Here is a 52,788-nt window from a genome sequence, read left to right as displayed (position 1 = left end):
ATTTCTCATTCTAAAACCCTAGATTAACCCCTAATCTGACATGAAATCCAAACCCCAAAATCTCATTAGGGTTTCAGCCTCGACCTCACAGGACACACACGTCATTTGATGAATTGTTCGCCTCCCTTCCTCAAACCCTAGCCTCAATTTTCTTTCCTCTTTCTCCTTTCGATTGTGCGTATTTGACTTACCCGGAGAGAGATAGAGTGAAAGAGGGACCGATCGATAGACTATGGAGGGCTCTGTGGCAGAGGATCTCAGAGCCCCGGAGTCATGGGAGGTCGCCAGTTTGGACGATGCCATGAACCGCCTTATGCTTTCCTCCAACAAGGATTCCAAGCCCCTGTAAAACCAGCAAAACGCACATTGATCCCGCACGCATCACCATTGCCTAGCCTCTTGCATCGTTTGATTTTATTGTTAGAAAATTAGGGTTTGTTGGCTTTGCTATGGAAGGAGACGCGAAGACAAAGAGGATGATCGCTGATGGATAGAGCCGACGATGAAGATGAGGGACGGGAGGGTGGGTGCGGGTTGCAAAGGAGAGAAGGAAGGGTCGGTGCAGTTGCAGAGGAGAGAAGGGAGAAAGGGGTTGGGGACGGGGTGTGAGGTAGGAGACGGGAGTGTTTGGGTCAAATTCTTTTTAATTTTTTTTAAAAATTTAATTAATTAATTTATTTTATAAATAATTTATTTTTAATTTCCACGTGGATGACACGTGCCCGCCCAGTCATTGTCCACATAGGCGCCGCATTACAGTTAACGGGAAACTGAACAGTTTGACTAACAGATGTATGAGACTATCTCAAAATTTACACTTTAGGTATGACTCTGGGATGAAAAAAACTTGATGTACTAAATGTTGAAAATCACGAAACATGAGAGTAGTAAACAGTCTTTTGCCCAATAATTAAACTGTTCTTCTCTTTTCCTTTCTGCTTAAACAAATGCCTTATTTTAGATTTTCTAAATTAAACGTTTGTTACTTTTCAACTTTTGATTAAAGTGCTTTTACTTTTAATTAAACTTTATATTCTAGGTATATTCTTAATTTAAGTATTATAAATTCTTTTAAATCCATTTCTATGTAAAAAAAAAAGGCACTCAATAATATTCATTAATTTATTGCTAGTTTTATGGAATCTCATCACTTCCTCAATTTAAGGATTCAATTATATCTACTGGGGTTCAAGATTAATTGGATGAAATATAGTTTTTCCAATTTCCAACTCAACATTTTATATAGATTATAAAAAAACAAGAGTCGTTTATAATTAAAATTGAGATGTAGTTTTTTGGGTTACACAATTTACACATAACGTACCATAAGTTTTGTATGTACCAAAATAAGGATGATACATCGTACTATTAACTCGGTACGTACTAAATAAAGAATTGCATAAAGTGTCACATCCCGGCCCGGGACGGATCACTTCCCGAGCCCGCTCCACCACCGTAGCACGATATTATCAGCTTTGGGCTTACCATTCCCTCACGGTTTTGTTTTTGGGAACTCACGAGCAACTTCCCAGTGGGTCACCCATCATGGGATTGCTCTAGCCTCATTCTCGCTTAACTTCGGAGTTCCGATGGAACCCGAAGCCAGTGAGCTCCCAAAAGGCCTCGTGCTAGGTAGGGATGAGAATATACATTTAAGGATCACTCCCCTGGGCGATGTGGGATGTCACAATCCACCCCTCTTAGGGGCCCGACGTCCTCGTCGGCACACCACGACCAGGGTTAGGCTCTGATACCAAATTGTCACATCCCCGCCTGGGGCGGATCACTTCCCGAGCCCGCTCCACCACCGTAGCACGATATTGTCCGCTTTGGGCTTACCATTCCCTCACAGTTTTGTTTTTGGGAACTCACGAGCAACTTCCCAGTGGGTCACCCATCATGGGATTGCTCTAGCCTCTTTCTCGCTTAACTTCGGAGTTTCGATGGAACCCGAAGCCAGTGAGCTCCCAAAAGGCCTCGTGCTAGGTAGGGATGAGAATATACATTTAAGGATCACTCTCCTAGGCGATGTGAGATGTCACATAAAGTACCAAAAATAATATTTTATAACATACCAAAATACTAATACGTACTCAGATTAAATTTATATAACGTACCAAATGATTGGTACGTTATATTTAATATATTTGTTTGGTACGTTATATTTAATATATTTGTTTGGTACGTTATGTTTAATATATGTGCATGTTATATTTCATAATTGTATGTTAATAGGATGTTTATTTGAATAAGAAAAATTCATTTTGAACGAATTATGATAAGATAAGATATGATGTTTGTGGTGATTTTAGAATATTTGTGATATTATTTTCTGAACTAGTTGGTTAATTAAATACAATAAAAATCATAAATTTTAATTAAAAATTAGTAAAAAAATGTTTGATAAAAAGTTTAAAAGTTATAGATGTTCGATTAAAAAATTCAAATTTGAAGCATCTATATCAAAATGCCCCATAAAGGAAACATGCTACACAATGTTTATTTTTTATTTTTTATATAAACACCTACTTTAATTTTCTTCTCTTACACACACACACACACACACACAGATATATATATATAATTTTTTTTTTTTCTGGGTTGTCATGTTTAAAGTATAATTAGGGTTTTAACCCATGAACTGCAGACAGAATAATAGTTTATTTGATAAGAAGGTACGTGGAGCGGTGGAGGTGGAGCAGCACATATTAATGATTCACGTAGAAGGAAGCACAGACAAGTCACGTGACCCTCCCAAACACAGAATATTATATGATACGTTGAATGAAGTAAAGTGACTCACACGTCTGCAAAATCATCGTCGTCCACTGCTATTTGCATAAATATTAATATGTAAATGTAAACAAACTCTTTGCTGACATGACCACTTAACTAACATTATCACCTTCTGTATTTTTTTTCTTTTTGATCGGTGCTTTTTCTGGATTTTAAAAGAAGAGAAAATAAAAAGGCATCTTTGGTTGGCCATATGGTTTGGGTTTTTGGGGTCTTGGTGGTACTGGTAAGTGGCTGCTAGGGTTCTAAGTTGCATTCAGAGCATAAAATTATATTCTCTGGGTTTTTGTGGGTCGCAGTATTAGTGAAAGTTTAAAATAACATCATTCCATTTTATATTTTGTTGATGCAAAAATTTAGTTGTGTTTTTATATTCGATTGGTCGAGTCGAATTGAGATTCTTTCATTCTAACTAGGAAAAAAAAATTAAGGGTAATGTTAAGGAGATGGATCAATTTAAATCATATTTTGTAAATCATATGACGTGGTCGTTGATGATAAGATTCTTACTTAAGTGTTGATTAGTGTACCTGCTTCTTATTAATGACACATGTCATCGCACGATTTGCAAATATTGTATGAAATTTGATCTACCTTATATTAATCAGGAAAAAAAACTAGAAAAATCTTGGAAGACATTGATAATGTGATTATAAAAGTGACACCATTGTTGTATCAAATACCTAGTTGTCCATTTAGCGGTACTTATCTTTTTGATGTTGAAAAAAAAACTAAATTTTTAATCTTTCATCCCACTTGATTATAGAAAGACAATCACTCATAAGTAGTTGGTATAGCGACACTGAGTCTAATTGATTAGAGAAAGTACGAGGTTAACACAGACAAATGTGACAATTGTAATGAGAAAAAAAGGGTTACTAGCGTGTGTATTAAAGAATTCTTGCAGCCCTATATTGATCACCTTATTAATTGTTGCCTAATTAATCTCTCCCACTATTATGAATGTGCCAAACCTGTCCTTCAATGAGTAATTGACCAGTCCTCCTAATGAATGAGATTTTAGCTGCTCTTACTGCAAATAGACATCACACTTTCAACCAAGCAGTTACGTTTAGTTGGGTTCTCAAAGTCAGTCTAGGATGATTCCTGAGATGTGTTGGGTTCAAACATTTTAAGCTCGGAAACTCAAACGCAATTATAATGTTAGGAACATCACATTTTTGTATCACAAAATATTAAACCGAGATTAGTTTAGCAGACGTATATTTGCACACAAAAGTTATGCAACTAGTTAAAAGTTAGTACAGAACTGTTGAGATGGTTTGGTAAGGTAAAGCCGTAAGCTTAAAGACACCATTCAAATTGACTCGTCATGGCAAGAATTTATTTGCAGGAGCAGATGAATGGAAGTTACTTCTTATAGTTCATCCCTACCTGTAAGCTTGAATTGCAGTACTGTTTTGGGTCCTTCTCTAACCCTCGTAACAATTGTACCATGTAATTTGCTAATTATTTTTAATTTGCTATTTATAGAGACGAATTCGTGACATCACATTTTTACACAATTTTTGAGACACATTTTTGTGGGCATACTTTATAATGTGTTTCAACGATCCGAACTGTTTGTCTTTTAGGTATTTCCTCAAAGATCATGTGCACCAAATTACCTAAATTTGGAACCATATGACCGTTGGATTACTAATTTAGGGTTTCTTTGTAGAACTATACTCATTCATTTCTTCATTACAAATGAATGCCTTAATGGTTTGGATTTGTTTGATTTTTTGTAAGGATGATTTATGAATGATGTTCTATAAAAAAAGATAGTTTAAAATACATTACAGAATGTGTTCCACAAAAAAGTGTGTAAAAATTCTGTAAAAAAAATGATGTCACGAATTTGCCTTCACTATCTATGAGTGCGCACATATAATTCTACTAATTGAGAAAGAAAAAAAAAAATTATGACACACCCCGACCGAGATCAGGGCGTGCTGGCCGTCACACGAATGTGACGTAACCATGTGCACGTGCGGAAGCTAATAAAATAGTAATATAAAAAGTGCGAATAATTTAAAACTAGCATGCAAAGTACTAAAACAAGTGCTAGCGTAAGTGAGATACAAATTCAGAGCAAGACTACAGCAGCCCAAAAGAAAAGTTGCGACATAATTACACCCGAAGGTGACCCTACGCTGGTGAGTGTCTGTCAGAAAAGCCGGAAGAACCCTCAGGGAAACCACCGAAACTGCTAAGCAACTAAAACCTGGAGGGGCGCAAAACAAAAGCGTGAGTGGGCAAAAACAAAGCTTTTCTAAAACCATTTAGTAAAATACTTTCTAACCCTTCGCCGTAAAACCTGTATACTTCCCAGAAAATAACATATATACGTATGTATATAGATGTGCCCAAACATGCTCAAGGGTATGCCAATCATGCTCAATATGCCATGTCGAAACCTCATAATGAAATGCAAGTGCTCATGTATAAATCAAATCAATAACATGTAATCTGGCAGCCGGAGTCACCTAACGTGACCTGTACCGCTGCATATAGAGCTCAAATCTCAAAATCAATAACTGAACCTGCCCACGAGTCGGAACCACCTAAAGTGGTCTGTACGACAGGCCTGGGTGTAATATATATATATACGCTCTAGTGCTACGATCACGTGAAGGCTGTGCGAATAATCGCGGGTCATCTACGAGTCGGAACCACCTAATGTGGTCTGTACGACAGGACTGTGCACCTAACTTGGATCCAAGCTGAGCGTGTGGTGCGGGAGGTGAACATCACGTGAAGGATTGTGCCCTACTCTGGGCGGGAGCACTAACACCGGGGGTGCAGGTTATGAGCTCTCTAAGCATCTCAAACTACTACTGAATGTAAATATGAACATCACTTACCTGGCATTTACCTGTGCATCCACAGCACCCAATATGCATATGTATATATATATACAACTACTAACATAACCAACGATGCATGAATAATGATAATGTAACGCATGGCATAACTAATAAACATTAATTCAATTTCTGGGAAAAATATAGTATATAGGTATATACGGAAAACCAAAAGCCCACTCACTGGTAAGTGGAAGGGTCGTAGCCCCCTGCCTCGAGTGCGCACGCTCGTCCTCGGGGTACGTGTCATCTATATGCGAAATAACTATAAAAACGTTAACTTTAAAGCACATAACCAACTTCTCGTAATAACTTCTCATACATTGCTCAAAATGGACAAATGAATATACCAACGTGCTCTACACAACCTCAGGATCACAACCATATTTTTAGAAAAATTTTCCTCCGCCGCACGCTCCCCCACGCGCCGGCCACGCGCAGGCACGTGCCTGGCACGCTGACGGCGTCAACTGACGCCGTGAGGAATATTCCGTTAGTTCTAACGGATTCCGTCAACGGCGTCAGGAATATTCCGTCACCTTCTCCGGCGAGCCTCCGGCGACGTCGCCGGCGCCGGAAAACTGGAAAAACTTCAAATCGTGTTTTCTCACTCGTTCCTCAACCATTTTTCACGATTCTTGAACCAAAATAAAGCCTAGAACTAGTAGAACAACGATAGGCCACTTTTAAAGCCTAAAAATCACGGGATCATACCTATCTCCAAACTCGAAAACCGGCTAACTTCGAACCAGGCTATCCCGACGTCCAAATTCGTCCAACGAAGTACTCCTAGGCTCCTCGTGACACCACCAAGCTACCTACAAGCTTAGAAATCCCAAAAACTTGGTGAATAATTTTTGCATGAACAGTACACAAATCTGCCATTGTCGAATCGACGTGAAAACAACGGGTTTCTTACCTGAAAATGGTACGGTTGTGCTCCCACGAGCTTCACGATCTCAGCTGTGCCTTTAGTTTCCTCGATCTGTGATGATTTAGTGTAGTTATGTGTGTGTCCGTACGAGTTCAAAGGAAGAAGAAGAAAGAAGGGAGCTCGGGAGAGAGAGAGACAGGGAAAGAGACAGAGAAAGGGGATAGAGACAGTGGGAGTGTGTGTATGGCCCAGCACCTGCCAACACCACACCAAGCAACCAAAAACATAACGAAACGAATTAGGGGCAAAGTTGTAATTTCACACGTACGTTAACATGAATTTTTGGGACGGGCTGTCACAATTAGCAAATGAAATTTCCTATGCAAATGTGTGGCTTAATCGAATTTCTCCGTCCACTTAGTGTAAAATATATTGTCGTACTTAAAAAAAAATTTCCTATTTAGATCATCACTCCAAAAAAGAATGAAATTATATACCAAATGTAAAAACTAAGAATCAAATTTACATTTTTTTTAACAAATGATATCTACACTACTTAATAAAAATTGACTAAACCTCATAATAAATTAATAATAATATAATTCAAGTTTCCTTCGAAAAACTGAGAATTAATTTACTCATATACATATGTAGAAGCATAACGCAATCTTTTCAAAAGATTTGACATTTCCTTGAATTAAATAACATGCCTATTAAGACCTTGAATTAAATGAATGAATTAATCCCAAACAAAACAGGCAGGAGGAGCTGCAGTTAGTCGATGAAACAGAACCCTAAAGACCTCTTTGCGGGAACCAAATCCTGGCCGTCATTCCTCGTATCCAACGGCTCAGATTCCTACACTGCTCTTGCTTATCATTGCCCTCTTTCTTACTTCACTGTCTCCCCCTCCCTTCTCCATTCTCACCTTTGTTAAAAAAAAAATGTCTGTCTCCATATTTTTGATCATCTAAGCTTCCGATCCTCGTCTCACTCAGTACAAAAATCCACTCTTTAACGTTACGGAAAGAACAATCTTTTCACTTTCAGTGCAATTTTAAGAATGGGTTCGTAGTTTTTGATCGAGAAAATCGCTTTATCCAAAGTTTTGTAGCAATCCCATCTGTTTTTAGCAGTTTTAAGCTAAACCCGACCTGAAAGTCTCAGTCTTTGTTCAGTTTTCAGTGGTTTTTCTTTGATTTGGTTGTTGATTGTATGATATGGTCACCGATACTTATTCAAAGATGATGTCTGAAATGTCAATGCGATCGATGTTAAAGAGTGGTGATTACAGCGAAGATTTGAGTATGTTGAGTCGTGAACAGAGGCGGCAGCATGAAGCAAGTGAGCGGGAGAAGGAGCTGAACATATACAGGAGTGGGTCGGCGCCGCCCACCGTGGAAGGCTCGTTGAACGCTGTCGGAGGCTTGTTTGAGGCGTCTGCGCTGTCGGGTTTCACGAAAAACGGCACCAAGGGGTTTGCAACTGAAGAGGAGCTTCTCGCTGATCCAGCTTATGTGAATTACTACTATTCCAATGGTAATCTCAATCCACGGCTTCCGCCGCCGCTGCTTTCGAAGGAGGACTGGCGTTTTTCCCAGCGGTTGCAAGGCGGAGGTGGAGGTGGAGGTGGAGGTTCGGCAGTTGGAGATAGGAGGATAGGGGGTAGGAGTGGCGGTGAAGGGTCACTTTTTTCTGTGCAGCCGGGGATTGGAGGGAAGGAGGAGAATGGTGTGCCGGCGAGGAAGGGTGCGGCAGAGTGGGGCGGTGATGGGTTGATTGGGTTGCCGGGGTTGGGACTTGGGAGTAGGCAGAAGAGTATTGCAGAGATTATTCAGGTGAAGTGTTTGTAAAATTTGTTTTTTGAATTGGTTTATATGATAGCTTGTTATCTTGAATATACAATGTTTGTTTGCGTTTGGAAGTATTTTATGTATTCATGATAATTTTCGTGTGATAAGCTTAAGCTTACTGGAGTATTATGTGATTAGATTTCTTCTCTAATTTTGTGTTTTACAAAGGTTTGATCTTTACGTTTCTTCGTTGATTTCTCGCTTATATTTTGTGTTTATCATTATATGATTTACTCGATATCTAGCTCAGCTCCTCTAAGTAGGGTGCGCCTTTCGATTATCCTAATGAAGTGGAACAAGTCAATCTTTAGTGCCTTTGACAGTGGTTTCTCTGAATTGTTAGCGGATGAGACTAATTCCATGATATGGAGGTGTTCGCTGGCATGAGAAATTGAACTAGTTCTCCTGACACTGGTTCAGTTTTTTTTTTTTATAATTATCAATTTATCTGCTGTAGACACTAGACACTGATATTGAAAAGTGGAATTTGTTTTTCAGTAATTCTTTTATCTTGCCTATTAACTATAATTTTAACTCTTTGCATAAATGTTGCACCAGTAAAATGTGAAGTTAATTGGAATGGAAACTGTTTCTGCTTAAGGTATTTCGATGTATTTTCTTGGTTTGTTGGCAGATTTGCTCCTGTGGTCTTTTTGTTGTACGCTTGTTTTTCCTGGTTAAATTTCATTGCCCGCGACAACTTTTGCAAAATAAAATTTGAATTTGTTTATCAGATCTGCTGTCTAAAACTCTTGATATTTCAATGCAGGATGATATACATAATACAAATGGCTCAAGGCACCCTTCTCGTCCAGCTAGCCGGAATGCTTTTGATGATGGTGTTGAAGCTTCAGATACCCAGTTTGCTCATTTACAGGGAATGTCAGCTGTTCAGAACGGCGGTTCATCTAGTTCTCATACATATGCTTCTGCTCTGGGTGCTTCATTATCGAGAAGCAACACACCAGACCCTCAGCTTGTAGCTAGGGCTCCTAGTCCTCGAATTCCACCAGTTGGAAGGGTTTCCTCCATGGATAAAAAAATTGGCAATGGTCAAAACTCATTCAATGGTGCCTCGCTTGATGTGAATGAGTCTGCAGATCTGGCAGCTGCATTATCTGGTATGAACCTGTCAACAAATGGTAGGATTGATGAGAAGAATCGTGCACGCTCACAAATGCAACATGAAATTGATAATCACCATAACCTTTATGACATGCAAGGTGATTGGAACCATATTAAACAAAATTCGTACTTGAATAAGTCTGATTCTGGGAATTTTCATCTGCATTCTGCTTCCCAATCTTCTAACAATTCTTATCAGAATATGGGAAGAGGTAGTGGATTTGGTAGGGATCTGAACAGCCCTTCTTATATGTCTGACGATCTAGTTGATATTAATAATCCTGCTGTATCTTCTGGTAACTCATACTTAAGAGGACCTGTGCCAGCTCTTAATGGCCGAGGAAGCTCACACTCCCACTATCAGAATGTAGACAATACCTCATTTCCTAACTATGGCTATTCTGGTGGTCCTTCATCTCCATCAATGATGGGTAGTCCACTTGGTAATGGTAGTTTACCACCCTTATTTGAAAATGCTGCTGCTGCATCTGCAATGGGTGGCTTGGACTCTGGAGCTTTTGGAGGGATGTCTCTAGGACCAAATCTGTTGTCTGCAGCTGCTGATTTGCAGAATATTAGGGTTGGAAATCACGGTGGTGGGAGTGCTCTTCAGGTTCCCATGATGGACCCATTGTATGTTCAGTACTTGAGATCAAATGAATATGCAGCTGCACAGCTTGCAGCCCTTAATGATCCCACAAAAGATAGGGAAGGCATGGGTAATACGTACATGGATTTACTTGGTTTGCAAAAAGCTTATTTGGGGCAATTGCTTTCGCCCCAAAAATCACAATTTGGTGCTCCCTACATTGGCAGGTCTGGTAGCTTGAATCACGGTTATTATGGAAATCCATCATATGTGCATGGGATGTCTTATTCTGGAACACCATTGGGTGGTCCCCTTCTTCCAAACTCTCCTGTTGGACCTGGGAGTCCTGCCAGGCATGGTGAGCGGAACTTGCGTTTTTCTTCTGGGTTGAGGAACATGGGTGGAGGTCTGATGGGAGCTTGGCACTCCGAAAATGGTGGAAATTTGGATGAAAGTTTTGCCTCCTCTTTACTAGATGAGTTCAAAAGCAACAAGACTAAATGTTTTGAACTTTCAGAGATTGCAGGGCATGTTGTTGAGTTCAGGTAAATATTTGTGACTGTTTCTTTAAATCTTTGTGCCCTTATTTGTTCCAGATATCCACAACTTAATTCACTCATATAATACCTTGAACAGTGCCGACCAGTATGGAAGTCGGTTTATTCAACAGAAACTTGAAACTGCCACAATTGAAGAGAAGAACATGGTTTTTGATGAAATTATGCCCCAAGCACTATCTCTTATGACCGATGTGTTTGGTAATTATGTGATTCAGAAGGTACCTTTTCCCCTTTAGATTGATTTGCCTTTATGTGCAATTTTATGTATCCTTGTGCCTTAGCATGATCATGATATGCAGTGGTTAAGTGGCGGAAAATAAGTGTTGCAGTTTTTCTTCTATGTCTGACTTTTGCACTTTGGTTCAGTTTTTTGAGCATGGAACTCCAGCACAAATAAGAGAACTTGCAGACCAGCTCACTGGGCATGTGCTGACCCTTAGCCTTCAAATGTATGGCTGTCGAGTGATTCAGAAGGTATGTACAGTTAGCTGACTGAACACAGTAATTAATTTTCCATATTGATATTCCTTGCATGTTTTACCATTGGCTTTCATACGAACTCAGAAGGATTGCCTTCTACATATTGTACGTGTTGCAGGAGACAGGATACATATCTAATAGAATGTGTTTCGGGGTATCCTTGGGAAATTATTTGTCTATAAAACGAACAACTTTTCAGTCTCTTAAGAAAACACCATTTAATTTTAGGTTTTCTCAAGTTTGAATTTCATGAGCCACAACGGTTTAGCTCATTGTTCTTGTACTACCTGGGAATTGGAGTACGACCTAGTAGATATAAATCATCAAAGATTTTAGAGAGAAACATATGTTTCTTACTTTCATAATCATGTAGATTTTTTATTCTTTTTTAGTTTTCAGGGAAAATATCAATGGTCAATGATGTTTATCATATCACCATCAAACTTGGCTTTCATGTGCTTTCAGGCTATAGAAGTTGTTGAGCTGGACCAGCAGACTAAAATGGTAGCTGAACTGGATGGTCATGTTATGCGTTGTGTTCGTGATCAAAATGGCAACCATGTTGTCCAGAAGTGTATTGAATGTGTACCTGAAGATGCCATCCAGTTTGTTGTTTCAACTTTTTATGACCAAGTCGTGACACTGTCTACTCATCCATATGGTTGTCGTGTCATACAGGTTAAGAACCTCACCATTTTCTGACTCGCATTCATTTTGCATCTGCCTATTAATCATATATGTTGGATATGTTGAAGATAAATGCTTATGAATGCAACTAAATGGTATAATAACTTTGATTTAACAGAGAGTTTTGGAGCACTGCCATGACCCCAAAACGCAGCAAATAATGATGGATGAGATTTTGCAGTCTGTTTGCATTTTGGCACAAGACCAATATGGAAATTATGTTGTCCAGGTTTGTTTCATTTCTAAGAAACTTTTGTCACTCTACCTTCTTATTGTTAAAGGAAATAATTCCACAGTGGTTTAATGGAATCTGTTGTTTAAGTATCAAACGGACCTCTTAACGTAATCAACTAATTTTCTTTGTTGGATGTTATTTTGGTTCTTATTTTATACAGTATAGATGTTCAATTTTGATTTTTCTCTGCACATCCTAGTCTCATCTTAAGCTCAATTTTGTTGGCTCTTTATGCACTTGTGACTTCACTTAAACCAATTAATCAACTTCTGTTTTCATGCTTATAATGCGACTTTTAGCTGTCCATTATGTTCATCATATGGGTGTGATTCATGCCTTTTCATCAGTCACACTTCAATTTAGCCTGGATTTGGAGTGTAAAGGGGTTCTTGATGTTAGTGTCAAATTAGCTCTCTGTTTTAAATTGCTTATGCATTTAGTTGGTTGTTAAAAAATTGGTGGGGTTACAACGGTTGTTACTAATGTTACATTGTCAGTTATTTAGTCTCACAACAATATGTATCTTCAGTTTTCTCTGTTGTTTATACATGATCTCATTTAGATGGAGGGATTGGATAGAATTGAGGAATAAGATGATTTCAGCTCCGCTCCACCCCTCCACCACCAATTTAATGTTTTCATACTTATTTTCTTTGAGCTCTGTTTATGCACCTTACTTGGCTTATTGAATGAGTTTATGCACCCATACCTGATTGTTTCCTGATGTAATTTATTAACTGAATACGGTTTTGTTTGCACTTGCAATAAGTCAAAAGATAAATATTATATTTTGTGATGATCTGTGGAAGTATAATATGGTAGACACTGTTGTTGATTGAACGTAATCACATCATTGAACTGTTACTCGGAGAGTTACCTCCCTGCCTCTGGTTTTGCACCAGAGCCATTATGTCAGGTTGATGACATACAATTTTTTAAGAAGAATTGAGTACCTCTTTTATACCTTTGGTCCTTTGTGCTTTGTAAACTTTACTTTCTTTACATTTCAGAATAGGCTTGCAAAAGCTAACTCAGAAACCGTAAAAACAAATAAATGTCCCATAAGCTGATAGCCTGATGTTTACTTCAAAGACGTGCATGTAATAACTAGATTCATGAACTTTCTTTTCATGGAACCCGCAAAGGAGTTGTGGATACTTTAAATTGTGGTTTAATTTGGAGACAACAATACGTAGCCTTTGCTTTATATAGTAAACTATATGTTTTATTCTTTGTTTACATTGAACTCAGTTAATTGATTGTATTTACTTTTACAGCATGTGCTGGAACATGGAAAGCCACATGAACGGTCATGCATAATTAAGGAACTAACTGGGCAAATCGTTCAAATGAGCCAGCAGAAGTTTGCGTCAAATGTCATAGAAAAGTGTTTAAGTTTTGGAACTCTTGCTGAACGCCAGGCCCTTGTAACTGAGATGCTTGGTACCACTGACGAAAATGAGCCCCTTCAGGTTTGCTACTTACTATGAAGTTTTTGGTGTGCACTGTTGGTGAATGTATTCTTTTGTTATAGTATAATTTTCTTTCTTTAATTCTTTACTTGTCTCAATGTGCCATCTTCAAATATATTTTACTCTGGTCAAGTTTGCATAGATGTGTTCCTGAACTAAGTGCGAACCCTTTCAAATTACTGAAAAGAGTTGATGTCTCTAACTTTTGGGGGTTTTATGAAAATACTCTTTACAGTTTGAAGTAACTTTTCTATAACTTCCGAAGCTGTTATGATTACTTTTATTATGATTATGCTGTTACCTGAAACGATGGTTTCTTAGGTTGAACTCGTGAATTCATTTGAATACTAGTGAGCTCATTGGGTGTACTTTCACGTATTATCTTTGACATGTAACAGTTAACTTTGACCTTAACATTCTCAATGATAGTTTGCCTCATCTTTGCAAATCAATTGCTTTTTTGATGCATCTAGCTGTTTTGACAAAGTATTTGAATCGTGTCCTTAGTATATAATATTCAACAATGTGCTAGTACGACTATTGAAAGCTTGAATTTATTAATGCATATATCATTTTCGTTTTTGATTAACATTGACTACTTTTCAAATGAGTTCGACGAACACAAACTTTTTAAATTGTGAAGGTTTTTCATTTTGTTAGTATCAAATTTTCCAAATACTATGGCTCTAGGAAAATGATTTGCCAGGCATTGGTTTTGAAGACGGGTATATGCATAGACTAGGGTCTTTTAATATGCCTTCTTATTCTTGTTCTGTTTGAATTTAGGCGATGATGAAGGATCAGTTCGCAAACTATGTTGTACAGAAAGTGTTGGAAACTTGTGACGATCAGCAACTTGAACTAATCCTTAACCGAATTAAGGTTCACCTGAATGCCCTGAAGAAGTATACTTATGGGAAGCATATAGTTGCCCGTGTAGAGAAACTTGTTGCTGCTGGGGGTACTTTTTCGCCCTTTCTCCTTTGTCATTTCATATCAATCGTACATCTCATAGTGATGCTTTAACACATGATACACAAAAGTAGTTCTGATTCATCGTTTGGGTTTTCTTGCAATGCAAGAAGTTGGTTGTCGTTTCCAATATGAATAATATGATTTTCTAGCCTAATATGTATTGTTATTCCGGCTTCAAGCCTTGGACTTGCTACTGGTGTAACAAACCTGGTTGCCTCAAATCGCTAACAAGGTGCTGAATCTTTTGCAGAGAGGAGGATTAGCATTCTGGCTCCCCAGGCTTCTGCTGCTTAGATGGGGTACGGGGACGAAGTTGTACAGCTAACTGAGGATAATATGAGCCCCTCTATTTCTTTCATGTCAAGTAAAGGCTACGTCTATGTATTGAGATGGATAAGGCGCGATGAAAATAAAGATCATTGGTTGTACTTAAAACTGTACATTTTTAGTTTGAGGATATACCTAGAGTAGTCACGGCGCAGACGGTGAACGCACCTGAGGCCCCTGCAGAGGAGATAAATTAGTGTACAAGTTTGAAGGGTGTAAAAAGCGAGGCGGTAGTAGAATTTGTGGTCGTGACTGTACAAATGTTTTACCAGGTGGAGTCCTCCATAAATTTTCTTAACGTATGGATTATTTTCTAATTAAGGAACCTTTTTTTCGGACAATTTGCGAGTTGAGATTCTATTCAGATTCATTATGTCATGCTGTTACGAAATTTCAAATTTTACCTTTTGCTGTTTCTCTCGATATTTCGAGCACATGATGAAGCTCAAATTGGTGACTCGTAGTGGTCGTGCTTGTTGAACGGCATCGTGAATATTTTTGAGCTTCATATCTGTCCTCCCGAAGATCTTAGCCTTTAACTGAGGCTTATATGTTCAGGGAACTGATTTCCGCATTCCGGTCTTCTCCTTATGCATTGATCATTGCTTCGGTTGATTGATTCTTCAATCAACGGTTAGAATAAAGAGGAGTGTATGGCGAGAAAAAACAATTGCAGAAATATTTTCATGTGCCAAGTAATACATAGCACTGACAAATAGTGCCAAATTGCCAACAATACAAGAAAAACCCACCAAACGTACCCAGAATTTTGCCCTAGAGTTTTTGGTCTGCTCAAATCAACCATATTTAGGAGGGCAAAACGTTATGACATACCTAGGAGCCGTACAAATCTTAAGCCCTGTAGAATCATCAAAGGCATAACTATAAGCTCTAGGACAAATAGCCTTGAAAGGATGCCCAAAAATAGTAGGCTTGCAACTCTCTGGATCTGCAAACTCCCCTCTGCAGCAATACCGGTCCGATTTCCGGCGAAGCAAGCGCTCTTGCACCCTACCTTGTTTCTTGACCACCAAGGCAAGCAGCAGCAAACGTTCAAGTCAGCCTCACAGGCAGCAACTCCACACCCACTACCACCTATTGGCCTCATTGAAGCTGGCACGTTGAATCCGTCAATCAAACTCACATTGTAGTAATGCAAGGCGGAGTTTGAGGTTCCGAGCATCATTTCAAAGGGTGTGGCTGGAGGGACTCCGCCGAGTCCCCAGCATTGTAAGAGGCAGGCGCAATCACCCGTTTGGCAGGTGCCTTTGCCAGTTTTTTCATCAAGGCAGCAGCCTTGCCTACCCCCTATAGCCTGCCCGACCAGTTTTCGGGGACGTTAAGGACTTGTTGCTCGCCGCTGGAGAGGTGGAAGCCGCGTTCCTTGCAGTAGTTCACTACGATGAGTTGAGTCCCATCCGCAAACAACAATGCTATTTGTCAACCTAAGTTTTATAGAAACCAACAAATAAGGAATGTTCAGCGTTCGATTCTCTCCGATGTAACCAAAAATTTTCGAGTAAAAAAGGAGAGAGTACTTGATTACCTGTGAAGGAGAGGGAAATGAGAAAGGAGAGTAGGAAGAAGATTTGATGTGAGATTGGCATTTGTTCATGAGTAATGGAGATGTGAGTTGGTAACTGGGAGGCTCTTCTATTTACATAGTGTGGAAAAGTGAAAAGGGGGTTTCCTTCGTCCTCGCCATCATGGAAAGGAGTGGTAGCTTTAAGAACAACTGCACATGTAATGGCGGTTTGCAAATTGCATAGGTTAGACCAATTGGTTAGGACATTGCGTCTGCAATTTTTCACTTAAATTAAAGCAGTTTAGTTTTATTCATGTGGATTGGATCTATGAGCCTCTCATGAAGGTTGTCTATAGAAAAAGAGGATTGCTTAAGTGAAAAAGGTGAAGAGAATTTGACAGCACAAGAAAGCACACTTGAAACCAATATAGATTACTCTAGGGTTTGTTTGAGATGATTTTTGGGAAAATGTATATGAATATGTCCCAGGAAGGTTTTGAGAAAAAATTACATGAAACGAGTGCATTCATTTTCGATGGTGACTTTTTACAATCAAAAGTTTCGCTTTCTGCTTTCTTTTTTTGTATTCATTAATTCTTTGATCTGTTTAATCCTAAAACTGCAACAAAAATAAAAGACTACATGATAAAAAAACATGAGTGCAAAATCATTTTCTTTTTTGTCAGATGTAGCAAGTACATGGTATGAACATATAAGACTTCGTAACTAGATGAGCTTCGGCATTTTACTTGCTTAAAATGTGAAAATCATGAATTGAAAAGCGAAACAAGATAATTGATAAGGGATTAACAAATTAATTTGAAGAACGAGATTATTAATGATAATGTGGAATCAATTATTATTTTTTAATTCCATACGTGTTCGTAAATACTTAGGAAGTTATTAACTGAAATAATTTCAATACCCGTGTTTTAATAAATGCAAAGAAGTTCATATCAGAATAATTCCGAAACTCTTAACGTAAATAAACATGCCTTAATTCTGTTAGTTTAACTACCATGAATCGCCGGTTCACTCATTTTCCGGGCGGCGGCCGATTCGAGTTTCAATTAGAATCACGGCTCGTCAGCCAGACAACCGGAAGGTTCGGTTTCCCGTTGTCTAAAACCGCCTCAACTAAACCTGAGCGGGCCACTCGGTTAAAAAAAACCAAAAAACTAAATAATGGACAAAATAACCGGTTGAGCCCAACCCTAACCGGTCCATCCGGTCGCGTCGCGCACGGTTTTATAATCTCCTTCTAACCACCCTAACTCGGTTCTGTTTCCCTTCCTCTCTGTTTATCAGAAAGCATTCAAACGAGAAACATGTAAGCTCTCTTTCTCTCTCCTCCTCCTCCTCTCTCACTCTTAATTTTAATTCAATTAATTAAATTTAGTGGATTATTTGAACAATTTGGATGCTGGGTTTACTGGGTTTCTGTTAATTACTTGGTTTAATTCGAATTAAAGAAGAAAGTTCATGTCTTTGTTGTAATGGGGTTTGGCCTTTTTGCATAAACTAGTTAATTCTCTGAGGTTTTGGCCATGGCTTCTGGTCTGGTAATGGAGCCCGTGCCGATAACGTCACAAAAACACGACCCGGCATGGAAACACTGTCAAATGTTTAAGATTGGGGAGAGGGTTCAGCTGAAGTGCATATATTGTAACAAATTGTTTAAGGGTGGTGGGATTCATAGGATTAAGGAACACCTTGCTGGTCAGAAAGGTAATGCGTCAACTTGTCTGAGAGTTCCGCCTGATGTTCGGGCTCAAATGCAGCAGAGTTTAGATGGGGTTGTGCTGAAGAAGAGGAATAGGCAGAAGCTTGATGAGGAGATTACTAACATTAATCCCTCACCTCATGGTGAGGCAGAACCGATTGCTGTTCAGAGTGATGTGAGTAATGGGGGTCAGTTGATTGGAGTTCCCGAGGCACTTGAGCACAATTCGGGGTTGTTGGAGAATCAAGAAGGAATGACAAGTGGGATGAGTTTGGGGAGAAGGAAAAGGGGGAGAGGCAAAAGTTCTTATGCAGGAGATAGTGCTCTTGTTGTTTGTAATAGTGCTGCTTTAGGTTCTCCAAAGGTGAACAATTTTGTTCACGAGGCAATTGGAAGGTTTTTGTATGATATTGGGGCGCCTCCACATGCAGTGAACTCTGCGTATTTCCAACCGATGATTGATGCAATTGCTTCGGGTGGTTCAGGGGTTGTGCCTCCTACATACCATGATATTCGTAGTTGGATATTGAAGAATTCGGTTGAAGAAGTGAGGAACAGTATTGATAAACATAGGGAAACGTGGGGAAGAACGGGTTGTTCAGTCTTGGTCGATCAGTGGAACACAGAGTCAGGTAAGGTTTTGCTAAGTTTTTTGGTGTACTGTCCTGAAGGAACAGTTTTTTGGGAATCTGTTGATGCATCAGACATTATAAATTCCCCGAATGCGCTTTACGAATTGCTTAGGAGAGTGGTAGAGGAAGTTGGAGTAAAAGATGTGCTGCAAGTGATTACTAGTAGTGAAGAGCAATATATGGCTGCGGGGAGAAGGTTGACTGATACTTTCCCTACGCTATATTGGACTCCATGTGCAGCTCGGTGCTTAGATTTAATACTCGAAGATTTTGGTAATATTGAGTGGATAAATACGGTCATTGAACAAGCAAGATCCATTACAAAGTTTGTGTACAATCATAGTACAGTGTTGAATATGGTCAGAAGGTCTACTTTTGGCAATGATATAGTAGAACCAGGCGCCACTCGCTTTGCTACAAACTTTACAACATTAAAACGACTGGTTGATCTAAAACACTGCTTACAGGTTATGGCTACTTCCCAGGAGTTGATGGACTCCCTATATTCAAAGGAACCGGGGGGACTGGAGATGTTGGACATTATTAGTAATCAGTCATTTTGGTCCTCATGCATGTTGATTGTTCGTCTGACAGATCCTCTCTTGCGAGTTTTGAGAATGGTTGGTAGTGAGAAGAGGCCTGCAATGGGATACGTGTATGCTGGAATGTATCGGGCAAAAGAAACAATTAAGAAAGAACTCGTTAAGAGGGAGGAGTACATGGTATACTGGAATATCATAGATCAACGATGGGAACAGCTGTGGCATTCTCCTATTCATGCTGCAGGCTTCTACCTCAACCCCAAAATATTTTACAGTATCGAAGGAGATATGCATAGTTATATTGTCTCGGGTACATTTGATTGCATCGAGAGATTGGTTCCTGATACAAATGTCCAAGATAAAATCATCAAAGAGCTAAATTTGTACAAGAGTGCTGCTGGAGATTTTCGGAGGAAGATGGCAATTAGGGCTAGAGACACTCTGCTTCCTGGTGAGGGACTAATCTTTTCGATTGCTTTGTTAGTTCTAACTTCTGTGTCATGAATTAGCTAGCAATGCCATAAGTATTAGCACATGCGAATAAGCATTCGATATGCATTCATGCATGCTAAGTCAGATAAATGTTGTTGTTCCAATTCAAGTGGTATTTAGTAATTTATAAGCATTTTTATGTATTAGATCAACTCAAGCCTTCGATTTTGTTGAATCCTGGTAAAGATGGAAGCTCTTTGATCTTTTGGCTGTATTTGGTGTAACTATGACGCCGAAGTTACCTTTCTAGGAACAGAAACTGAACTTTTCATCATTGTATTCTGTTTTTCGTATTTGAACCTCTTTCTCACACTTAGCTAATTTTATCCACAATGTACTTCTCTTAGCTGAATGGTGGTCAACATATGGAGGAGGTTGCCCAAATTTGACACGCTTGGCAATCCGAATTCTCAGTCAAACTTGCAGTTCGATTGGCTGCAGGCGAAATGAAATTCCTTTTGGGAAAGCACACAACACAAGGAACTGCCTTGAGCGTCAACGTGTCAGTGACCTCATCTTTGTTCATTATAACTTGCGACTGAAACAAATGTAAGCACAAAGCAATACTGTATGGAATTAGGAATGGCTGTTTAAATATAATGGGGAGAAATTCCTTTCCTTTTGCTAATAACAATTTTTGTTTTCGCACAGGGTTGGTAAGAACATCGGACAAGATGTTATGGATCCCATATCATTTGAAAACATTAGCATGACCGAAGACTGGGTTACCAGGAAGGACATGTGCTTAGATGACAATGGGAGTTCCGACTGGATGGAACTCGATTCAAACTCTGTAAGCACAATGCTTCTAGGGCCGTCAAATGATGATGCCGATGACTTGGGCTCTGGTAATTTTATACTCGGATGTGGATACATGCTAAAAACCAAATTGAGCTTTGTTCTTAATCGCATTGTACACTGATTAACCTTGGTCGATATATGCAGGGTTTGACGATTATGAGATCTTTAGTAGAGCGAAAGACGGTGAAGAGGAAAATGTTGAAGACAACGTAGAAAATCGTTAGAGCCTTATCCACGAGTCAGTTATCGACATCAAGGACCTGTGGTTACGAATCATCGCCTTGTTCTTTGCAACCGAGCAGAGGAAGATGCAGTGAAGTAGATGTCCACAAAGGTAGTTTTCAATTTGGATAGATGAAATTAGAAGCAGATAGTTTGTAGCAATTAAAATGTTGTTAGAAAGATGTAATTTTCCATTTTAGTCCTCATCTAGTGACTTGTTAATCACAGATGAAATGTAAAAGTATGAGGAAATAGAGAGATGAAATTGTTCACTCTAATCTTGGGTAAATTAAAAAATTAGAGTAAAATATAGACTTGGTTTCTGAACTTAGACATTAGTTTAGAATTCGTCTTCGAATTTAAAATTCGTTAATTAGAGTTATTGAATGTGGCAACGACTTGGATTATCTCTCCTCTCATCCCCTTCGATTTGAAGTTTCTTTTTTCCTATTTTTTGAACTTTTTCGTGCGGCCAATTTCGTGGTTTCATGTGTACCTCCTCCAAATCACCCTTCATGGTGAGGTTGGGTTCTTTCCATTTGAGATTAAAAAAAAAAAAAAAAAAGAGTTCGATGGCTTATTTCAACTTTGAAGCTCATGTGCATGTCACATGTCGATGGGGGATTTTTAGTTCGATGACGAATTCTAAAACTTCACACGAGAAGAGAGGCAGCGAGAGGCGTATACACCCGGTGACACATATGACATAATAAATACTGCAACAATTTAATTTTTTAGGTTCATTAATCTAATTGTTTTGCTAATAGGATCAATAAATCCTAATCAGAATGGCGGTCCTACATCAATGATATTGTCAAATTTATTTAGCTATGTTCAGCGTGCATTATAGAATTTTTGAAATGTTGAATATTACAGCTGCCTTATGAACAATGGTGTCTTAACTAAAAATCTATGATCATTAGTCATTAACTTATCAAAACGTGAAGTTATGGATTTTCTTCAACTTCGTTAAAATTTATATCAAAATATGTCACTTGCCAAGCATACGAGACTAAATCAAGATGCAAAATGAGAAACTAAATAAAAATATTGTACAAAATAGTCCCTCAACTTAACTCAATTGGAGAAATAATTCTTCCAACGTTACTCGTTTAAATGAAAGTTCTGACAGAGTTAACGAAAAAGACCATAACTGCTTCAATTAGATTAAGTTAAAGTTGAAGGACTATAAATTAAAATTTCGTTGCAAAGATTTTAATTAAAAAAATATATATAACTTTACTGCCCTTCATTATTCACATTACAATCTTACTTTACGCTACAATAACCCACTCAGTGAGTTTCGGCGGCCTACGACGAGAAAGACACCAGTTTACTTCACATATGACGCGACGCGCCCGCGCCCGCCCCCGCCCCCCCCCCCCCCCCCCCCCGCGCGCTTACTTGTACGCAACGCGCCTCCCCGCTCGAATAAATGCCTATTGCCTTGTCCCGATTGTGACATCGGTGCAACAACGACGAACGAGCCCCTCTCTTTTTTCTCCGTCTTAAAAATCACTCAGACCCTCCACCAACTACGCCGGTTACTTCCTCCTTCTCGTGAAAAAGATGTTGGGTTCTTCTTCTAGTCTTGGGCAGTCATCTAGCAGCCCGTTTGGGTCCCTGTCGGAATTTGGGCAGACTTGCAGCGCAAGTAACAATCGTTTTGCTCCCATGCCTTTTGGTTTTGGCTCGCAATTTGGAGGAACTTCCACTGGTGTATTTGGCACGCAAACGGGGAGTTCTGTGTTTGGAAGAACTTCAACTGGTGTATTGGGCATGCAAACAGCAATTGGCGCCAAACATGGAGGTCTATATTTGGAGGAACTCCAACCGGTGTATTTGGTCCGCAAACAGGGAGTTCTCAGTTTGGAGGAACTTCAACTGGTGGATTTGGCACGCAAACAGCAATTGGCTGGCAAACTGGGAGTTCTATCTTCAAAGGAACTTCAACCGGTGTATTTGGCCCGCAAACAAGCGGTAGAACGTTAACCGGTGTATTTGGCTCGCAAACAAGCAGTGGAACTTCAACTGGTGTATTTGGCTCGTTAACAAGGAGTGGGACTTCAACTGGAGCTCAATCAACAATATTTAGGAGCACAGCTGCATTTATGGACCAACAATGCGGGAGCAGTATGGTGGCTGTGCCACATGCTGCAAGTCGTGAATCTGATGGTGGCGGGAAATTGGTGTCAATATCAGCAATGCCAGCATATATGGAAAAAAGTCACGAAGAAATCCGCTGGGAGGCTTCTGAAAAAGTGTTGTCGATATCAGCAATGCCAGGACATGAAGAAAAAAGTCACGAGCAAATCCGTTGGGAGTATTATCATCAATTGGGAGATAAGGGCACTTCTTCAGTTTTTAGACAAACCTCATCTCCATCGATCTCTAATCTGTCAAGCTTTGCTCCGGCTTCTACATATACAACTTCCACATTCAATCTACCTCCATTGATCTCTAATCCCTCAAGCTTTGATCCGGCTTCCACTAGTACAACTTTCAAATTCAATCCCACAGCTCCTTCAGCTGCACCGACAGTGCCAGATGACAGTACAAGCAGACAAATGGGTTTTAATGAAGCAGCTCCGCCTTCTGTTTCCATGCCTTTCTCATCTCTGCCAATTCAGAATAACTATGGACGGTTTCCTGCTACTCAAAGCCCTGCAGCTGTACAACCAGTACAACTAGTACCCGCTCCAAATCCATTCGGAACGCTCCCTCGAGTGCCTCAGATGTCAATCGGTTGCGGTGAAATGATTCAATATGGAATTTCGAGCATGCCTGTCGTAGACAACCGCTGCTGCGCTTGTTAGAGTATCACATTTGTTAAGCTCTCGCCACCTGACAAAAAGGCGGGTGGTCAGGTTACCTGCAAGAAACTATAATCCAAAAAATGATGGTCCAAGGATCCCTTTCTTTATTAATTAGAAGAAGCAGCAGGTAGTTTGTAGTAATTTAAATCTTGTTAGAAAGATTGATATGTTCCCGTCCCGTGACCTGGTTTTCACAGATGATGAAATGTAAAAGTATTCAGAAATAAAAAGATGAATTTGTTTACTTTTATCTTGGGTAAATATTTAATTAGTATTAGACTGGTTTTATATGTTCTAATATTTCATGAAATTAGCGAGTTTTAATGAAAAGCTCACGGTATTGTTCACTTTAACAAAAAACCATATTTTTACATTAAAAAGTCAATCCTGGTACTATTCACTTTACTCTTTATTTTGTCCTTATCATTAAAACTCAAAGTTTTCAAACCTTTTTCATTAGTTTTCCTTTTTATTTATGGGAATTGTTATTAGCACTTATAAAATCTTATTTGACACTCCAAACTTTCTATAATTAGAAAGAAAAATACACTTGTGAGGAATGTAGAATAAGATTTTTGGAGTGCTAATAACAGATTCTTTATTTATTTATATACTTTTATATATCACTGAAATTGTGGGAAGTGACAATCTAACACAATTTCGAACGAGAATCGAATACATAACCACGTCATCAATACCTCTGCATGAACTCGTGAGACTAGGCGTAATAGTGATATACGCTCTAGTACTACAATTACGTGAAGACTGGCGTTATGCGCAATACATATGAGTCGGAGTTACCTATTGCAACTTGTACGACAGGATTGGCGCCTCAATGGATCCAAAGTGAGCATACGGTGCGATGTGCACATACATGTGAAAGACTGGCCCTGACCTGGGCGAGTACCAACATCGGTGTAGCAAACGATGCGCAAATAACATAATTATAATCATGCCACAACCATTCAACAATTCTAGTCAATATCATATTATTCATGACCATAAATAAAATTAAGGCATCATCTTATAGTAATCTTACCTGTGCATCCCATAGGATTATTTCATCATTTCCCAACAATAAGGCATTTCTTATAAACCTAAGTTTAATCATGGCAATCATGTAGAGAATTTACTATTAATTGTATATATGGAAACTAAGCAATATATATATATATATATATCAAAGAAAAGACCCACTCACAGATCATGTCGTTGAGTCAAAATCGCTTTGTAGCATTGACAGTCTTTGAGAAACGTTTTGCCTGGAAACGAAACCATTTAGGTAAATATAATGTATTGATGTAATTACGCGTTTTCGTACAAAGTACGGCTAATAAAGGAACTATCTTAAAACAGTGAAATTTTGAAAAACGGCGTCGAAATACGCTAAGGAGGGTACACGGCAAATTTTGTAAAAAGTCAACGGTCAACCCTAAAAGTCAACCGAGACGCTCTGGTGGTCAACTACGTTAAAACTTTATAATTTCACTAAATGGATGTCAAAAATGCACTTGGAACGTCGAAATTAGCCTAGGAGGTTTTCTGAGAAAATCGGAAAAACGTCAACACCAAGAATATTCTGAAATATTTGAGGCCCATTTTAGAATTGGACCAGGTCAGGTAACGGTCCAAGGCTTTGCGCCAGTTGGCCTAAGGTTTGGACCAAAAGAATATGGGCCGGGCTTTTTGGGCTTAAGGCCCCCCCCTTTTTTTTCATTTTTTTTCTCTATTCTTCTCCGGCCGACCGCCGGAGTCTGGGGACACTTGGCCGGGGAATTTTCCAGGCTTCACCTAGCTTAGAAACTCAACTAAAACAAACAGTGTAATATACCAATTTGAAGCTCGAAAGGAGAGGAAAAGAAATATACCAATAGGGGATCCTTCCATGGCCAGGATTGGCCGGAAAACTGCACGAAGTCGCCGCGTTTCTCGTAGGAAACTGGGCAACTTTCCCTCGCGGTGATTCCTGTATCAAAACATCACCAAAACATCTCAGAATTACCCTAATCTACTCTAAAACGTTGTCCAAGAAGGTTTAGGTTAGTTTCGAGGCTCACCTTCGCCGGAGTTCTCCATTTCATTTGGTCTCCGGTGCGAGGTCTGGAAGTTGTTCGAGTTTGGGTCCTAGGCTCGGAAATAGAGAGATGAGACAAGATGGGGGTGATGGTGACGTGGCTCGCCGGCGAGGTGCGAGTGGCAGTGGTTCCAGGCGTCGCTGGGTTTCACCGAGGAAGAAAAGAAGGAGGTCTCACGGGAGAGGGAGAGATGGAGTGAGGTAGGAGAGGAAAGGTGAGGTGGGAGTTATCTAGTGGAGGAGTAGGATAAGTGAGATTTGAAAAAGAGGAGAAATTTTTAATTGTCACGAAAACATAGATGGTATTACGTAATTTTATGTTAGTAATAAAAAATTTTAATTTTTAAGTTATTAATTTTTTAACATATATAATCCACCCTTTATAATACTACCTTGTATAACGTTCATACTGAAAGATCTGTCGACAAAGAGAGACAGTGTCCCGAGAAATAGGGTGACACGGGAGAGATAAAGAAATGAGGTGTGAGCCCCACGGGTCAATATAAATTAATAAAATATTTAGAATAACTCTCAAATAATATTAAAATAATAATTTAATAACAAAATAATCTCAAAATAATGATATAATAATTATGAGAAATATATAAAATAATAAATAGTTATTTTTTATAAAAGTACTTTTTAGATTTGTAATTTCTTAAAATCTTCTTCGCAACTCCGATTTCGATTATGCTTACGCCTATGCGTTTTTACCGTCGAGTACTTCGAGACAAAAGTAAAATAGTAACTTGTACATCTCACGAACTGATGGTCAATGAAAGTCAACAATCTCATCTCTAGGGCATTTTTGTCAATTCACTTATTTAAAATTAATAAAATTGTAAAAGTAAGTACGAATTGTCACATTAGTAGCTTATATAAGAAACCTGGTAATACATGAAATATCAAATTCAATCATGAAGATATTGCCCTCGTCAAAAGAATCAAAGAAAAAATAAAAAACATACCAGATCTTTCCTTACTATTAGACAATGATTACTTAACAATTCAAACAGATGACTTGGGAATAGGTTGGGGAGCTATTCTGTTAGCAAATGATGCTCCAGACTCACTAGTTAACACAGAAATACCGTGTGAATATGCTAGTGGAAAGTTTAAAGAAAAATCTAGGGGAATGGCTGGTTGAGATAATGGAATTTTAGGGTGACAGTCTCAAATAACAAGAGCTTTAATTTTGAGAGTATTTATGTCAATTTGATTACACTTTTGGCTATATTTGAAGATAATGTAAAAACTGACATTATGAATTTAAGGGTTAAATTATATATACTAAAATTCAGTTGATGAACACCGTTTATTAACAGTGATTTGACCGAAATGCCCCTCTTTTGATCACCGTGGCCCGATGTTTTTTTCGTGTTCAGCACAATGAAATTACGTGTTTACCCCCATTGTCCACCTGTCGATCATCGTGAAGGTTAGCTAAATTGGGTCTGCTTCAAAACAAACTCCACTTTTGCTTCTATTTCGTCTTTCCTCTCGGAAACATTACCTTCTCTCTCTCTCTCTCTCTCTCTCTCTCTCTCTCTCTCATAAAGCACCAACAACACTGTTTGGCTTGCATAGGTTCGTGAATTTGATGAAAATTAAAATGAATTTAAGGAAAGGAGTCTAAAGAAAGCGAAGGTATGCATATGCTACATGTTGAGATACTTCTGTAAAGTTTACAATCACACTACTTTTGTTGAATATCTCTTATGGCAATCATGCTTCCTTAACTATGTACTACTGCCTTACTCAAGCTTTTTATTCAGTTTTTGTACGCTTCGATTGGTTTTTCTGGTTGGTTCGAAATACTTTTGAGATTGGGAGACAACCCAGAAATTCAAATCAGGAAAAAAAAAAAAACCGTGAATTTGGTCCCGATTCGAAGACAATTTTCAGTCCAGAAAAAGCTGCGTTCCCTGGTGAGTTTTCCGGCCGATTTGGGGTTGATAATTTTGTGATTTGAATATTCTGTGTTTAGAACTGTATATTTGAATTTCGAAATGAGTTTTCTTTGCAGATTTCCCTTTTTTATTTTGGGGGTTTTGTTTTCAAACTTGAACGCCTTTGATTTCTGAAGCCCTCTATACTCAAGGTAAGCAATTTAAAAATTTGTTTAGGTTTTATTATATTGGAGTTGAATTTGGTTGCTCCTTGGAGTTTGATTTTGTTTAAGTTTATATTGAAGTTGAATTTGGTTGTTCCTTGGGGTTGATTTTGTTCAAGTTTTGGTGGATTAAATTTTTTTTTTTTTTTTTTTCATTTTTCTTATCCATTTCTTTTGGTGATGATACATGCATGTAAATGTCCACTGTAGGAGTTCTGTAATAACAGTTCTCCATATCGTGAGGGAATATATTGTCATCCAGTTTGTAGGAATGAGAGGACTAAATTGATGTAGCCTGAAATAGTTTAGAGGAGTGCATGTATAAATAATAAACGTAAAACTTATTTTTCGTGTTTTTGTTTAGCTTATTTATGCTTTTAACTACATGGCATAGGTCTAACATGATTAGAACTTTAATGTCATGATGTGTGATGCTAATTAAGCACAATATGAGTATCTGTACCAAGGAAAACATGAGCATCTGTCTGTTCCTATTGAGTCAAGTGAGGCATCGTATGCACAAGCACGAGTCATGACTAATTAATGACCTACAGAATAAACCATTTTTAAGACCTTATATCATTTGGATCTTTAGTTATGTAACAAGCTGGTCATTATGTTGCAGATTGAGACAAGTTTTGGAAAAGAAAACAAATTTAATTAAGTTTGGAGTTGATTTTGTTTTTAGAGGGTAAGTTCTCTAGCCGATTTGGGGTGGATAATTTTGTGTTTAGAACTGTAAATTCTGTGCAAATTTTATTTTTCTGATTTTGGGGGTTTTATTTCTAGGCTAGAACGCCGTCGTTTTCTGAAGCCCTACGCAAGGTAAGAAATTTATACTTTTGGTGGATTTGGAGTTTTGTTTAAGTTTGATCACATTGTTTCGCTATAATAATTTACATTGATTATATTGGAGTTGCAGTTAAATTTCATTGCGTTATTGGATGAGTTGGTTTGTTCTAAATTTTGGATAAAGAATAATTCCCATTTGGGTATATATACATTCAACTCCAAACATTATATAACCAAAGGTATGCAAGAATCAGTGTTGATTTAAACATACAGCATTATGTGTGTATTAAAAAATAATGGACACCAGAGTAAACCTATTTAAGTATTGACTTATTAGTTTGATCATTTTTCTCTCCCTCAAACAAAATGCAATTTTAACTGTGCAAGGTTAGGAATATGCACCTCTCTCCTTGGGGTTTTCAGTGATGTGTTTTAATTGAATTACAGATTTGAGTAATTAGATTTTTCAATGCTGTTATTTTTTTAACAATTTATGATGCTATTTGTAAAAATTGGTCAGGTATTTTTTTTTAACAACTATAATATCATTTGATTTCAATTCATAATTACTTCTTTTGTTAAATTTAACCTTGATTCTGTTAGTAAATTTTTATACTTTATGTCCAAATACATATATAGTATTTTATACGTATAATTTATTAAGTTTTATAATGTTGCTGAGCATTTTGAGTGCATTCTTTTTGTGTGTAGAGAGTGAAAAGTGCACTGTTCACAAAGGCAAAACAAGGACAGCTTCTACATATTGGAAGAAGAGAGGTTAGTTTGATCGTGATTTCTTTTTTGATTTGGTTAAATTGAAGTTGGCTTGCATCTAATTCAGTCATTTGCTTGCACAGGTTGAAATCACTAGCTTTATTAAAGGTGGTAACCGAAATCAACCCAAGTTCATGTTAAAACGATATCATAATTTTCGATATGGTGAGAACTGAGAACTTAGACCATTTCTTTTTATCTTTTCCATTTTTTGTAATTTAGAAATTGAATTACTTTTCTATACCTTTTTGTGATCATGCACTGAGAATTTGTTAATTGTGTTAATATATATGAGGTAGGATTTATACTTTCTAAGATCCATTTCTCATGTTTAGAGATTGCTTGGTTTCGTATTGTCAAATAGTTTATGAATTTCCATATTAAGTGCGTTAATATGTTGTTGCAATAATTTAATTAGATGTGATATATGTTGATGTGTTTATACCTTTGAAACATAATTTTTCACACAATTTCTAATCCCGCAACAATGTGCGGGCAAAACTTTATAGTTTTGACTATATATGATAAAAACTTCTATGCTATTGTATTTCATAGTAAGTTTTTTTTTAGTACCTTAACTTTAAAATCATCAAAATAATTTTTTTAACGGATCGAAATGGGTTACCCATGAGTTACTTGTGTGTAAACCCATCATTAACGAGTTCTTAACAGGCGCCCTGATAACGACTATTAGATATTGTGTTGACTTAAAATCTGTTATTTTCATGTCATTTTTGTGTTATGTTAACGAGTCGTGTAAGAAATTATCAAGTCCAACTGTAGACAAACCCGCTCCTGCGTGTGTTAGAGCATCACATTTGTTGACCTCTCGACAGCTAACACAGGCGGGTGGTCAGGTTACCGGCAAGAAACTATAATCCTAAGAACGATGATCCAAGGATCCCTTTTTTTATTAATTAGAAGGAGCAGATAGTTTGTAGCAATTTAAATCTTGTTAGAAAGATTGATATGCTCCCATCCAGTGACCTGGATTTCACAAATGATGTTATGTAAAAGTATTCAGAAATAAGGGGATGAATTTGTATTGGTTTTGTATGTTCTAATGTTTCATGACATTAAGCGTGCAAGCTCTTCTCATGTTTTTTATGTTCTATTTTTATTTATTTATATATTTTATACCACTGAAAGTTACAATCTAACATAGAACCTTAAACGAGAATCGAATACAGAACCTTGTCGTCGTCGACGTCAAGTAAGATATAATCAATGATGTGAAAACTTGTATAAACACAATGAATTTCAAAGATGAAAGAGGAAGATATAAATGCAGGTCAAAGAAACATCATTTGCCGGAATATATTTACAAGTCACAAGCCGACAAGGTGTGTCACAAAAATCAAATTTACATACATCAACGTAGAAATACTAACATAACTATAAACATACAAAAGAAAAACAAACAAGCAAAATACAAAAGGGAAAAAGAGGGGATTGTCAATCCTACATAGGAAAAACTTGAGTGTAGCTAGGAATTTTCCGCCCTGCCTCTATCTCTGACTTGATGTGAGAGATAGAGACATGGCGGATAAATCCCCCATTACACACTAGAATCCTCGCTAGCTTGGGTACCTGTCACTACCACCTCCACGACTACCAGATACTAAGGGAGGCGAGCCAGAACAGCCGTCGAAATCAACATCCGCATCATCACAGGACCAATCACTTGCCTTCACAAAACCTGATGATGTGGGATAAGAATGCACATAATCCTCGAACTCAACACCCTTCTTCCCATCATAAGCCCCGGGAGACGCCACTGTGTCCGGCAACGCTGCCTCACCCTCCAAGTACCTCACCACCTGCCTCATTGTGGGCCTTGCCTTGGGGGTATTATTTGAGCACATCAGCCCTAGCTTCAGCACCACCACAGCCTCCAGATCATCAAACTCATCCCCCAATCTGGGGTCCACAACTTCAAGAATTGCACCAGCTTTCCACTTCTCCCAAACCCAATCAACCAATATCACCTCCTCCGGCAGGGCTTTTTGTTCAATGGGTCTCCTCCCACACACCAGCTCCAGCAGGAGAGCACCAAGAGCAAACACATCCGAGCTCGGAGTCGGTTTTCCGGTCCGAGTCAACTCCGGAGCGAGGTAACCCAGTGTCCCAACAACCCTAGTTGTTGTAGGGTTTGCTCCATGCTCATACAATTTAGCAAGACCGAAATCTCCAAGCCTTCCATTCATCTCAGAATCCAAAAGCACGTTTCCTGCTTTTATGTCCCTATGAATCACAGTCTGCTCCCAACCTTCGTGCAAATACAATAAGCCAGAAGCTACATTTTGAGCAATCTTGAACCTCTGTTCCCAGCTCAAAATTGCTTTTGGCTTCTCAAATAAATATTTATCCAAGCTCCCATTAGGCATAAAATCATACACAAGCAACAAATCTCCGCGCCGGCGACACCACCCCAACAACTGCACTAAATTCCTGTGCCTGAGACGGCCAATGGTAGCAATTTCCGACACGAATTCCTGCAGACCCTGCCTCGACTCGTGCGAAATTCGCTTAACCGCCACTTGCGTTTCCGAATTCCGCAGTGTCCCTTTGTAAACCTTACCAAATCCACCAAACCCGATCACCTCTTTATCCCTGAACCCTCTGGTGGCCTGCTTCAGCTCATTGTATCTGAATCTATGAGGCCCAATGTCGAGCTCCCACGGCTCGATCACCTCGGCGTTCTTGATCCTGTGAACAATGTAGAAGCCCAATCCGGCGGCCAAGATAAAGAAAACAAGAACAGAAAGAGAAACGCCAACGATCAACGCTGATGAATGCTTCTTTTTCGGGCCGGGAAGTTTAGGCAGAGCTTCTAAATCCAGAGATTTGGCTTCTCCGTTCATCTTAAAGCTCCAACCGGAGACGTAGTGGGAGCTGGCGAGCAACCCCGTCGAAGCAGAGAACCCAACGTACATAAAATCTTTCAAAATTGGAGAAAGATCGACATCGAATGTTAAAATCGGGGATTTGGGTTTGATCGAATCGGGTGAAAGCATGACAGTGACTTGATTTTTCACCGAATCGTAGTCGACCCAGGCCTGGATCGGCAGCCCACTCTTGAGCTTGAGGTTCTCCTTCGTCGAATTTCCACCGCTGAAAAACCCAGCTGGGGTCGATTTGTTGGAAACCAGGCTGTTGATATCGATTCCGACATGGTTGTCGTTGATGTCCCCGAATTCGAAGTCTTGGACTGTGTCGAATTCGACGGCAAAGATGTGGTTGGAGAAGTTGCCGGCGACGGTGGCGTTGAGGATGCCGAGGTACTGGCTGGGAAGGGATCCCGGGAGCGATTTCGAAGGCGAGATTATGAAGGCAAGGCCGTGGCCGCCGAGCTTTGGGTACTCCGGGACGATGGTGAAGACGAAGGAGGTGGAGAAGGAAAAGGCTTTGCCGTCGGTGGGGATTTTGAATCGGACTGGGGCGGAGTAGAAGGCGTGGCCGAGGACTCTGGGAGTGTCGTCTGTGAGCTTGAGCATGCCGTTGGACGTGATTGCTGCGACGCCGTTTAAGCTCAAGTTGCTGCTGTGGGCTACGTCATAGAAGTTGTTGAAGTAGAGCTCTTGGTCGAGCTGGGTTTTTGCTGGGTTTGCGAGGAAGAGGAGGAAAACCCAGTAAAGAATGAACATTTGGTATGCCATAGGCAGTCAAGGTCGAGTCCTTGCTGGGTCTTTATTAAGCACGAGAAATTTTTAACTGTGGTAGGTACACAAGTGGTACATCATGTATTTTAATAAGATCGGTGAAATTTTTTATTTTTTAAGTTATTAACTTTTTAACACACATATATATATATATATCATCATTAATTACATGTGGTGTACTCGTTTATCAATCATATTGAAAAATCTCTTATTAAGCACATGATAATGGAGTTCAGTATATTAACGTATAGTGTCAAGTACTTAATACTACAGTCTAGTGGTATTTCCCTTCATTTGTAAATGAGAGGTCTTACGTTCGATTCTCTTCAGAGATAAATTTAAACTATATTATTGTTAACTAATTGTCAAGGTTAACCTAACCACTTTCCCTTTGGTGTATAATATCTTTGTTAAAAATATAAAACTGTTCAAAATCTCTAAGGAAAAAATATCTTTGTTAAAAATATAAAACTGTGAGCTCCTGGGATGTTCTCTCCGTACCCAGTAAATTAGTAATTGTAAAATTTACATATGCAGATGGAAATTTTTATGAGAATTATTATTGGCATTTCAAATTTCTCATTATACATTCTAAATTTTTTATATTTAGAAAGAAAAATACACTTATGAGGAATGCAGAATGAGATTTTTGAAGTACCAATAACACTTTTCATTTTTATATTCTTTTTTTTTTTTATATTTTTTATGCTTTTTTTTACTTTTAGAGTTTTGGATCTTGGTTATTTCCACATTTCCCAATCCAATGTGTAGAAATAACAGTTTTTCGTTTTGTTCGTGACGTATTTTTAACGGCACCTGGGGGCGGCTCAATTGGGTTTGCGGAATAAAACAGTCGGTGGGCCAACAGTTCTTATTTTGAGGCGGGTCATTGGGTTCGTGCTAGTGCGGAGTGGGATTCTCGTCTTTTATTCTCATCATCTTTTCTTATCTTCTCTCAAACTTCGTTTTTTATCTTAGTGTTTTAATAAAAAAAATTAATATAAAATGTTAATATAACTTAACCATAACCATTCAAGTAGAAGAGAAAGAAAAAAGAGAGAGCTTAAGTGATGAGAGAATCAACCTCTGGAGTAGAGGACTGGATTGAATTTGTGATGGAGGACCCAATGGTGGGCTATCACCTCACCTCGTCAATCATCGTAGAAAATGGTTTGAATTAAATTAATAGACTTGAGATCAAATTTTTACATCAGAAAATGTGAAAGTAACAAGAGATCAAAATTTTAATTAAATTTGTAAATTAAATGCTGTGTCATAAATAATAAATAAGTATGTTAATTAACATTTAAGTACTAATTCAATTATCTTCAATCACATCATTTATCTTACAAAATGATTAGAGCTGCATTTTTTAAAACCGTTCAGTTATTGGTGAAGTGATAATTCTCTTTGTACTTTGTAGAGTAAACCCTAGGTAAGACCTTAACAATCATTTTCACACAAAAACACAAAGAAGCGTACCATGAATTAGAGGCGGCGTGACGCACGTCTCTTATTAGTAATCAGTCATTTTGGTCCTCATGCATGTTGATTGTTCGTCGGACAGATCCTCTCTTGCGAGTTTTGAGAATGGTTGGTAGTGAGAAGAGGCCTGCAATGGGATACGTGTATGCTGGAATGTATTGGGCAAAAGAAACAATTAAGAAAGAACTCATTAAGAGGGAGGAGTACATGGTATACTGGAATATCATAGATCAACGATGGGAACAGCTGTGGCATTCTCCTCTTCATGCTGCAGGCTTCTACCTTAACCCCAAAATATTTACAGTATCGAAGGAGATATGCATAGTGATATTGTCTCGGGTACGTTTGATTGCATCGAGAGATTGGTTCCTGATACAAATGTCCAAGATAAAATCATCGAAGAGCTAAATTTGTACAGGAGTGCTGCTGGAGATTTTTGGAGGAAGATGGCAATTAGGGCTAGAGACACTCTGCTTCCTGGTGAGGGACTAATCTTTTCGATTGTTTTGTTATTTCTAACTTCTGTTTCATGACTTAGCTAGCAATGCCATAAGTACTAGCACATCCGAATAAACCGTTCGATATGCATGCGTGCATGCTAAGTCGGATAAATATTGTTGTTCCAATTCAAGTGGTACTTAGTAATTTATAAGCATTTGTATGTATTAGATCAACTCAAGCGTTCGATTTTGTTTAATCCCGGTAAAGATGGAAGCTCTTTGATCTTTTGGGTATATTTGCTGTAACTATGACGCCGAAATTACCTTTCTAGGAACAGAAACGGAACTTTTAATCGTTGTATTCTGTTTTTCGTATTTGAACCTGTTTAGACCCGATTTTACACTATTAGTTCGTGCAATCAAGGCCGTTGATGAACATAGCTCTCAACCGTTGGATGGCAGAATAGTTAAGATAATTATTATTGAAGGATATATTATGGTTTTAATCATGATATTATCTTTTGATGGTGAATTATCTTGATACAAGATAGATGAGTTGCAAACTATATCTCAAGCTTTGGGACTCTTATCTGGTTAAACAACAATTTGCGTGCAAATTAAATGTTGGTCAGATAAGAGAACAAAGAGGTACATATGAGATTGAATGGGTGTTTGATTGATGCCGTGCAAAAGTTGGATGGCATATGCGTTTGTCTTCTCATGAAGTCTGTCAAATGATAAGTTTGATGGAAGGTGGTCTTTAAAGTATCAGATTATATTGCGATTAAAGGTAATTTATTATGCATGTATGGTTGTACCTGGACCGACATGGTGGAAAAGAGAAGTTTTAGTTGGAATAAGTCGCATTAGTTTGGTCAGGCCATGCATGTGGAAAGATATCTTTATCTTTTCAAGGAAAATTGGGGGATATTGGATGGCTAAGGCGGTTCCACACAATCTAATGGTTCAGAGTCAACGTAGCAGGTGATATTCTACAAAGTTAGAGAGGCGATTGGACTTTACAAAGTTATCAGGTTGTGCTAAGCAAAATACAGCCACTATAAATACAGAGTCGCAAACAATATTAAGGCCCCCTCCAATTCAACACACAAACTGCCTTGCGCAAGCTCTCGCGCTACGCGAAATCTCTCAACAACCTTGAGATTTTCCACCAACACATCTTCAGTTTGGATAAACAGTACTGTGAAGGCAACCGGTGACACCTTCGGTTTAGATAAACAGCACTGTTGCTGTAGAATCAGCCGTTGACGAAGCAGCTTCAGTTTAGATAAATAATACTGTGTCGAGGCTGACTAATTATCTATCTAAGTCTCGGTCGAGAGGGATTTTCGAATCCTTATTGGTAGAGGTCATCTCATTAGCTTTCTCGGCGTACTGAGGTGTTACAGGTTATTACATTCGCCACATTGAAAGTCGAATTTGATATTGAACTTCGTAGAACTAGCAGTCTTGTCTTTAGGCTCTAGAACTCGAAGGCCGAGACATGTTCTTTCCTTGGCCGCAGTCGCAAGATCAAGAAGTCAACAGTGCACTCAACGCGACGTCAACACATTTTACTCCTAGGTCGAGCTCGGCCGACGAGTTGGCACGCCCTGCACACAATCGAAGGACGCAGTTAGCTTATTAATTACTCGGTCTGCGCGCCACGTAGGCTTGATAGTTTTTAGGGTCAACATTTTGGCACGCTAGTGGGACCCTTGTGCTAAAACTGTGAAGTTCATATGATATATCAAGACGTCAATTCGGCTCCACGTAGCCAATTGTACGAGCTCCTAAAGCAATTGGAAAATTGCCACAAGGAGAGAGCAAAACTGTTTGAGAAGTGGCATAGAAGATGGGAGCAATTTTCTGCTCCGGCCACAATCAAAATTCTGCCTAGGAAAATTGTCAAGACGGCTGAAGAAATACCTAGGCCACCTGTTGTCTCGGTCGAAACTGAAAGTGTGGTGGCCTAGAAGAAAAAGTTCAAGTTTCTGAGCCAAAAATCGACTCAAAAAATGATTCGTCAGATGAGTGTTCCAATGACGAACAGGACCGATACACGGTTTTAGATGAAAAAACCACATCAATTGATATGGTCATTGGAGACATAGGCCTAGTCAGAAAAACCACGCCAATCGATATGATTATTGTGATAAAGCCGATATGGAGAAATCATGTTCGACTAAGTTATTTGAGTTAAAAGCCGAAATTAACGAAATTATTGTGCCTGGGGGGCATAATAATTGTTCAACACATTCGACGCCCGATGATAAAAAATCTTTTGTCTAGTCGAACATATTTGAAGATGATCTTCTATTCGGCCTTGGAAAAACTCAAAGTGAAAATTTTGATATAAAAAGATTTCGGCTTGTAATAAAGCATCATTGGCCTCCTCCTCATGGTTTGGCCACTTTTATTTTCGTTTGCTAAAAAAAAATATATATTTTCTTAACCATTCGGCTGCTCAGCCGATGCTTAAGAAAATAAAGGGGGCCGAGGAACATCCCATGTGGCACGCCCAGTGGGACACCGAGTAGATCAATTCACACTAGGCTTGTTTATATCAAGGTCTTATATAGTGGGCCAAGGAACATCCTATGCGGCTAGGGCTGGTTCGATATGGGATACCGAACCAAAAACGTTGTCCCGATTCCCAAACCGAAATTTTCAGGATTCCTAATTTCAAGACTGATCCTAAACCAAATTTTCGGGAATCCCGAAATAATTTTGGGCTTTTCAGTTTTTGGGCTATAATAACTTGTCTGTGCTGCTGTGCAGTGTGCAGCCACTCTGCATATCTATAGTTCCCAAGCATGAATGAAGTGATCAAGTTATTCTGTAGAAATAAAATCAAACCAAAATCATTGCATATATCCCCTACTCACAATAGCCAATTTGATTTGCCTATTCTATTACACATGCATGCAACAAAAATAAATTAAGTTACAAATCCAAAAGTAAAAAAATTAATTACAAGCCAAGGTTTCAAAATAAATGAAGTAACAAACCCAAAAGCAAAAAAATTAGTTACAAACCAAAGTTTCAAAATAAATTACGTTACAAACCAAAAGCAAAATGAAAAGTTTAAAGTTTATGAAGATTGTTGGCCTCTTCGGCCCCTTGATCTTGTTGATGGTTGTGGTTGCTCCCTTCTTGTTGGTGAAATACCTCATAGTGTCAATTTGCAAACGTTATATACACAAGGTAGCCAACAACATCAAAAGAAAAGGACGTGTATTCCCGTTACAAGGATTCCATTAATAAAGTAGGACTGGGACAGTACAAAATGTAATCGAAAATTTTCTTTTCTCCTTAAGCGTAGGACTAACTTCATATATATTCATAAAGAGGAAACACAATTAAGGAGTCATCTATTCATAGAGAGAATTCATATTATTCATATCTAACTAATATACTGATATAAATGCATAAGTTTAAAACAACCTCTGTGGGGCAAGAGGCGAACATGGCCAGAGGTCAACACTCCCTGCTTCATGGGGAAACCTTGCTTGTCGCAACCTCCCATGATCTCTTGAAAACATAGCCCTTAAATTCCTGTTTCACATATAACAATCAATAAAAAACTTGGAACCAAAAGAAAAACAGAAAAAAAAACCCAAAAGAAAAACATAGCCCTTAATGCGGCATTGAATCATTCATTGATCATTCAAGACAAGATCCTCCTAATTATGACTTAGCCGTTTTCATTTCCTTTTGTTAAAAAAAAGAAAAGAAAAAGAGTACATTATTTTCTTAACCATTTGGCCTTTTAGGCCAATGCATAAGAAAACAAGGGGGCAACATTATTAGTCGTTGGTGACCATTATTTGCTCCAATCGTTGACCTTGATTGGTGATAGGCCGAGCTGCCATTTTTCTCGACCTCGGTAGTTGAGAGATGCGACAGCTCTCTCATTTTCTACATTAAATAGAATGCATACATGTATGCATGTGCATGCAAGGGATAAGTGGCGAATTCTCCTGCTTAGATTTTCCACCTTGACAGAAGTTGGGACCGGTGGTTGCACACTTTTTCAATAAAGCGGTTTCCTCACTTTCCTTTGTCCAAAAGAAAAGAAAAGTGGGGGATTGGAGGACTATCAAAGTATGTGTGTGTGTGTGTGTCTGTGTGTGTATAAGAGTCGGCCATGGGGTTTTATATTGGAAGTTCGGCTGTCAAATCCAAGAGTCAGGATATTTAAATAGCTTCGATAAGGTTAGGAAGTGTTAACATGTAGGCCACTTCCTGGTGGCCATTCGGCGCCATGCTACATTCTTTCTTGGGACAGATAGGCAACGAGATTTGATGGTGATTGGTTTTCACTGAATTACAAGACAAAATAAGGAAAAAGTTCTGTAAATTCGGTGGAAGGCAGTGCATGGAGCAAATATGGTGATATTATTGTGACTCATTCGGTGAAACAAAAAGGAAAGTTGTAGTACTCAGCGAGATGAAGAGATTGATACCTTGCACGCTGACCAAAACTGGGGAAGATTTCCCCCGTGAGGTTCCTACGTCCAAACATCAATAAAACTTCTTAAAACCACTTCCAAACATACACTAAGACATGATCTACAACTATTGGACGAGGTTCAAGGCTTACCTTCGCCGGAGGAGGAGAAAACTAGCCGGAGAACTTCGGTGAATAGTGTAGGCCGAGAGGAAGGAAGGGGTTCGGGGTGTTCTCTTTCGATTATAAGCTCACTAGGGTGTTAATGGAGATGTTGATGTTGTTGTGGTGTTGTTTGTTGGTGAGAAAAGCCCTCGAATGAGGTTGAGATCCAAAGAGCCGAGAAGGAGTTTCGAGAGAGAAAGAAAGCTTTTTCAGAAAAATAAAAAGGAAGGAGAGTGGGGACTCACGGGTCCAAAAAGAAAATAGGGGAGAGGGGCCGGGGGGACAAGGATCACAGGTGGACCGCTTGGGCACACCATTTAACACGCAAAAACAATTTTAAAAGAAAAAGATCTAGGCCAAGATGCAAATTTCACGAAAATACTCCTTTCGTTCCGATAAAATCGGGACGGGTTGTTACACGGTGATAATTAGAAGTAGATAGTTTGTAGCAATTAAAATGTTGTTAGCAAGATATAATTTTCCATTTTAGTCCTCATCCAGTGACTTGTTATCACAGATGAAATGTATAAGTATTAGGAAATAGAGAGATGAAATTGTTCACTCTAATTTCGGGTAAATTTAAAAATTAGAGTAAAATATATACTTGGTTCCTGAACTTGGACATTATTTTAGAATTCGTCATTGAATTTAAAATTCGTTAATTAGAGTTTTTGAATGTAACGACGACTTGGATTCTCTCTCCTATCATCCCCTTAAAGTCCCTTGCGGCAAAGGACGGATTGCAGCTTTAAAAGAAAGAGTTTGATGGCTTATTTTTGAAGTTCATGTGCATGTCACAGGTGGATGTAGGGGTGGGTTTAAAAAACCGAAAACCGAACCGAAAAAAAAACCGAATCTGACCGGTTCGGTTTCGGTTTTTGAGGCTCGGAAACCGAACTGAACCGATATATATATATATATATATATATATAATTTTTTTGAATATTTATAAATAGTTTAGTCATACAATCATAACAAAACAGAACCTGTTGCCAAGTTGGTTTCAGTGAAACTTTACAAGCATGGAGGCATGGGTTCGAACCCTCATGCCTCCAGGATTTGTGAGATTTTTTTTAATTTTTTAATCTTTTTAACAAAACCCTTAAGTGTAACCCTAACCCTCCTCCTCCTTATTTTTCATTCCGCCTGGCCTATTAATATGAATGTGAACTTTCATATTTCCTTTTTTTTTTTTTAATAATTTTGGAGGGAGAAAAAAAAAAAAAAAAAAACCGAAAAAAACCGAAAAAAATCGAACCGAACCGAACCGAAATTTCGGTTCGATTTCGATTTTGAGAAAAAACCGAACCGAAAAAAACCGAACCCAGCCCTATGTGGATGGGGATTTTTAGTTTGATGACGAATTCTAAAACTTAAGCTGGTTTTATGTGTGCGAGTACCCTTTTCACAGGAGGAGAGAGGCAGCGAGAGGCGTATACACCTGGGGACATATATGGCATAATAAATATTGCAACAGTTTAAGTTGTTTTGCTAATAGGATAAATAATTCCTAATCAGAATGGCTGTCCTACATCATGATATTGTCAAAATTATTTAGCTAAGTTCAGCATCTGATACACCAGTGCATTATAGAATTTTTAAAAAAAGATGTCTTTTTTAACTTGAAAATATTGAATATTTCAACTGCCTTATGATATTTAGAGAAAATGATAATAAATCTTGTTTGAATTAAAGACAAAATTTCAGCGATGGTTCCATAACTTTAATCCACTTGAAACAATGATGCCTCAATTAAAAATCAATGACCATTAGTCCCTAACTCATCAAAACATGTAGTTATGATGAACGGTGGGATAAGAATGCGCTTATGATGAACGGATACTTCACTTTGATCGCGTATCTCGCATCCGATATTGTTAGATACTCGTCTGATATGTATTATGGTTAAGTTTGACTTGATGGATACACATATTCCACATGTGAGATACATGAATCATGCTTTTAGGATACTTTCACACTTTCAAATCAGAAATTAAAAGAAAAAAAATTAATAAGAGACAAAACTTTATTTTCAAATCTAATGAATATGAAGAACTAACCTCTAATTGAAACTTTGAATAAAACTCTCACACTTCTTCGATATATATCAAGGGAATTAGATTTATCAAATGAATTTGAATTTAGATGATGAATTCGAATTCTTGTGTTCTCAAAATATGTTCCAATGTATCCTATATTTTAAAGATTTTTTGTATCGTCGTGTTATGTCGTATCGTATTGCTGTATCCATATCTTCATAGGAATGCACATAATCCTCAAAACTCACCACCCGTTCCACCGCCATCGCTGTCACCCTTCTTCCCATCATAAGCCCCGGGAGACGCCACTGCGTCAGGCAGCGCCGCCTCACCCTCCAAGTACCTCACCACCTGCCTCATTGTGGGCCTTGCCCTGGGGGAATTATTCGAACACATCAGCCCTAGCTTCAGCACCACGATGGCCTCCAGATCATCAAACTCACCCCCCAATCTGTGGTCCACAACTTCAAGAATTAAACCGGCCATCCACTTCTCCCAAACCCAATCAACCAAAATCAGCTCCTCCGGCTGGGCTTTTGGTTCAATGGGTCTCCTCCCACACACCAGCTCCAGCAGGAGAGCACCAAGAGCAAACACATCCGAGCTCGGAGTCGGTTTTCCGGTCCGAGTCAACTCCGGAGCGAGGTAACCCAGTGTCCCAACAACCCTAGTTGTTGTAGGGTTTGCTCCATGCTCATACAATTTAGCAAGACCGAAATCTCCAAGCCGTCCATTCATCTCAGAATCCAAAAGCACGTTTCCTGCTTTTATGTCCCTATGAATCACAGTCTGCTCCCAACCTTCGTGCAAATACAATAAGCCAGAAGCTATATTTTGAGCTATCTTGAACCTCTGTTCCCAGCTCAAAATTGCTTTTGGCTTCTCAAATAAATATTTATCCAAGCTCCCATTAGGCATAAAATCATACACAAGCAACAAATCTCCGCGCCGCCGACACCACCCCAACAACTGTACTAAATTCCTGTGCCTGAGACGGCCAATGGTGGCGATTTCCGATACGAATTCCTGCAGACCCTGCCTCGACTCGTTCGAAATTCGCTTAACCGCCACTTGGGTTTCCGAATTCGGCAGTGTCCCTTTGTAAACCTTACCAAATCCACCAAACCCAATCACCTCTCTATCCCTGAACCCTCTGGTGGCCTGCTTCAGGTCGTTGTACCTGAATCTATGAGGCCCAATGTCGAGCTCCCACGGCTCGATCACCTCGGCGTTCTTGATCCTGTGAACAATGTAGAAGCCCAATTTAGCGGCCAAGATAAAGAAAATAAGAACAGAAAGAGAAACGCCAACGATCAACGCTGATGAATGCTTTTTTTTCGGGCCGGGAAGTTTAGGCAGAGCTTCTAAATCCAGAGATTTGGATTCTCCGTTCATCTTAAAGCTCCAACCGGAGACGTAGTGGGAGCTGGCTAGCAACCCGGTCGAAGCAGAGAACCCAACGTACATAAAATCTTCCAAAATTGGAGAAAGATCGACATCGAATGTTAAAATCGGGGATCTGGGTTTGATCGAATCAGGTGAAAGCATGACAGTGACTTGATTTTTCACCGAATCGTAATCGACCCAGGTCTGGATCGGCAGCCCACTCTTGAGATTGAGGTTCTCTTTCGTCGAATTTCCACCGCTGAAAAACCCGGCGGGGGTCGATTTGTTGGAAGCCAGGCTGTTGATATCGATTCCGACATGGTTGTCGTTGATGTCCCCGAATTCGATGTCCTGGACTGTGTCGAATTCGACGGCAAAGATGTGGTTGGAGAAGTTGCCGACGACGGTGGCGTTGAGGATGCCGAGGTACTGGCTGGAGAGGGATCCCGGGAGCGATTTCGACGGCGAGATTATGAAGGCAAGGCCGTGGCCGCTGAACTTTGGGTACTGCTGGTCGATGGTGAAGACGAAGGAGGTGGAGAAGGAAAAGGCTTTGCCGTCGGTAGAGTTTTTGAATCGGACTGGGGCGGAGTAGAAGGCGTGGCCGAGGACTCTGAGAGTGTCGTTTGTGAGCTTTAGCATGCCGTTGGCCTCGATTGATGCGACGCCGTTTAAGCTCATGTTGCTGCTGTTGGAGATGCCATTGAAGCCGTTGAAGTTGAGCTCTTGGTCGAGCTGGGTTTCTGCTGGGTTTGGGAGGAAGAGGAGGAAAACCCAGCAGAGTCTTTGGAATCCCATAGGAAGTAGAGGTCGATTCTTTGCTGGGTCTTTATTAAGCAGATGGCAATGGAGCGCGGTACCAAATATAACTAAAATTTCACCTTTAATTTTAAAAATATCATATATTTTTAAAAATAAACTTCAAAATCTCTCTCAATAAAAATAAAAATAAAAAATAAAAAACTTCGAAAGACTTAAATGCCTTCAACTTATGTGAGCTCCTGGAATGTTCTCCCTCCGTACCCACTAAGAGGATGTTTGTTTGGCCTCACTAACCCTCACTAGACTAGACTAAAGATTAGTGTAGTATGTTGTTTGTTAGCTAGAGGGACTAATTTTAATGGGATAAGGGTGGACTCGCCCCGACTAAATCCATCGCTAAACGGTCTTAGCGAGGCACTTCGAAAACCAGCGGACTGCTAATACCATCGTTGCTCGCATCCTGGTCTTGCTTGATTGCGTCCTTGTATTGCTCGACTTGGTCCTCTTCCTGCTCGATGCATCCTCGTCCAGAGATTCGTGAATCGTGTATCATGTAATCAGAAATTATTTTAAATATTTTTATTTAAAATTAAACATAAATAATACTTGACAAAAACTAACCGAACGATAAACAGACAAGATTTATGGATCTCTAGGATTCTCACTGTGACGACCCATCTCTAATTTTTTATGTCATTTCCTTCCCGAGTATGTAAACTGACGATTATCCCCATGTTGGCAAAGTGGAACCTGACATGGACGTTGTTATTCGACTTTTAATTTAATAGTTCGTTACTATTCATCCAAAGAAAAATCAGAAGGATTACTATTCATATGAAGAAAAATCTGATGAATTACTATTCATATGAAGAAAAACGGTTGGATTACTATAGTATTTTCATTATTCATTTGAGGAAAATTTATAACGTGAATAATGTTGCTACAGTAATCTTTCCAACTTTAAAAATCAATCATTCTCACCTACCATACCTACCGATTAATCATTCTCCTTATTTTATTTTACTCATCAATCAGACATTCTCTCTCTCTCTCTCTCTCTCTCTCTCTCTCTCTCTCTCTCTCTCTCTCTCTCTCTCTCTCGCCGTGTCTCCCTCTTCCCTCTGCAACACAAACACCATCAAAACACTCCTAGCATCCCTAGAAACATGAATCCAACCTAGGGTTTTTGAAAATCAAAGTCCAATTGCAAGTCCTACATCCTCCATTGAAGCTGCGACTTTCCAGGCCAATTTCTCGTCTATTCCAGCCAAGGTGAGGTCTCTAACCACCATATTTGGATTCCTCTCGTTGAGTGGATGAATTTTCATATATAGATCGTCAATTTTGGTTAAGAATTGACAAAGTTATGGACGTCTAAAGTTTTCCATTTTTCAGGCAAGTTCCCTAGTTTTTTCACGGACCAGTCACTTTTAAGGCCATTTTTCGATCATATCCGGCAACCATTGGGTTTTCAAATAAGTATAATCTTATTCTACACTTTCCTAGCTTCGTTTTGATATATTATGGGCAAGGTTAAGAAATGAACCCATTATGACCATTTGATATATCTTAATATGACTTATTTTTGGCTACATCTTCTTGAACCCGTTTTTAATCTCACTTTACTTCTTGTAACTAAAAAATTGTCACTTTACTCCTTAAAAATCAAAGTTCGTTTCACTTTGCCCTTTTGAACTCGATTTTGATCCCATTTACCCCCTGAAACTTGAAAGTCATCTCCATAAAAATCAAAATTCACTCCATATTGACTTAGATCTATTAATTTCTTATGTCGGTTTGATATGAGTGTGCCAGGCTAATCAATTTATTTTTTATTTTTTTCATCTCTTTAATTTCTTTTAAATTTAATATTCTCTGATTGTTGAACGTTAACGCATAATAGAGATTTATAATCAAATTTATTGGACTTGTGGCATTGTCTTATGAGGTGTTGGGTCCCACATATGTTTTTGGAGACAGTATATTAGTTTCAGGGAGAACAGATAGTTCATAATTCAAAGTGAAAAGAATTTTGAGTTAAGGAGTAAAATATTAATTTTTGAGTTACAAAGGGTAAAATGAGATCAAAATAAAGTTTTAAGGGACATAGCCAAAATAAGCCTCTTAATATCAACAATGGACAATTTCCTGCTGCTTAAAGCCCTACAGCTGTACAACCAGTACCAACAATACAAATAGTACAACTAGTACCTGCTAGGCTGCTACAAATCCATTTGGAACGTTCCCTCCAGTGCCTCAGATGTCAATTGGTTGCGGTGGAACAATTCCATATGGAATTTCGAGCATGCTTGCTGTTAGATTTGGCATTCATGTCGTGTTTTCCATATGTTTATGTTAGATTTGGCATTCCATATGGAATTTTGAGCATGCCTGCGGTGGAACAATTCCATATGGAATTTCGAGACGCTGTTATGTGCTTTTGTAGAATCCGGCTCCACCAGATCGACTCCCTGAGCTGCCCCGCCGCCTTCAACGTGTTGCGAGGATTTCACAACACCACCCCCACCGCCACCGGTGAGGGAAGTGTGGAAGCTGGATATTAATAAGAGGAGGAGGAGGAAGAATGTGAGAGTGGAGGTGAGAACTTTGAAATTGGATGGGGGAAGATGAAGGGTCTTGGTTTAAAAAAAAAAAAATATATATATATATATATATATATTATTTTAATATTTTAAATTTGGGCATGAAATTTTTTTTTTGAATTTTTAATTTTCACATGGACCCCTTTATGACACGTGGCATCCAGTCATTGTAAACATAGGCACCACGTCATCAGTTAACATAAGACAACCAGACTAACAGATGTATGAGACTGTCCCAAAATTAACACTTTAGGTATGACTTTAGAATGAAAAAAACTTCATGTACTAAATGTTGAAAACCATGAAACTTGAGGGTAGTAAACTGATATTCACCTGTTTTTTTTTTTTTTTTTAATTTTTTTTTTATATTAAAAGTTTTAGACCACCTTACTTCCAATCCCTCTCTCTTTCCTCGTGGCGGCTCGTGCGGCGACACATGGGGGAAACTCGAGGTCCCTTAGGTCTTTCGACGTGCTGAATCCGAATTCGCCATCCGTTTTCCCAAATTTTATTGTTTAGGTATAGTTTTACTAAATGATCTCAAATTATGGTTAGGTGCATCGGTGGGAAGTGACTCCATCCTCACTAGCTCGAGCATTTCCTGGGCAACAAAATATTTGTGAGTGGATCCCTTCTTAACTTGCATGGTTTTATAAAATATTAGGTTTGCATGCGTTGCATATTTCATGAAATGAACATGTTTCTAATATGTTTTATGGATTTCTATATTCATGCTTTTTGAAGAACTTATGATTTATTTAAATGCTTTTACGAGATATTTAGGACTTATCGAAATTACGTTTTACAAAAGATTATAAATGATTGGATTTTCTAGGGATTTACGAATATGACTTATTTTACGGATTTATGAGTATGTGCTATCATGGATTGATAAGATAAGGTTTTGAGCTTAGAGCTCTGGATTTTGATATGAGATTTTTGAGATATGTTTTCAGTACGTATCTAGTGGCTTATCATATAACACATCCACACAACACGGGTATGTAGATGTCTATGGCCATAGGACATAGTTAAGGATATGTGATGTACATTTCTTCTCCGGCGTAACCCGGAGTCGTATAGCTTCACCTTCGGGTGATGGGGCCTACCAAGTTTCTTCATTGGCGTAACCCAGTGTCGTATAACTTCACTTTCAGGTGATGGACATGTATTGCCTTCAGGCAGATGAGGAGTTGATGATATTTATGCCATACCCCCAGCTTCACTGCAGAAAGCAGTGTCGGATAGCGTTTCACTGTCAAAACCAGTGTCGGTGTGTGATGTATATATTTTCTTCTCTTGCGTAACCCGGAGTCGTACAACTTCACCTACAGATAATGGAGCCTACGATGTTTCTTCATTGGTGTAACCCCAGTGTTGTACAACTTCACATTTGGTGATGGACAGATATTGCCTTCAGGTGACTATGATACCCCTAGAGAGTACATTATTGATGAGATTTGCGGATTTGCCTTCCGACGGTGATAGCACCATTATTGAGCATCATTTTACATGTACATGTTTTACGAACGCATTTCATGGCATGTTAGAGTTTTCAGAAAAACCTATTATGTAGTATTATATGTGTTTTCAAAATAGGGGGTTAGTATGTTCAGAAATAAAATGGTTTTCATATTATCAATATTATTATAAACTTTGGTCCACTCACCTTTTTGGTTTCGCGTCTCCTCAGGAGTTAGAATTGAGGCACACAATTCCGATGTCAAGGCATTTCTACTTAGGCATCTTCGAGCCTCCTCTGTGTAGGTTCCATTCCTCGGTTTGTACCTTTCCATAATAATTCTTTCACATTATTCTTGATTAGTTGTATACTCTGAACACAATTATGCATTTGTGTATCTCTTTCTAATTAATGTTTTTGTTATATGTGTGTTTAAAATGGCTTCGTCATCCTCGAGTGTCGGCCAACACATGCCTACCTTGATATTTAGGGATATTGGGGTTAGGGCGTGTCAATCCGAATATGCCAAGAAGTGTGGCAAAACATGGAAAGATCAAATGCGTCCACGTAAAACTCCGCGTAGCCCAACAAGAACATTTTCGTCCTTTTTCAAATTTCGAAAAAAATTCTACACCGTAAATATAAACGCGTCAAAGTACTACAATACGGAATGCAATATTTAAATAGTAAAATTAGAGGACGAGATTTAATAGCAGAGGCTCCGCCTCTACAACTTCTCAATCGTAAATGCTTGAGTAATTTGGATAGCAATTAAAAATAGGATTAACGTCCATAATTTCTTTGATTTCATATTATTGGCGTTAGTTTTTTGCAATTAGGTTTTAACTTACGGTCTTCAAATCGTCTCTAGATCTATTACTTCTAGATCCTCGGGATCAAAACATCATGGTCGTAGATAATAAACCGTGAGGCCCCAAAAATCACCTGGGAGAGAGAGCGGTTGGAATTGCCTGAAATTGCCGAAGTTCAGCTTTAGATACAACTCGAATCAGGTAAGGAGTTCCATTCCACCGAGGCTTCCTCGTTTTCACGTGGTAGTTTATATAGAGTTCCTGAACCAGAAGGATATGGGAAGCAAGGGCGTTTGCCTGTATGGGTGGGCTAATGTTATTGGGAAGCAAGGGTGTTTGCAGCAGCTTCCAGAGGAGAAGAGAGAGGGTTCATTTGATGGTAGATCCATTGATGATTGTTGAGGATTTCAAAACTGCAGGGTTCTTAATGATTGCAGAGGAAAAGGGAAGGAGAAAACGTGTTGAAGTGAGGGATTAATTTTTACACACGATTTATTACTGACGGCCAGGATGTTTTGATCATGGGGATTCGGTATAATTTATCCGGAGAGGATCCTTATCCAGTGGGAGAATTAAGCTAACACCTCATATTAGTAAAGGAATGTTAGAAATGCCAGATAAATTAGAAGATAAAAAATTATTACAGTTTTTTAAGAAAACTAAACTATGCAAGGCCTTTTACTCAAAATCTTTTAAAGAGAAATATCAAATTCAATGATGAAGATATAGCCCTCGTCAAAAGAATCAAAGAAAATAAAAAATAAAAACATACAAGATCTTTCCTTACCATGAGACAAATGATTACTTAATAATTCGAACAGATGCCTCGGAAATAGGTTGGGGAGTTTTCTATTAGCAAAGGATGCTCCAAACTCACCAGTTAACACAGAAGGACTCTATGGATATGCTAGTGGAAAGTTTAAAACAAAAATCTCGTGGAATGACTAGTTTAGATTATGGAATTTTAGGGTGGCAATCTCAAATAACAGGGGTTTTTAATTTTGAGGGTATTTATGTCAGTTGGATCAGATTTTTGGTTAGGGTTGTGATATCCACATACCCCATTTTACTTCTCACACACCTTTTTAATTTTCGGTCATCGGATCGGATGAATTGAAAAAGATCAACAGACATAAATTATCAAGGGGTGTGTGAAAGTAAAATAGGATGTGTAGATAGCAGACTTCTTTGGCTATAGTTGAAAGATAATGTAAAAACTAACATTTATGAATTTAAGGGTTAAGTTTTGACTATAAATGATAAAAACTTATATGTTGTTGTATTCTATAGTAAGTTTTTTAGTACCTTAACTTTAAAATCATCAAAATAATTTTTTTAACGGATCAAAATAGGTTACCCACGGGTTACTCGCGTGTAAACCCGTCATTAACGGGTTCTTAATAGGTGGCCCGATAATGACTATTAGTTATTGTGTTGACTCGAAACCCGTTATTTTCGTGTAATTGTTGTGTTGTGTTAACGGGTTGTAAAGAAATTGTCAGGTCTACCTACTGTAGACAAACCCGCTCCAGCATGTGTTAGAGTATCGCATTTGTTGACCTCTCGACAGCTGACACAAAGGCGGGTGGTCAGGTTACCTGCAAGAAAGTATAATCCTAAGAATGATGATCCAAGGATCCCTTTCTTTATTAATTAGAAGAAGGAGCAGATGGTTTGTAGCAATTTAAATATTGTTAGAAAGATTTATATGTTCCCATCCAGTGACCTGGTTTTCACATATGATGTTATGTAAAAGTATTCAGAAATAAAGAGATGAATTTGTACTGGTTTTATATGTTCTAATGTTTCATGACATTAAGCGTGCAAGCTCTTCTCATGTCTTTTATGTTCTATTTTATTTATTTATATACTAGCCTTCATGCACGTGCGCACGGCATGTTACGCGTAACTTACACGTTTTAAATGTATTTATATGCGTAAATTGACAAAAGAAAAGTCAAATATTTGAAGTAAATGAATAATCTTAGATCATGCTAGAAGAAACCCCTCATAAACCAATTAAAGCAGTTGAATTCACATAATAAAATCGGTCTCTATAGAATTTACAATAAGAATAGAGAAAATAATATTTAATGAACAATTGATTGAATCATATTATTGCTAGCTCATTGTGAGGCTAAGCCCACCCCCTCCCTCCCCCTTCGTGTAGATAATATCATTTGTTAAAATAAAATAAAAAACAATCAACTAATTTAATCACATTATTATCCGCGTGTGAAAGACCTTTTTATAACCTGCATTACATGCCTCTTAAGATGCTTTGAACATGTTTAAAAATAGAGAAAATAATATTGAATGAACAACTGATTGAATCACATTATTGCTAACCCATTAAGAGACTAAGCCCACCCCCACTCTGTCATGACCCGACCTGAGAATAAAGACTATTCATGAGTTAGGGTGTGAGCCACATCTTAGCTATAGAAATAAATTCTACAACCAAGATATGGTGGAAAATTAAATTAAATTATAACGATTACACAATACATCATATAACAAATCTTACATAATAAAAGCTTGAGTTTACCACATATAATTTATTGAATACGTAGTGGAAATAAAATATTAGTATACAAAATTAATTCATAACAAAAGTACCAACTAAAATAATAATTGAAATGAGTAGCTCTTACAAATACATAAAATGTATGCAATGAGATGCATGAATGTACTCACTCCCTTCTAAACCCGTCAACCCATAACTAAGGTACCCAAGCCTGCACGTCCCATACCATGCCTATACCGCTTGGCTCCAAATATCTTAGAATATGAGTTAACTCTCGTTCATCCCTTAAACCCAATTTTTTGTAATTAAATTCTCAGTTTCCACTTTATTATACAGGCACTTCCCCCGACGCCCAATTGTATATTCAAGCCCTTCCCCCGATACCTGACATATACATGATTTCATTATTTTATAATCAACTAGTTGTATACTCAAGCCCTTCCCCCGACGCCTAACGTATACAAAGTTCATTATTTTATATTCAAGGGAAACTTCAACCCTTGAATATCCTCACATCTCAAACACAACTTAACTCTTTTTCCTACTTTACAAGAATGCTTATGTATATGCCATGTAACAAGGATATTAATAATCATATGCTCTAAAACATCTGCAACCTAATCAAATTGTTAGTGACAAGAGTAATATAATCATAATATTAACAACAAAGTAATAATCTTTAATGTAAATGATAAGCAATATGTTACCAATTCCTCCTTGAGTCAATCCTCCTTTTCCATTAAGTTTCTATTAAAAACTCAGCGTTTTATTAATAAATGGTTTACTCAACTCAAATTTATTGCAATTATACAAAGGAATACAGACATTTAAGTGGTTCACCAATTTGGCTACATCCAATAATGTTGTGTTGGTATTTGTATTTCACTAGGTCATGAGGATTTACGAATACATGATAATGACTTAAAACTCTTGACAAAAATATGTAAGAAAAGTGATATGAGAATGACGGTTTTGCTCCCTTTTCTTCCCCCCTTCTTTGCTCTCTCCTCCTCCTTCCTTTATATAGTGAGTGATGTGTTTCTTCCCTTGAATTCCTTCCCCTTGAAGCTCTATACGTCTAGATTAACCTTGTTTGCTTCTTTTCTTCATGAGTCATGCACATGTGTTCCAATAGCAAGACACCAAGTGTTGTTCTCATCATTAGCCATGATATGTGGTCTAATAGAAAAACAACAAATGTTAAGCTAATCATTAGCCCTAATATGTGTTCCAATAGAAACACACCAAATGTGAAGTTAATCATTGACAATAGGATGTGTTCAAATGGCAAAGAGACATGTGTTGCAAGATGGATGCAATCATCAAAGGCCACGTAAAATGTTCTAACTACAGTAAGTTGTCATCTTCCTCTATTTAGAGTGGTGAATATCATCCTAATGATTAAGATTCTTATAGGTTGATGAGTAAGCACTTTTAATACCTCAAAGTGTTGCCACCTACATGCAAATAGACTAACATATACATGCTATAGACTCCACTTCTTCACCCTAATTATTAGTTTCTATTAATTACCAACTTCCACCTCATTCTTTGGAGAAAAATCAAGCTAACTCTACTAGAAAATTCCCACCTCTCGGAGCTTAACTCTCTAACCCTTTTACACTTCACTAATTAAAGATAAAAAA

The 52,788-nt window shown here is 38.4% G+C and overlaps 5 protein-coding genes and 1 pseudogene across 5 annotated transcripts; 3 read left to right on the top strand and 3 right to left on the bottom strand.

The window, feature by feature from the left end:
* The first annotated feature begins 7,296 nt into the window (after window positions 1–7,296).
* Window positions 7,297–15,243, top strand: LOC137720301 (pumilio homolog 2-like). The gene is made up of 9 exons (XM_068459350.1): window positions 7,297–8,375; window positions 9,160–10,649; window positions 10,741–10,882; window positions 11,031–11,138; window positions 11,610–11,822; window positions 11,950–12,060; window positions 13,344–13,538; window positions 14,325–14,499; window positions 14,764–15,243. Exons 1-9 carry the CDS (start codon window positions 7,758–7,760, stop codon window positions 14,805–14,807), a joined length of 3,096 nt encoding a protein of 1,031 aa, XP_068315451.1. The 5' UTR covers window positions 7,297–7,757; the 3' UTR covers window positions 14,808–15,243.
* A 394-nt stretch (window positions 15,244–15,637) lies between these two features.
* Window positions 15,638–16,447, bottom strand: LOC137719693 (thaumatin-like protein; annotated as a pseudogene).
* Window positions 16,448–17,638: 1,191 nt separating this feature from the next.
* LOC137720980 (uncharacterized) lies at window positions 17,639–21,091 on the top strand. Its single transcript, XM_068460109.1, has 4 exons — window positions 17,639–19,713; window positions 20,102–20,303; window positions 20,406–20,602; window positions 20,700–21,091. Exons 1-4 carry the CDS (start codon window positions 17,913–17,915, stop codon window positions 20,777–20,779), a joined length of 2,280 nt encoding a protein of 759 aa, XP_068316210.1. The 5' UTR covers window positions 17,639–17,912; the 3' UTR covers window positions 20,780–21,091.
* Window positions 21,092–22,346: 1,255 nt separating this feature from the next.
* LOC137719692 (nuclear pore complex protein NUP98A-like) lies at window positions 22,347–23,593 on the top strand. The gene is made up of 2 exons (XM_068458737.1): window positions 22,347–22,587; window positions 22,635–23,593. Exons 1-2 carry the CDS (start codon window positions 22,347–22,349, stop codon window positions 23,591–23,593), a joined length of 1,200 nt encoding a protein of 399 aa, XP_068314838.1.
* A 7,020-nt stretch (window positions 23,594–30,613) lies between these two features.
* Window positions 30,614–33,100, bottom strand: LOC137720118 (L-type lectin-domain containing receptor kinase S.4-like). Its single transcript, XM_068459129.1, has one exon. The coding sequence runs from the start codon at window positions 33,003–33,005 to the stop codon at window positions 30,924–30,926; it is 2,082 nt and encodes a 693-aa protein (XP_068315230.1). The 5' UTR covers window positions 33,006–33,100; the 3' UTR covers window positions 30,614–30,923.
* Window positions 33,101–41,660: 8,560 nt separating this feature from the next.
* LOC137720119 (L-type lectin-domain containing receptor kinase S.4-like) lies at window positions 41,661–43,829 on the bottom strand. Its single transcript, XM_068459130.1, has one exon. The coding sequence runs from the start codon at window positions 43,772–43,774 to the stop codon at window positions 41,828–41,830; it is 1,947 nt and encodes a 648-aa protein (XP_068315231.1). The 5' UTR covers window positions 43,775–43,829; the 3' UTR covers window positions 41,661–41,827.
* Window positions 43,830–52,788: the final 8,959 nt, after the last annotated feature.

The sequence above is a fragment of the Pyrus communis genome, chromosome 16, assembly GCF_963583255.1.
Source record: "Pyrus communis chromosome 16, drPyrComm1.1, whole genome shotgun sequence".
NCBI classification, from domain to species: Eukaryota; Viridiplantae; Streptophyta; class Magnoliopsida; order Rosales; family Rosaceae; genus Pyrus; species Pyrus communis.
This window is presented reverse-complemented; position numbering and strand designations above follow the sequence as displayed.

Bases quoted from the DNA above. Each gene is read 5' to 3' on its own strand.
- LOC137720301 (XM_068459350.1), top strand. From the start codon at position 7,758: ATGGTCACCGATACTTATTCAAAGATGATGTCTGAAATGTCAATGCGA. The intron at 10,883-11,030 runs GTACCTTTTCCC...ACTTTGGTTCAG, and splicing joins GTAATTATGTGATTCAGAAG to TTTTTTGAGCATGGAACTCC. The intron at 11,823-11,949 runs GTTAAGAACCTC...TTGATTTAACAG, and splicing joins ATGGTTGTCGTGTCATACAG to AGAGTTTTGGAGCACTGCCA.
- LOC137720980 (XM_068460109.1), top strand. From the start codon at position 17,913: ATGGCTTCTGGTCTGGTAATGGAGCCCGTGCCGATAACGTCACAAAAA. The intron at 20,304-20,405 runs GTAAGCACAAAG...GTTTTCGCACAG, and splicing joins AACTTGCGACTGAAACAAAT to GGTTGGTAAGAACATCGGAC. The intron at 20,603-20,699 runs GTAATTTTATAC...CGATATATGCAG, and splicing joins TGCCGATGACTTGGGCTCTG to GGTTTGACGATTATGAGATC.
- LOC137719692 (XM_068458737.1), top strand. From the start codon at position 22,347: ATGTTGGGTTCTTCTTCTAGTCTTGGGCAGTCATCTAGCAGCCCGTTT. The intron at 22,588-22,634 runs GTCTATATTTGG...GTCCGCAAACAG, and splicing joins AATTGGCGCCAAACATGGAG to GGAGTTCTCAGTTTGGAGGA.
- LOC137720118 (XM_068459129.1), bottom strand. From the start codon at position 33,005: ATGGCATACCAAATGTTCATTCTTTACTGGGTTTTCCTCCTCTTCCTC.
- LOC137720119 (XM_068459130.1), bottom strand. From the start codon at position 43,774: ATGGGATTCCAAAGACTCTGCTGGGTTTTCCTCCTCTTCCTCCCAAAC.